Source organism: Chenopodium album, chromosome 4 (genome assembly GCF_948465745.1).
Source record: "Chenopodium album chromosome 4, dcCheAlbu1.1, whole genome shotgun sequence".
NCBI lineage: Eukaryota > Viridiplantae > Streptophyta > Magnoliopsida > Caryophyllales > Amaranthaceae > Chenopodium > Chenopodium album.
In genome coordinates, this window is record NC_137837.1 from 61684804 (window position 1) to 61750720 (window position 65917).

The window sequence follows — 65917 nt, forward strand, 5'->3', positions numbered from 1 at the left end:
AAATAGAGGAGGTAAAGGGAGGGGGTTGCCAGCAATGGGGAGGAGAAGGGAGAGGGTGGCCAGAATTGGGAAAAGGAAGGGAGCTGGTGGTCGGGGTTGGAATTGGGTAGGGGGCCGATGGTTGGGGTTGTCGGGATCTGGGTTTGGGAGATGTCGGGATGGAGGAATTGGGGAAAGAGAGAAGGCGGGGCGAGGGAGGTCGGGCGTCGCCGGCCGAGGATGGGGAAGGTCGGGCGTCTTCGGCAGAGACATGGGCGTCGACAGGGGAGGGGCTGCTGGTGGCTAGGTTGGGAGGGGGGAGGGGTTTGATTTTTTTTTTTTTTAAAAAAAAAAATATTTTTAAAATAATTTAATTATTTAAAAAATATAAAACCAACTATAGTTAAGGATTTTTATTAAAAAACCACTTATCAATGGAAATCAATAATTGAGGTTTACCATTGATAATAAAGTTTAAGAACGTTTACCACTTAGAAAATCAAAAAGTTGGAGTTCACCAAAAAGAATTTCCCTTTACTATTTTTCTAGAATGGAGAAGTGAATGTATTTCGGAGAAATTAAAAGTATTTCAAGACCGAAAACAAAGAATCAACAACGTAAGTGTTTTCTATGTTAGAATATTGGATAGCTCAAATTGGAAAATTAAATGTCAATTTAAAATTATGTATTTGTGAATTAAATTGTTATTAGGTGAATTTCGGCTAGTAAATTTAATTGACCATAAATGTTCATTTCAGATGAACTTCATGTTCAGTTGTAGAACATTAATGTTCAAATTATATTACTAATTTCGAAGACATATTATCATTTATCATTATGGAATTGAAGCATCAATTATCAATTAATATTACTTATTTCATTAATTAAAAATGTAATTTGGTAAATTTTGGCAAGCAAATTTAAGTTATCGTAAATATCCATTTCAAATACGAAGTAGAATTTCCTACCCCCAAAAAAAAAAAAAAATCAATTAATATTATTATTTGTAGAAGGAAAAATCAATTAATATTATTATTTTGTCAATTAAAATATTTTTTGAATTTGGTGAATATTGACTATTTATTTAATTTATCATAAATGTTCATTTTAGTTTGACTTCATGTTCATTTGTAGAAAGATAAATATTCAAATTAAAATTAGTAAAATTTAAGACAAAATAAATTTTTTATATAGCTCTAGTAATTATGATCTTAAAATGTTATTGCATTCATATTACATATAAATATATATTCATTTAAATTTGTTATGTGTTCATTATTCTCTTTAAGTTAAATAACATGTTCATTCTCATATTGAAAGATGTTCATTTGAAATTTAATACTTGTTCATTATCCTATATATTGAAAGATGTTTATTTGCAATCTTATAATATATTCATTCTCTTACCTAAAGATTTTCATTAATTTTAATACTTGTAATTTATCACATTAAAAAATGTTTGCTTGATGTGAATTTTAGTGCTTGTTCATTACCAATATTGAATATTGATCAATTCAAATTTAATTTGTTCATTCTTGTATTGAAAGATGTTCATTTGACTTGTAATACTTGTTCATTTATATTTTAATACTAGTTCATTTTCATGTTTAACTATGTTCATTTTAAAAAATGTGTTCATATTTGTATTTGTAAATACTCATTTAATTGTCTAGTTTTGTTTATAGTGTTTGATTTTACTACCAATTATTTTTTACAAAAATTAAATCTCCCGTTAAACAATTTAATTAATTAAGAAAGGTGAAGACAACGATATACATATTGAGAAAAGATGTGTATCAAGAAAAACACACAAAACATCATAATACTATGTACAACAAGGAGAATGGTTCTATATACCTTTTATTTTTACCAAATATATTAAATGACAATGTTCAGTTTTTAATTCTGATAAATGATTATGTTCATTTTTTCTTTGATTATTAAGGTACTTTACTACTATAATCCATATCTTTAACTCTTTATAAAGGGGGAAGTTGTCAAATATAAAAAGAATAGTGATATGAGTGTGTAGTCAATGAAAAACACTGTTCATAAGGTTGGCAAAATGTTAGAGTTTGGGTTTCTTGCATTTGAGTGTAATTTCATTTCATGTGTTGAGTCACCAAATTTTTTTGACACAATTCCTCATTTTCTTCCGCTTTTTCCTCGTCACCACATATCTCACGCACACTCTCTCTTTAGGAAATTTTGTGTAGAACTACCCTAAAGATAGGGTCATTTGTGAACAACTACCCATTTTTATTTTATTTGTTTAGAACTACCCGCAAGTTTGAAAACGTTTGGGTAGCACTACCCGGTAATGTTTTCCGTCCAATTAAGACGTTCTGGAGCCCACATTTTCACTTTAGGGTTCATGAATTTAGTAATATTTGGGGATTTTGATTTCTATGGTTTAGGGGTTTAATTGAATTCGGGGTTTGGCTTATTTTGGCATTAATTGGCCATTGTAATTGACAAAAGTGAAAAATTGGGCCAAAGTAACGTCTCAATTGGACAGAAAACGTTATGAGGTAGTACCATCCAAACGTTTCCAAACTTACGGGTAGCTCTAAACAAATAAAAAAAATGAGTAGTTATTAGTGTACACCCAAATGTGTCTCCCCAAAAACCAAACCCAGCGATGAATATTTTTCACGTCATTGATTATCGAACGAAGTGAAAGTGTGGAAAGTCTAGTGATGCGGTCGTTCTTTATAAATACCTTCTTTCTCTTTTTGAAAAACTTCTCTATTTATGAAAATGTCCAGTTCAAATTAGTTTGGTCCATGATAAGGGTCCAATAATGGTGTAGTTGGATTGAGCTCGAAAAGACCTTTCCAACGATATATTATAAGCCCAATTTCGATGAATAATGAGGAAGTTATGGCCAAAATACTAAACTGGGTCCAAACCGGATTTTACCTACGACCCAATGATAATGAGGAGGGTCCAAAGGTTGAATCCCATTACTAATTAGGATTAATTAGAATCTTCTATAAGTTTCTAATAGATCTTGATTATCTTTTCTGAAAAGATAAGATCAAAGAATTTGAAATAGAATAAAAACTTTCCTTTTTTTAAAAAAACTTTTCTTTTTTAAGTCCTAATTCTATTCGAATTTAAAGATGTTTAAAAATGGTCAGATATTATATTCATACCTCATAATATTTACCCAAATCTTATATGGTTGAGTATATCTTGAAATTATCTCCAATCATAAATTATAATATTAATTCCGAGCTATAACTTTGATCTTTATTGTTTAGTGACATGATATGATTTGTTATTAATCATGTTAGTATCATGCCTAGGATCTTGCTATTATTATTAAGCTTTATTGAGATTGAGATTGTGATTATAATTGTTGGGTTTATGATAATCATTAATATTATATTGCTTGATATATATTATTGTTATTGCTTGATCACGCCTTTTATGCAGGTTTAAAGGAAATTTGTACTTGAAATCATGCCTAATTAGATAATTAAAAATTTGGTTTAGGCTAATTTGATTTTAATTCAAGTGATCGCCAATAATAGTTTTATTTGTGCATGATTTTTCAACCAACATATATTATACAGGTTTAGGGCTAATATTATAAAAGAGGCCTATTTTATAGGGCGGGTTCTTTCTCTTTTAGATTAAATTCATACCCTCATCTCCGAATATTCAGTCATGGTTCCATACCACTATGGAGTTAGCGTTCTCATGGATCGTGAAGGGGTGTAACCTTCACCCTGTGAACGTTTTACAAGTTCCTAAAACTTGTGGGCGACTCTTTTGCTCTAGCTTCCTTCCCTTTGGATGCCACCATACTTAAATGTATGATTATAGTGGATTCAAGTTTGGGATGCTTGAAATATTTCCTACAGTTAGTTTTTCACAAATGAACCTATGTCTAAATAGTTCTACACAAAATTTCCCTCTCCTAATTCAATCCATACAAATATACAACACATTATTCTCTCCTCTACCAATAATATGTTGGTACTTGGTAGGGAGGACCTGTGTTCGATCTCCCGCAACAATAATTGGGAAGGGACTAGAACCTAACCACCCGAACTGATCCCGAATCCAGATTAGCCCAAAAAGGTGAATCGGGTGGAACACCAAAATAAAATTGTTCCCTCCTCTCCTCTTAATATTTTTGTTCTTCATTGAAGCAGTTTTTGAGCTTTCCCTCCGCCAATTAAGCGGTTGCTCAAGTAAGTATTTATTTGTTGTAATTATCGACTATCAATTTCGGCCATCTAAGGTTCATTATTAATATAATTGTCAGTTGGGTATTTCCCGATCTGCGCCAAATTTGGGTTGTTCACTATCAAATTTGGCAGCTAAATTTGCTTTTTTCTCACCTTCTCCGGCATGTATGTGGCAGTTTCAACGGTGGCGGCAATCCAAAATCAGTCTTAGACTGAGCTTCTTGGGGTCAGGGGTCAGCTTTTTTCTCCTCCTCCCCTCTTCCTTTATTTTTATTTGTGTTTTATCATTGATTTACAATATTTAATTGTTTGTTCTATTTTGTTCTGTTTTTGTTTTGTTTCTGGAGACTGGAGTATTATGGGGATGTGGGATTATAGAGATTGAGTATGTGCAGCACGATTCGATTTTTTAATTTTTTTGTTGTAATTATCGAATATCAATTTCGCAACCTAAGCTTCATTGTATAATATACTTATGAATGTAATCAATTTAGGTAAAACATTGCACTATAATTAAATTAGTGAAGTTATATCAGATGTACCGAGTGCTTTCCAAATTTCAATACTTTACAGCAATATTTAATTCAGTCTTTGTAGCCTAATTTGATAGTTGAGTCAGTTTAAGATATTTTCTAAGATGGATTAATGAGCAAATGAGCAATTACTAAAATTGCTATATTGTACGAGTGATTTTTTTAATATTCCTAACGGAAACGAATTGCATGTGATTTGAGAGTTGAGGTCTACAAGGCTACAAAAAACCCCATTTGTTTTTGTTAATTAAGCAAATTTTAAATAGTTTCTTTACTTTGAATCTTGGTATTAATTTAAGGGCTAATTCAAGCAAACTATATGAATGTTACATTAGAGGTTCCTAAAAAATGAAAAAAAAGTTACATTGAAGTCCTGGAAAACCCCATATGTTTCTCTTAAATATTTCCTTCCTTAGCTTTGGTTTTCTCTGTTGGGAGAAAAGCATCTACAAGCTAACTAATTTAGGAATTCTTAAAATGCGACATCTACATTAAAACTCATTAACAAACTTCTTGATATGGTGTGTGAGCTTCATCTTGCATTTTGAGGTTGGAAGAAGATAAACCAGTTTGATTATGAGGTATGCATATTTCAATTACATTATCCCTCTATTTTGATAATTTATAGACTATTGAATAATTTAGAGTATGAGACAGTTTTTCATGTTTGCTTTGCTTAATTGATAAAGGTGAAGGTGTAAATAGGTGTAGGTGTTTGGTTAAGTAAAGCAAAGTAATTAGAAGCAAATTAAAACTCGGTAAAGAGGAAATCCAAACAGTTATTCCTTGGTGACGTTTGGCTTATATAGCAATACAATACACTAAGTGACTTGAAGTGACGGTTAAGTCGGTTTTTCCTTGCAATGTTTGGCTTGGTTTTTTGTCAGTCACTTGGTGACTTTTGGCCAGTCACTTAGTGATTTTTGGCATGATTAAAAAGCTTCTATAAATATGTTAATTAACATATGATGAGGGGAGGAAGGAAAATGGGGTCAGTTACTTTCGTAACTATCATATTCTCATTTATCTTAGTTTTGCTTGTTTTAATTATCATCATCATAAATTATCCAAAGTTTGATTGCATTAGATCACAAACATACTACACACTGTTGTGATTGTCTTCGTTGTATCTCCTAGTAATTTCGTGATACCCGGTGTGTAAATTAAGGGTCGAAATATTACTTTGGGAAACTGATTTCGTTCAGGCCTCGAAGTATTAATTTGTCCAATTTCGTGTCATTTTTGTGACCCGGTAAACCAATTTTCCCAACAATCCAAAGTAATAATTTCTTACAAATATGACATGGTGTAAGAATTGTCTTACAATTTCTATAATTTGGACAAATTAAGAGGAGTGGTTTTACGAAGATGGTAAAAGTTTGTAGTTGCATTTTTGGTGTCATCTCTTGGAGTGGTGTTTATTCTCATTCCCGAAGTTAATGGAGGAAGTAGACGAGTCTTTGGAGGCCACAAGGAAGAGGATCAAGCGAAAGAACGGTTTGCTCGGTACTATTCAATTGATGCAATTTGCGGTAATTTATTATTGTGTTTATCCATGGCGAATTGGTTAGTATTTCTATCTAATTTTCTATAATGTTAATTTATATTCATGCTTGAAATGATGAATGGTTTAGTTCATTGTTTGATTTTATTTTATGATTATTTAGCATGGATGTTTTCTTATCAATTATGTTTTTATTTGATGATGACTTTTATAGGAAGTATTAACATGTATGTCATTATGTTAATTGTTATATAATATTTATATTGATATTATATATGCTAATTGTTATTCATGGATTATTGACTATCGATGATAATTAATGTGGCAAGAGTTATGCTTTAATAAAGTATTTATTGGTCTATGCATGGTAAAAGATCCATTGCAGTTTTCAATGGGTTATGCGGTAATGACTAATGGCCACGGTATTAGAATAATTTTTGAGGTAATTCAAATGTCTTGATTTAATTCTAGTGATGCTCTTTTCGATAGTTCATGAACTTATTAATGTGGATTGTATGGTATTTACTATTGATGATTTAATTTATTCAAGTTTTTGAATTTACTGTTTTAATTTTACAAGACTATGATTTATTTTATGTTTTATTTTGTTGTCTTGTGTAATTATTTTGTGTAATATTTTCATGCTATTTCAGTTGTATAAGTGTATGTATATGTAACAAATTTGATAGCAATGAGGAGTTTGTCAAATTTGAGGAGTTTGTCAAATTTGTATATATGTTGTATTAATTCTTATGCATGAAACTGATTTTGGTTTATGATGAATGAGCTAGATGAATTTATCTTTCGTGATGTCCATGTTTTGGAGGAAAAATTTAATTCTTGATTATCATGATGATACGATAAATGTTTTGACAAAATATTGGTTTAAATTGTTGGTTTGAATATGTCATGTTATGTTGGGGTTAAGCCAACCAAGTTATGACATATTTGTTTACTTATTTTATTTCATTGGTGTTATCATGTCATTGATGTTTGTTTTAACTTTTTAATTCTCTCATTTAATTCCAATGTGAAAAGAATAATTTATTGCTTGATTAAGTGCATATGTGTTTTTCATAGAACACTTTCCTTAGGCAATATGAAGTGTTTAGCAAATGTCATTGATGTTTTTCAAAGATGTTGCTATGTTTATTTATTGTGTTCTAAGGATGAAGCCTAGACAAATTTAAAAATTCTACAAAGTGAAGTAGAGTTGCAAACTAACGGAAAGTTTATAAAGTTTAAGAAATAATGTAGGAGGTGAATGTTATTAGCCAAGTTATTTCCAGTTTATAAGTTTAGTACATGAAACTACCGCGGTGTATACACCACAACAAAATGGTGTAGTGGTAAGGAAGAATAGGACATTAGAAGAAATAATTAATTCTATGTTGTCATATTCGGTTTTAAGTGATGAATTTTTGGGTGAAGCCGTTTTAACAACATGTTACGTGTTAAATCATGTTCTCATGAAAGGGAAGGATGTAACCCCATGTGAGTTATGGTATAAAAGGAAACCAAACTTGAGTCATCTCAAAGTTTATGGTTGTAGGGCAATTGTAAAAATGCCCGAACCTAAATGTAAAAATTAGGTGAAAGAGGAGTTGAATGCATTTTATAGGATATGTGGTATATAGCAAATCCTATAGGTTCTATGTAATAGAGAAAATGACTTTTGGTCGGTTTACACCACCATTGAGTCATGGGTGCATAGTTTGATGAAATGAGATTTTCTTCAATTCCTAGATCAAAGGATGTAACTCCGAATACCAAAGCTGAAAGTTTGATCAAGGTGTCATTGATCAAGAAGTGGATGACCAAACTCATTTAGAGAAGGCATCTACATCATCATCACGACTAAGGGTAAGAAAGAGGCCAAGGAAAGGAAAAACCTTTGGCCCGGATTTTCATGTGTACTTGGTTGAAGGGTCAAGGGATGAAGTTTCAATACAACATCCATACATTTTTAATGTGGTAGATGATCCTTTAACATATGAAGAGGCTATGAAGTCTCGGGATGCTCCATTTTGGAAGGAAGTAATTAATGATAAGATGAAATCTATCATGGGAAACAACACTTGGGTATTAGCTAATTTACCACCTAGTTTAAACCAATAGGGTGCAAATGGATCTTCAAAAGAAATTGAGGATTGATAGAATTGTTAAAAGTTCAAGGCCCGGTTAGTGGCATAAGGTATATGCACCTGTAACTAGGATCTCAACAATTAGATTGCTAATTGCATTTGCGGCAATTATGAATCTAGTGTTCCATTAAATGGATGTCAAGACAATGCTCTTGAATGGAGATTTAGAAGAAGAGGGTTATGTGTGACAACCGGAAGGGTTTGTTGTAGAAGGCTTATAGGCAAAAGTTTGCAAGTTAATTAAATAACTGTATAGGCACCTAAGCAATGACATCAATAGTTTGATGGGTAGTGTTGTCTGATGGTTTTATGTCTAAGAAATTTAGACAAATGTGTGTATAGCAAATTTGATGACAACTTTTATCATTAAGATGAGGCATGTTTTATTATCTACAATTATTCTTAAAGTTTATATTGAGATAAATATTATAAATCTCATATGACTGCTTTTCTTTGTGTATAAATCACATACATTAGTCAAAGAGAAACATATAGATATGGTGAAAGTACAATGTTGCTTATTTTGCTAGATTTTTGTAAAATATTACGATCATAGGTTTGGGGATTTAGAGAATTAAGTTTTGAGCTTCTGAATTGTTGATTTGCTGAATTTTTGATGTCATAGGTTTAGTTTTTGTTAATGGCATTTGGCAAAATTGGATTTTAATAAGTATGGAAGCCATCGATTTATGCTTACCCAGCATAAATTTGTCAACTTTACTAGCTAAACCTGCATTTCCAAGCCTAAATTTGAGACCTTTTGATCCATCATTGCTTAGAAAGTCTAGAATGTGTTGGAATCGTTTGCAAGGCTTACAAAATATTGCATCATATGAGAACAATAAGTTGGGTTGATTGTGTGTTGTGAATAATGAATTGGGTCTATGGATGACGAATCGAATCTGGGGAATGAGGGGGGTCTATGGATGACGAATCGAATCTGGTGAATAATAAATTGTTGGATTTTTCTTTTGTTTGGTGCTTTTATAGGAAGTTAATTTAATCAATGTTATTTTGTGCTGACTGCTGAGTTTGAGTTAATTTGATTATGTTATTAGAATTTATAGTATGTAATATGCTCATTTATTTTGGACTTGATGTTTTCGACATTGATGTGTTTTGTTGTTCGGGATATACAACAAGTGAGAACGGACACAAGCCGGAGGAGGAGAATGGGAATGCTATGGTGGATGCCAAAACCGAGGTAGTGGTTGAGAGTATTGAAGCGTCTGTTGATGATCAGGCAGGTGGTGAGGAAGGCAATAAAGAGGTGGTTCCTCAAGAAGTCAAGAGGTTACTGAAACTGAACCTGTGGTTACTGAGGGTGAGGAGAAAATTGATGCCAAATATGGTGATTCGGAAGAGAGGGATGCTGAGATACCTTCATCTGATAATGCTCCGCTGAAAGGTGCGGAAACGACTGCCACTGAAGGTGCAGAACAAGGTGATGTTGTGACTTAGCAACAATATCCTGATTCTGGTAATAAAAGCATGACTTGGAGGATTGAAATTCCGAATTATAAGGTGACTTTGAGTAGCTTTTCTTTGTAGCATTTATTGCTTACTCCGTATTATTTGACCGGAATGAGTGATCATGTTTTAGTATTACTGGAATGAGGTTGGTCATTATTTCTTAATTTTACCTAAAAGAGTATTCAACTTTGATAGGATTAATTGAGAGTAGTTATTTGTTCCCAAAAAAAAAAAAAAAAAAAAAAAATTAAGAGTAATTAACTTGCCGATGAATTTCATTGATGATCTTACAATGTTTCAGGTTGAAGTTCTTATTGGAAAATATGGAGATATGATAAAGTATCTACAGCTGAATTCAAGGGCCATGATTCAAATCACAAGAGATGTCGAAGCTGATCCACGATTTGCAACTAAGCCGGTTGAACTTGAGGAGACACTTCAAAGTTTAAACAAGGCCGAGAGTCTGATAAAGGATGAGGTATGGTCGTTGCAAAGATCATTATGTTTTCCTTTGTTTTTTTAGAAGTTTTATTGATCAATTAAGCTTTTTAATGAAAAGCATGGTAAACTATTCTGTAATCTAGCAGTTTGTGTGAGCTCAAAGTTGGATCTGTAGAAAGTTGCATTTAGTCATAATAATACACCTACACCGGCATTACTATATTCAAAGAAAGCCCAATCTTTAGGCTGATAAGGAGGCTTACTGGCTGATCTGTAATATGATAAGTGATGACCACTGACTGCTGTCCAGTAAATTAGTAGCGGAGACTTTTTCGCAAGACTTTGAATTTTGTCCATCTAAAGCGGTAAAGCCAGAGAATGGTTGATCCTCACTCCTCAGCTGTTGGAAATTGACAATAAATGAAAGTTTCAGACTAATTGTAGTGTGTGCATGTGTCTAATTGCTATGGGTCCCCTCCATGCGCTCCCTCTCATATTTGTAGGGTTTTTTTTTTTCTTTTTTTTTTTTTTTTAAAAAAAAAACTCATATTTTTTTTTGCGGTCTGACGCTGGAGGCTCACCATCCCTTGTGGCTAGGGGTTTTACTACTACTATTACTTCTGGATCATTAGAAAATGAGATACCTATTCCCGTTGAAGAAGTAATTTAAACTTTACACCTTTTTTTTTTTCCGAGTAATTCTTAATTGTATAACTACTTTAAGATGAATAATCTATGTAAAAGAAATTCAGTTTTGAGTAGCCAAAACTCGAAAGCTAAGATTGGGAGATGATAGCCTGTGAAATCTATGTAAATATCAAAATCACTTAAATCATAATGGAAAACATATTCATTGTGCACTGCAGGGATATAAATATTATTTCCAGCTACTTTGTCCTTTTCTTCCAGCTTTTCTTCTTTGCCACATGTCCCTTTCTCCTCTATTATTTCTTCTCAATCACTAACTTTTCAAAATTGCCGATTTCAGTCTAAAATCCATTGAAGAATCTAAATTTTGGGAGAAAATGGTTACCAAGTATGACTTGGCAGAAATGAAGTGATTAGAGAGTCTCAATTACCAAGAAGTGGTTATTCTTACAGGTCAAGGTAATTTCAATACAAAACATTTCTCTACTTATAACTCTTGCTTTATTGTTTGCAGTTTTACATTTGCTTTGAAATTTCAGATACTAGCGTCTATTAAGTTTCATTCATTCTATTTCCTATTCCATTTGATTATTTGAAGGCTTTTCTTTATAAAATATACTATTACTGGGGTGTAATTAGTTTAAATTAGTGCTTTGTAAAAACATATAATGTAAAAACATAAGAAGTGCAATTCATATTTAATTGGACTTGCTCCATTTTTTTGAATGGTGTAGAGTGTAAGGCCCAATTCACTTCACTTTAATTTTGCTAAACTGAAATTATTTTTACTGAAACAAAATTATATTTGCTGAACTGAAATTATTTTTACTGAAACAAAATTATATTTGTTGAACTTTAATTATTTTTACTGAGGGTTTATGGGGATCCAATGAATAATATGAAGGGGTAATTTATGATTGTTGATTGTCAATGCTTAATTAATTTCCTATTGATTGATTTAATGCTATGCAATTAGATTAGGCCTAGTTTAATTGTATGGGTTTAGCAATATTGATTCGAAAGGTGAGAATTGATGTTTAGGCTTAGTTTCAATAGGCAGACTAATTTATAAATGATTAAATTAGGTCGAGATTCGAGAGATGAGATTTAATACCGGTAAATTAACTCTGTGATTGTAATACGTAGCGAAAGCCCTTTATAATCTGATTAATTGATGCATTGATGATTGATTATATGTTTTACCCTGGAATATTGTTTATTGGTGAACCTATGCCCTAGGCCTTTTATTATTTGATACCTCCTACTTTTATTTCTCCCTACTCATATCTTCGTAGTATAGTCTTTTAATAACAACAAATTGTTACTTGATAATTTAGATTACTTTTAATTATTTAGGAATAAATAGACTTGTTTCCTTGTGGTTCGACCTTTTTTCCTTATCTACATAGTTAGAGGATTTAGGAATTACTTTTGATTAGGTGACTACGACTTTAGCATGTCATATTTTTCCTATAAATAAAAGGTGATTAAAAAAAACTCCACAATAAAGAAATAGCAAGAATATAATTCTTTTGGAGGGAAAAGTCGTTTTAGTATAGTAGTATAGTTGTTCATTTTTTGTGACGTGTTCATTTTTTATTTTACTAAATGTTCACATTATGGGTGTGATCCACCTATTTCCATATAACAATTGGCTTTAGACAGAAATTTTCGTCCCAAGGTCGGGTTGGGCTCGGCCAACACAAATTTTTTTTAATTTCCCACGAGCCTTAGTCATGCATTGCTGAGTTTTTTTTTTGTTATTTTAATAGCGTGAACTGAAAAGCCCTGCTAAACATGATCTAATTTTACGACTTTTAGACCAGCATTTTCCTTATGAGCCTAGTCCCGACCCGACCAAATAGGCTGAAATTTTTAGCCTTGACTCGGCTTGAACCCTTCTGCGGTTCTGCCCCGCCTTTGGTCACCTCTAGAAAGTTCCACACTTCCTCATTGAGAGGGGCAAAACAGGAATATATTTAATGCTTGCAATTGCAAACAACTTCCCGTTCAATACCTTCACAATTGACATTTTTACCACCTCCTTCTTCCTAAAAAAAATCCTATCCAAACAAACAACATTTTCACACTTAGGGCCTGTTCTCTTACGTTGAAATTCAGTTCAGTTCAGTTCAATTCAGTTCAGCTGAGTTCAGTTCAGTTCATCTCAATTCAGTTCAGTTCAGTTCAGTTCAGCTCCTAATTTCCTTCTCTTATAAAATATTCATTTCAGTTCATTTCAGTTCAGTTCAGTTCAGCTGAGTTCAGTTCAGTTCAGCTGAGTTCAGTTCAGTTCAGTTCAGTTCAGTTCAGTTCAGTTCAGCTCAGCTGAGTTCAGTCAATCGGAACAGGCCCTTACTCTTCCCCCGCCATTTTAAGTTTTAACACCATCCTCGATTTCTCCTCTAATCTCCTTATTTCAGATCTGTTTTTTCAGGTACTATTGAATTTCTTTTATTTATGAAAACAATTATAATTAATCTTGATTTTGATGTCAAGATCCTATGGTTTATGTTACGGAATAATTTCTCGATTATAATTGCATGATCTGGGTTAATTTTAAATTTTTATGGAATGATATATTTTGGGTAATTGTTGAAATTTTATTAATCAAATAATATGAAAAAATCATTTCTTTTTTAGGTAAGATTGTATTATGGTGTTGAATTGTATGAGTTATAGATGTAATGTCAAAATTCATCATGGGGTCTTCTTATGAGAGATGACGAGTCTAATTTTTGAAATTGTGGTGTTGATTGTTTATCATAATCTGAGCTGTTTGGGGTACCTAAAGATATAGGCGGTGATAAGTTCATTAAGCTGTACTCTCTTCATTCTTTTTGTACTTTCGACATTTCCTTTGAGAAGCCCTCATAAATAAAGTCAAATGGGGCAAATAAAAAGGGATAGAAGGAGTAATACAATATCCGTAGTTATAGACTTGAGGCTGGTGTGAACCGAATCGTAAATTTGTTTTGCATATGTTGGAGTATTCTAAGCCAAATTTATATTCTGATAGTACATGTTCAGCATGTAAATCAACATAGTGTTAGTGGCAGTGCAAGAGTTTGTAAAGCTGCCGAATATATCAATATGATTGCGTATTTGCGTTATTTATTTCATTTGCTATTGAAAGGTGAATTTAAGCTGGTTGTTTTTATTGGAGTAAGAGTTTTCTATGTAATTGTAGCTCTGGCAGAGTAGCCTTTATCACCCATTTATTGTGTATTTTCAAGAATGCTCCCTATACTCTTGTTTTTGTTGATTGCGGGTAACTTCTCCAAGATTTTTCTCTCCATTCGGTGGTTGCTTGTTTGGTTCAGATAATCAGATTTGACTTCAAACTGAAACTGGTTGGATTTTTGTCATATGCTTATAGGCTAATAGATCATGTAAATACTTGATCTCTGATACTTGCTCCCTTCAGTGTTGGAACAGATGACCCCAGTTTGCCCATTTGTCAAAGCTACTCGTCCTGATGATGCCTCTTCAAAAAGAAGTGGTGAAAATATATGTAAACATGCAGCAGAACATGAGAGTAAAGCTAAAAGTGAGTCTGTTGATTCTGGCGTAAATGAACCTAAGTGTCCTCTTGGATATGATTCTCGTTCATTCAAAATTGGCCCTCTCAGCTGTGTGCTATGCAAAGCCCTTTTGTTTGAGAGCAGTAAATGTGTGCCTTGCTCCCACATATATTGCAAGTAAGTTAAATTTATTCGTGATCACTACTGCTTTCAACGCCTTTATTTTTGAAGGAAATTTCACGATTATTTTGTTACTGCTCCTTTCTATCCTTGACTAGGTTTCTTATTTTGCTTGGCAATCCAGGGCATGCATATCTCGCTTTAATGACTGTCCATTATGTGGGGCTGATATTGAGAAGATTGAACATGATGAAGAAACTCAAAAGCTTGTTGATAAGTTCATTGCTGGTCATGCCAGAATCAAGAGGTCTCCTGCCAGTACAGATGCCGAGGAGGAAGTTAGCAAAAATAAATCTGTGATTTATGAAGATGTCTCATTAGAGAGAGGTGCTTTTTTGGTTCAACATGCCATGAGGGTAAGTTGTGGTGTGAATAGTTAATGTCTAAAAGCATGCTAATGGATAATGAACTTGAAGTTAGTCAACTGTTAAGTTTTAGCTTTAAAAGTATGTTCAATCATGTACTTTCTTTTGTATTTGTAGGCATTTCGTGCTCAGAACGTGGAGAGTGCTAAATCCAGGCTGTCACTTTGTGCTGCCGATATCAGGGAACAATTAAAGGAATCTGGTAACAAGCCAGAATTGTGCTCCCAACTTGGGGCTGTGCTGGGAATGCTGGGAGATTGCTGGTATACTCTCTCCCTTTCTTCCCCCCTTTCTCTTACTTACACCTCATAGAACTTCACTATGCGCTAGGAACTGGATTGCTCATCCTTTTAGCATCATCAGAAGTTTATATAAGGCTACTTAGTTTAGCACTTTAATGATGTATATTCAATTTTTCTAGATAATAATTTTGAAAAAACCTTCATATAGTTTGATTGTTTGAGGAGTGATGAGGAAAGGGTTATCTACAGGGCTATCGATGTTTGACAGGTTATGGCTCTGCAGAAATTTCTGGTTTACATAAAGATCAAGGGAAGGTATTCAATGCATGGCTGAAATGTTTGAGATGACTCACTTAGTGTTAACTTGTTCATAAGAGCAAGGGTGACTTTCATTTATATTTTATTTACACAGTACTAAGGGTAGGCGGAATGCTATATGTGTTAGTCTTTTCTGAATCCTATTATTTGACAATTTCCATAGTCTCTCTTGTTGTGAGATCTAGCCTTTGTTCAAGAACAATGTATTTGGTACATTAGAATCATTGTTATAATCTTTCATCCCTTGATTTAACTAATGTAGTAACCTTTGTACATCTTGTGGGCCTCAATAATTATTTTTTGTAACTTGTGGCTTACACTGAGTTATTCCATGGTCAGATGCGTATATTGTGGCAAGTTCTTATGCAACCAATGCATAGATATGACTGTTAAGTAATAAATTTGTTTATTACTTTTTGAAAGTGTGAAAGATGATAAAAGCAATGACACAATCGTTAAAACTCTAATACATGTATTCACTTTTAAAGCTTAAAAATTCCCACAGTTTTCCAAACATTGTTCTACTTTTATGTGTATTTCCCATCATCCTTGGGACCAAGAAGAACCGCTTTGAAGACATTAAGCATGCAATAATAATTTGTATCATATTTAGTACAAGTGATGAGAAGACATCTTTTGTGCTATTTCCTCTGCAGGAGAAGTTAGCGAAAAGATTTCAGTATTTTTCTAGTTAAAAGGATAATGCTGCATACATCTTTGACACCTAATCGCGGTCACTGAAGGAGTAGAGGGGATCATTCTCCGTGTGACGTTTTTCATTTTGCTCAGCTTGTCTTGTTGTCTTTCTCAGTGTCTGCACTATTACCTGTAGAACTGCAATTGTTTACAGAACTTTGGTCTTACTATACTTTTATGATCATACCCATAACTGGAGCCCTGCTAAAGAACATAGCTGAAGACTTTTAGGAGGTTGAATAATCTGTGAGGGATGGACATTGAGTATAGCACTTTGGTCTTACTGTTCTCTTAACAATACTATACCCATAACTGGGACCCATCAAAAGCAAGTAGCTCAAGACTTTTTAGCATGTTTAATTCTCTGTACCATATTAGGTGTACAACCGTCAAAAGCAACCCTCTGAGAAGAACCATCTTTGACATGTCTGAAGATTCTGGATCTCCCTTCTTTTTATAGCGCCAATTTCTTCTATAGGCAAAAGAGAGGGGAAGGGATTTAAAGTACTTTTCTGGTTGACAGTGTGCATCTTTGAGTCCTGGGGTGATTGGGGGCATCATCATCATCATATATAGGGTAGAAGGAGAAGGATAAATTTGCAGAAGTTTTTCACTAAATGTGCTTATTTTTTCCACTAAATGTTCAATTTTAATTTTGAGCTGATAAATTTTTCAATATTCTGGAAAAATGGAGTGTGTATATATATATATATATATATATATATATATATATATATATATATATATATATATATATATATAATTTTCTCAATTTGCACACCTTGTGTTGTGATCTTTCACAGTGTCCCTTACGTGTCTATAACTTAAAGATTGCTATTGCACTCATCATTTCTTTATTTTCTTTATGATTGAACTTATTAGTTTTTTTTTTTTTGGCATTTTAAGAAGAATATTGTTATCTTCTTAACCTACGAAAAATATTCTGAACTCACTAAGTTTATTGCAGTCGTGCAATGGGAGATGCTGGATCTGCCGTCACCTACTTTGAAGAAAGTGTTGAATTTTTGTCACAAGTGCCTCCTGACGATATGGAGGTGATACATTCACACATCATGTGACAGCTGCAAATTTAATCTGCAAATTTTACTGTATTGACACTAATTAATAATGAATATATTATTGGCAGATGATACACTCTTTCCGTTTCACTGAATAAAATTGGAGACCTGAAGTACTATGATGGAGATCTGCAAGCTTCAAGAACTTATTATTTCCGTTGTTTGGAAGTTCGTCGTAATGCCATGTTAAATCACCATGATAATGCATCTCTGGTTAGCTCCTGTTTCAATTTGTTGCATATGATGTCTTAGCTGCTTAGTTTATTGAATATTCCTAGTAAATTTCTCTTTTGCAACTGTTCTTCATTGTGAAATAGGAAAGCAGAAACGGTTATATATTATTCCTTTCTTTTTCTCTCTCCCTTTCATGGTTGCAAAACACAGGTTTCTTGTCAAGTGGTGATCAATGAGTGATATAATAACCTGTTTCTTTTATTTTATTTTTTTCTGTATTGTATTTGTCTCAACGCTCTTACAACTTATAAGGTGACCATCACACCCAACTGTCTAACCTTCTGTTTTGTAAAAAGGATCTGGTTGTGACTTGTGAGCAATGCACTCTGTTTAATTTTGGAACATTTCACCGAGCTAAATTTACTAGGTAATAGTATTTGCCAAATATGTTGTAGAAGGGAATAATTTCTATGAACACATCTGTGTTGGAGTTAAGCAGTGTTAGCTAATTGGGATTTGGGAGTATCTCAATGTAAATCTTTTTTTTTTTTTTTTTTTTTTGGTTTGTTAAGTGGGAACAATAAATATGGGAAAGAAAACCTTAATGACAATAATGAGATCAACTTTTATAACAGAAGTTAAAAAGTTTTATTTTTTAACTATTTTTTTTTTGGAAAAATGGAAAAGAAAAATCCAACCTTAGCACTTTTTTCTTCTAAAAATCCAACTTTTATTTTATTCCTCAAAAATCCAACCTTTATACCCCACCTTCTATAACAGATCCATTTGACCTTTAACCGGTTAAACAAGTTAAATTTTTTTTTTTAATTCTCTCAATTTCCTTTCTCACTCCTCCTCTTTCTCACTCCTCTCTCCTCAGAAATGGAAACAACCCAACAATCCACCAATGACACCGCCAGCACACCACCAACACCAACACCAGTTAACCACCGTGCCACCAGAACACCGCCAGTACACCACCAACACTAGTCTCTCTCCTCTTCTCTTTCTCCTGCTTTGTTTCACCCAATTCCCAAACATCTCCTTTCTTCTTCCTCCTCCCCCCATTAATCCAAACCCCAGGAAGATGACCAATAATGCCTTCAATCACAAACAGGGAACAAAACTTGTGTTGATTGTTCCCATAAAAACCCACTATATGGGCATTTGTTTCTGACGAGATTTTCATGTGTTTGGACTTTGGAGTGTTCTGGGAAGCATCGAGGTCACCACCACCCCAAACAACTCGCACCGGCACCACCGCCCGTAACCACCGATGGTCAGAGAATAAAGAAGAAAGAAAAGAAATGTTTGGGTTCGGGGTGGGTTGTCAAAGGTTTTCTGGTCAGACTTTCAAGGGAGATGGACGTCGCCGGCGATTGGGGGACGACTGGGCGCAGAGAGGGGAGCTGTGCCGTGCGCCGGCAGCGAAGGGGAAAAAGGTGGCTGGCTGGTGGAGGTGGAGGTGTTTGGCTGGTTTTCTGATTTTTTTTAATTTTATTTTTTAATTTATTTTTTTTTTGTTTTAATTTTTTTTGTTTTTAACAATTAAAATTTTAATTGACCTATTAATAGCTAATACGTGGCATATGACTTAAAAAAAACCGGTCATCAACAGGTAATGGATCTGTTGGAGAAGGTGGGGTATAAAGGTTGGATTTTTGAGGAATAAAATGAAGGTTGGATTTTTAGGAGAAAAAAGTGCAAAGGTTGGATTTTTCTTTTCCAATTTTCCTTTTTTTTTTTTTTGAGAAGGTTTTGTGTAGAACGGACTCACGTGAGACCGGGCTCAGCAACAAAAATCGATAATATTGTCTTATTTCTTGAAAAAAATTATCTTATTCCTGCCTAAAATAGTTTTATTTCTGATAAAAAAATATGTTATTCCTGACTAAATTAGTCTTATTTCTGATAAAAAATTATCTTATTCCTAACTAAAATAGTCTTATTTCTGATAAAAATTATCTTCCTGACTACAAATTTATAATTCCTAACAAATATTAAACCAATTAATATTTATCTAATACCTGACCATACTAATCTAAAACCTGACAATGAACGTCTAATACCTTGCCCATCTGATTCAATTCACACCGCATATTGTCAGTGTTATATTCATCCCCATATTCATCCCCTTGTTCTCCAGTGATGTATGTATGTGTTTCTGTGGATTTGACACTTTTCTATTCCGGTGTAGAAGGCGGCTAATGGACCGAAATACGCTCCAGAAATCGTCTTCGAAATCGTCGGCGTCATGCTGTCAACAGAAGACGCTATTGAAATTGAGGTCTCTGAAGTTTTATATGGGCTGATGAAGCAATCTCAAGCCCCATCGAAGCAAGAGGTGGGATAATAATTAAATGTTTTAGCTAAATTGGATTCTAGATCTGTTCATGATTCTAAATCAATGGAATTTGTGATGAATTCTCCCTCTTTTTCGGACCAAATTGATGGAATTTGTGATGAATTTCTCCCAAAATCGAAACAGGACAGAGATAATGAAAGTTTCGAAGGTGCGTAAATGAATCGACCCAAAGGTTGAGGATGAAGAAGCAGCATTGTTCTCAAGTCCGGACTCACGTGAGTCCGTTCTACACAAAAGTTTCTTTTTTTTTTTTTAATCCCTTGATGAATATGAGGATGCTAATTCTTCTAAATTATAAATTTGTGTCAATAATAGAGAGATTAGAGAGAATAGAGTGTTGTGTTCGTATTAGCGTATGCACAAGTATATATATACAACCTAGAGAGATTAGGGCTCGTAACATAACAACGGCCCATTAACTATACATATTATATGGCCTAACACCCCCCCTCAAGTTGGAGCATGCAAATCACAAATGCCCAACTTGCCAAGAAGATACAAAAATTGTTGTTTGTTCAATGCCTTAGTGAAAATATCCGCAAGTTGATCCGTCGTTTTCACATACGACGGACTAATGATACCATCCTGAATCGCATCACGGACATAGTAGCAGTCAACCTCAATGTGTTTAGTACGCTCATGGAAGACCGGATTCCGCGCAATATACAATGCAGATTGACTATCACAAAACAAACTCATTGCGCGGGGATGCGAGACTCCCAAACTCTGAAGGAGAGCCTTCAACCACTTCAACTCATCGGTGGTTTTAGACATTGAACGAAATTCGGCCTCTGCAGAAGACTTAGCCACAGTGTCCTGCTTCTTAGTCTTCCAAGATATAGCGGAAGCACCCAGAAACACCAACCAACCAGAAATAGATCGTCTCGTTAGAGGACAACTAGCCCAATCCGAGTCACACCAACCTGTAATATGAAGATCACAATCAGAACTCAAAAGGATTCCCTGACCCGGACATCCTTTTAAGTAACGCACCGTACGAAGAGCGGCTTCCCAATAATCTTGACGCGGTTGTTGCATAAATTGAGACAAGATATGAACCGCATAAGCCAAATCAGGTCTCGTGAAAGATAAATAGATCAAACGACCCACAAGACGACGATACACATCAGGATCAGAAATAAGAGGAGACTCCGATTTAGCCAGAGTATGATTCTGCTCAATAGGAGTACCTGCAGGACGGGCCCCTAGCAAACCAGACTCTGCAATAATGTCAAGAGTATATTTCCGTTGACATAAAAATATGCCCTCCGGACTACGTGCAACCTCAATACCAAGAAATTATTTCAACACACCCAAATCTTTCATATGAAAACAGTCACTTAGATATGATTTGAATGATGAAATTGCAGAGGAATCATTACCAGACACTATTAAATCATCAACATATATCAGAACACTAAGTTGAATAGCTCCAGATTGCAGAGTAAAAAGAGAGTAGTCAGAGTACGATTGTATAAAACCGTACCTTTTCAGAGAAGAGGCCAACTTAGAGAACCAACAACGAGGTGCTTGCCGTAACCCATACAAGGACTTTTGAAGACGACAAACCAACCCAGATTGAGAACCATGAAAACCAGGTGGAGGCGTCATATAAACCTCCTCATCAAGATCACCGTGAAGAAAGGCATTATGAACATCCATTTGGTGTAATTCCCAATTTTTCGCAGAAGCTACCGCAAGAAAAGCACGAACAGTAACCATTTTAGCAACTGGAGCAAATGTCTCGTTATAATCAATACCCTCGACCTGATGGTTACCAAAAATAACGAGACGAGCCTTCAACCTCTCAATAGAGCCATCAGAATTGAGCTTGACCTTGTAAACCCAACGACACCCAAGAGCTTTCTTTCCCGGAGGTAATTTCTCCATTACCCATGTTTGATTATTTTCTAACGCAGAAATTTCTTTTTGCATTGCCTCTCTCCACCCTACATCTTTCATAGCCTCTTTGAAATTACGTGGCTCTACCACAGTATCCACAGCTGCAATAAAAACACGATGTCGCATAGAAAATTTATCACAATTCACAAAATGTGCTAAAGGATAGGGAGTACCTGAGGAGCATGGAGTAGGCGATGAACTGGAGGAGATAGATGGACTAGAGATAGCATGTGCGACATAATCCTTGTGCCAATTCGGAGGATGCCTAGGACGTTGACCACGTCCTAAATCAAGAGGAGAAGAGTCCGGAGTAGCCAAAGGGCTGCCCCCCGTGCTGCCCTCGGCAAAATTGTCCGTGGGGTGACTACGGTCTGGGCAGCCGCGGTTGGGGTGCGAACCTCACTGCCAGCAGACCCCGAGGCAGCAGCAGAGCCCGAGCTGCTGCTGGCAGCAGCCATACCAGAGACAGCAGACCCCGAGGCAGCTGTAGCAGGGGCAGAATAATGCTCGGGGCTGTTGTCATTAGTGTCATGCCGAATAGAGGTTTCACCAAGCGCGAGCACATGCTCAAGATCATCCAAAAAATCAAAATCGATCCCACCATCAACATTAGACACCCTTTCGGTACCAACATGAGAATCATTCGAGTCTTCATTGAGCATAAATGGGAATTCAGTTTCATGAAACTTAACATCACGTGACACAAAAATTTCACCCGTCTCTAAATCATACACCTTCCAACCCTTTTTCCCATGAGGATATCCCAAGAAAACGCACCGTCTACTCCTAGGTGCAAATTTGTCACCTTTAGCCTTTTGATTATGAGCAAAACAGAGACAACCAAACACCCTCAAAGCATTTAAATCAGGTTCTTTGCCAAAGAGAAATTCATATGGGGTTTTATTGGCTAGCAAGGTAGAAGGAGTACGATTAATCAAATAAACCGCCCCAAGGACACACTCACCCCAAAAAGTAATCGGCAAATTGCCTTGAAACATCAAAGCACGACTCACATTCAATATATGTTGGTGTTTACGCTCTACCCGACCATTTTGTTGAGGTGTGCCAACACAAGAGGTTTGGAAAAGAATGCCATTTTCAGTAAAATATGGGATCATGGGTTTAAATTCTGTGCCATTGTCACTCCGCACACATTTAACATTGACATCAAATTGACATTTAACCATAGCAAAGAAAGAGCAAAAAGAAGAATAAACTTCAGTTTTGTCATTCAATAAATAGACCCAAACACCACGGGAAAAATCATCAACAATCGTCAAGAAATAATGAACACCACAAGTAGAAGCCGTTTTATATGGTCCCCACAAATCACAATGTATCATTTCAAGAATACGGCTAGCACGACTATTACTATCAGGAAAACTGTCTCGGGTTTGTTTAGCAAGAGGACAAATTTCACAAGCTTTATGTAAACACTTAGTACCAGTAGTACCTCGAATAGCAGGAAGCAATTTGACAATTTTCTCCGACGGATGCCCCAAACGACGATGCCACAACTCAAATGTAGAAATCTCCGGACCCGTGAGTGCACATACTTTTGGGAGACGCCGGAAATAATATAGTCCATCTATCCGTTCACCGCCTCCAATTAAGCTCCCCGAGGATTGATCCTGTATAGCACAAAGAGAATTAGTGAATCGGACAAAGCAATTAGAGTCATCAATCAACTTAGACACCGAAATCAAATTGCAATGTAATTTAGGAACAAATAGAACATGTTCAAGAATAATGCCATCCGCCAAGAAAACACGACCCTCCTTTGTTGCAAAGGCTTGAGCACCATCGGGAAGACCAACGGGGCATGGTAAAATGGATTGAGTATCAAATAATGAAGACTCGTCACCCGTTACATGATGTGAGGCTCCCGTGTCAATTATCCAAGATAGAGAAATAGTGGTATGAGAAGAGATAGTGTCTGCCGTAGTGTGAGCAAGAACAGAAGTGGCAGGGGGCGAATTATAAGTAGTAGTCACGGCCAGCGAAGTTGAAGAACAACCTTTGTTCCCATATTTGTCCAGCCACCAATCGGGTAGCCCATGGACAAGAAAACAAGCACCATAATCATGACCCGATCGATTGCAATGGGTACAAAATAGTTGTGACTTAGCATTCACCATGTTATAGCAGTGTAGAAAGGCGACAATGTAGAGTAGAAATTCAGAAGAACAATTGAAAAGGAAATGTCAGAAATTCAGCAAGAAAGCAATGTAGCAATTCGACAATGTAGAGTAGTAGCAATTTAGAATAGAATAATAGAATCCCCACACAACTAGGTAAGCACACCACACCACAACAATAAAATAGTAGATTGAGAGAAGCAGTAGATTAAGGGATTAAGGGATAGTAGAAGCAGTAGATTAAGGGATTAAAGAATAGTAGATTAAGGGATGTAGCGCACACCACGAAGCAACCAAAAACCAGAGAAATCAAATTGAGCAATTCACCCTAAATTCGAACCAGACAGATGATTTAATCAAATTTAGGAATTAGTAATTGATTTCAGAAATTAGGGAAAAAAATTTAGAGGTTTAGGTAGTAGAATGTTATTGGCTCCGATACCATGTCAATAATAGAGAGATTAGAGAGAATAGAGTGTTGTGTTCGTATTAGCGTATGCACAAGTATATATATACAACCTAGAGAGATTAGGGCTCGTAACATAACAACGGCCCATTAACTATACATATTATATGGCCTAACAATTTGTCAAATGAAATGTGGTTCTAATTTAAAATTTGTCAAATGAAATGCTGCTGTGACAGAACAGCATTTCATTCAACAATTTTTAGTTTAAAAGAATTATATGTTTTGTCGGAATAACATTTCAACAAATAGGAATTAGATATCCAATCCGAAATTTGAGATATTGCTATCCGAATCCGATTCAAAAATTTTCAGATATTTGAAAATTTCGGATTGGATGTTCCGGATATCCAACATCTGAAATATTATACAATAATATCTAATTTAGATTTTCTAAAAAGAAAATGTAAAATAAAGCCCAAATTTTTGGATTTTTGGATCAGAGTTATTCAATACCCAAAATATAGATATTCGGATTGGATATCCGTTATCCGAAATAATTTGGATATATTGGATATCTGAAAATCCGAAAATTGATATCTGAAGAGGTATCCGTTATCCGAGAAATTTGGATCGGATACCTGATCCGAATTTATTTCGGACCGGACATCCTATATTATGGGATCAGATCTTTGAATTTTCAGATAGTTTTTCTCAGCTGTACATACAAAAACCCAACTGCATAACTTTTTACTAGTTACTACCTTGTCTTCTACTTTTTATGTAGTTAAGCAAATTTTATAATGTCTCTCTTCCTAAGTTATTGCTTCCTGTGATTCCAGACTTTAGATGTAGCAGTTTCTTTAGCAAAAGTGGCTGACGTTGACAGAGGGCTTGGTAATGAAGAGGGAGCTATTTCTGGCTTTCGTGAAGGTGTAAACATGTTACAATCTTTGAAGATAGACACTAGTCAAGAAGCACTTGAACAAAGGGTATGGCTTCTTGGAGTTCTTGGTCAAGCTCTACTATAATTTTTTTTTTTGGTGGTTTTCCTTTTTCGCTTTTCAATTGATACCAAATTACTAAGGCCCTTATGTTTTGAAGGTCAAACTTCATCTGCTTGGCTTCTTTTAGATTGCCAGATTCATGTCTCGCTATACTATGTAAATGCTGGTATATCAGTATATGTGGCAATTTAACCAGAAAAAATGAAAAATCTTGCAACCTGATGACTTGCAGTCATTTCCAGTTGAGATGGCTGAACTGTGTACAAAACTATATCCAAAGTTTATTAGCATGCTTTGTAAAAAGACATGTCATGTAGGATGAAACTCTTCCTGAAAAATAATATCTCTATTAAGCTTTTCTCACTTAAAGCCCCTTCACAATTAGCGCTGTTTGAAAGTTACAGAGTATTATTTTATTAAGCCCATTGATCTTTCTGAACCTCTTCTTGTGTCTTGATATTTGAAGCAGTTGGACATGTAGTCAATAGCCTCCTGGTTCTTTAGTTCTTGTTGTTAATTTAGTAGTTTACTTTCATGCAGAAGTAGATAGATAGATATTCTTACATCAAACAAAGCTTACCTTTAAACTTGCCTTGCAGCGACTGTCAGTGTTGGAATTCCTCAATAGCCAAATTACAGAAAATCAACCAGATCAAACCAGCTAGAAGACAGCTCCGTATGAATGAAAGTTGTGACACAAGAGTGACAAGACCTCTGTATGATTCAACTTGGGCGAGTATATGTACAATAAAAGCTTATGTTTTTCGTGGAGATTGAGAATCTGTAGTTGATGGGAGGTACCCTTGGTAGAACTATGTGAAACCTTGGGAACGTGGGATGTTATGCGGGCAACCCTTGCATGCCATATTTTATCTGCCCTTAAGATGATGACGATATGCTTTGTTCACCTTCTTATGTGACTTTGTATCCTGGGAAAAAAATTGATTCTCTAAAATGTCATCGATTGTAAAGAAAACCAATTTCCTGTACATATAACCTTTATGCTGTAACAAATTCTTCAGTGTTGAAACTTGAAAGTATTATCCTGTGTTTCCTCAATAATAGTAGTCTGGTCTCGACAAAGATTGCTCCTCTTTCTGTAGCATATTTGCCAGTGTGTTATACATCCATGTGCTTGTATTATCCAGTTGCAGCTCTGGCACAAAAAACGAGTTTAGGAACGAAGATAAACCGTGATGAAATCACAAGAGGCTAGTTATCGAAGCTTCTCAGAGCGAGGATCAGTCTCGCCTCTTGGGACACCAAGCAAGGTGGTGATGTGTATGATGTTGCTGTTGTGATATTCGTTTCCATAAATTGATGAGTGCAATTTTGAAGGAAAATGCATCTTTAAAAGATGCGGGGAGCAAATCAATAGGTAGGCAAAGTAACTGTAGTGCCTAAGTGGTGGTGGTATATATTTGCTTTGCACTAAATATATATGAAGTATGTATTTTTAGTTTATTTTATACCACGGATCATTGAAAATATCAAGAACAGCAAGTGGGATAAGTTCTTTTTGAATCAACCACTGAGAAAAAAAATATGGTATAGTTTTACAAAATTAAATGTGGATATCAAATAATCAAATCTTCAATACTATATACTAAAGTAATTACCGGCCTTATCCCCCTAATACACGTGTCACCCTTTCAATAAAAATTTTCCCGTAGTTTTTTGTTTATCTTTTAAAAAAGTTTGTTGCTTTTCCCAAAAAAAAAAAAAAAAAAAAAAAAAAAAAAAAAAAATTGTTACAATAAAAAAAGATAATTTGGTAACTTTGTTAAATAAAAAAAATAATTTGGTTATCTAGATCTTCTTTCATTTATAAAAATTAAGAAAAGTTTGTCAACGCATGTTTTTAACGTATAATAACTCTAATTATCAACATTTATCGTAAAATCATAAAAAGTGGATATTAATACTTTTAATAATTATGCTTATACAAAACCTTTAAACATTGCTCGGGTAAATGATTAGTAATAAATTAATAATCTAAGGTAATTCCCCATAAATATCCTAAAAATACACGTGTTATCAGAAAATTTTTCGCCAAAAAACTGTTGTTATTACTATTGTTTTGATGTTTATTTATTTATTTTATTTATTTATTTATTTTTTTTTATGTAACATAATACTATAAAAAAGAATATTAGCAAAAAAGTAACCCTAAATCTAAGACTAAAGATGGGCTATTTCGGATAGACGCAGTTGGGTACGACAAATAGGACAAGAGTTTTAGGGATTTTTATATAAATAGACAACAAGAAAAGTTTATAAAGGTAATTTAATTACATTCAGTCACTAATAATTGATTTTTAGTCATTTAAAATGTGATTCTTTACTAATAAAGCGTAGATAAATTTTATTTGAATTGGGTTACCTTTACGCATATTAGGGTAACTTTTATTCATTTCAGGGGTAATTTTTTATCACTTTAGGCTATCTTTATAATGGATGTACAATACACCCGATTTTCTTAAAAGTTTGTATTCAAGAAAAAGTTTTAACCATGTATTTAGGGAATGACACATAACAAGAATAATTAAATTAAATAAAATTAATATAATGGTAAAGTATAAGAATGTTACATATACTATAAAATTGAATATTAGCAAAAAAAAAAAGTAACCCTAAATCTAAGACTAAAGATAGGCTATTTCGGATAGACGCAGTTGGGTACGACAAGTAGGACAAGAGTTTTTTTTAGCCACTTTACACCAAGTAAACAAACAATCCTTATGAAATTTATGACCACACGTCTGCAAAACCCATATACTTTGCTGTTCGGGTATCTCCCATCCCTCCAAACAAATCGTGCATTCGGTGCAATTTTGAGTTACTTTCTTGGCTCGCTCTACGATCACTTTCACGGCTCGCTCTATGTTCCTCCATTTCGCGCAACTCTTACATTCGGGATTGGGTTCCGGGATGATATTGGTCCTGATGTTGATCCACCCTGCGCGTTGCAGTCGACGGCCGTCATTGGTCAGACGAATTAACTCTAGACGACGGAAGTCACATTTATCAGTAGGGATTTTGTTCACCTCTAACCTTGTGAGGCCAATGAGCCAATCTTTAGTCATGAACCCCAAAGCAGCACAATATATTTGTATTGTTATGTAAGTTTTGCTGGTTTGGGTCTTAAACAACCCATCTTTGCTCAAACAATACCAAAACTCATGGTTCCAATTTGGGTTCGAACCATCACACATATCAGACTGAGTTATACGAAAATCCACAACCGGGACAAAATACACTACAGCGTAGGTACGTATTCGCTGAACAAGGCTCTGCGCCCAGATCCAAGGTGTATATTTTAGGGATTCTCCCGACTCTAAGGTCAAAACTAAACGCCATCCTTCTTCCATCAGGGTGTTTTGTCGAGCGTTGAAATAATTAGATTTTTACTTTTTTTTTTTTTTTTTTGAATGATGACTCTCTCTCTCTATATATATATATATATATATAGGGGAAGGCTCTCGTGAGAATTTTTCTTATATGAGAATTTTTCTTATGTGAGAACACTTTTTATGTTCTAAATTTTTACTCATATGTTCTAAATTTTAAATATGATGTTCTAAACTTTTCCTTAGGTGTTCTATATTAAATCAAATGTTCTAATTTAGTTTTCACATGTTCTAAACTATAAATTAGTTAAGTTTGATGTCATAAATTTTAAATAACTTGTTCCAAAATTTTAACTTATATGTTCTAAATTTTGAAACTTGTGTTTTAAGATTTTTAATTATATGTTCCAGATTTTTAAAGCGTGTATTCTATTTTTTTACATGTATGTTCTAAATTCTTTACTCACACTTTCTATATTTTGTATCAGTTTGTTCTAAATTTTTATTCACATGTTCATAATCTTAAATTTGATGTTCTAAATTTTACTCATATGTTTAAAATTTCATAAAGCAAATTTTATAAATTTTTAATCACTTGTTCTAATTCCTAAATCAGATGTTCTAAACATGTTACTCACACAGATGTACAAAATTATTACTCATATGTTCAGAATTTTAATTTGAGTCACATGTTCTAAATTTTAACTCGCATGTTTTAAATTTTTACTCATATGTTCTAAATTTTAAATCAGTTCTCATATAAGTATGAATTCTCACATATGAACCTATTCTCACCGGATCCCTCCCCTATATATATATATATATATATATATATATATATATATATATATATATATATATATATATATATATATATATATATATATATATTTATTGCTAACTTCCTAATCGTACAAAATATAAGATTGGTTAAAAAAGCGATAACGTAGAAATGGAATTAAATTGTGTTGAGGATGTACGATGTATACAAAATACATCTTTTAGTTTTTTTTTTTTTTTTTATCATGTGTTGAGAATAGACGATATATACAAAATATATCTTTTACTTTTTCTTTTTTTTAAAAAAAAAAAAAAATTATGATGATATTGCCGTGGTCATCCTAAAAACGACTATCATAAAATGTTAGTTTTCTCTCATATACTAAAGTGAATTTTTAAGCTTCTACTGATTTTTTTTTTAATTATTTTTATAAAAAATACTTTTTGGAAGAAATATAAAAAAAAAAAAAAAATAAGTATTTTTTTTTTTTTTTTTGAAGACCAAAAAAAAAATACTTGTATACTTGTATTTGAATGTTGTAAATTTTTTTTTTCTGTTTTTGGATAATTAAACAAGAACAAGTAGGTTTTGATTGGTACTTAGACTGGATATCAAATCCTGTCTACATCATTACCCTTCCGTGACAACCCCAATTAATCCAATTAAATTGATCCAATCCCATTTCAGACATATTAAACAACGTACCAAATAAACAAACAATTTCTCAAACTTACTACTTTAAAAATTGCAATTAATGAATTATATGAATTAGGAAAGAAAAGTTACCGCAGATCCTAATTGGGGCACAAAGTTGAAGAAGATTAGGCTGAGATAGAAAGATATTACGAGCGTTGACACAAAGTTGGCGGATCTCACCTTCAGATAATTGCACCTGTTTTCCTCCTTTACCTTCTAATAATCTCCTAATTATATCATCCAATACATTTTCATCCATTGTTCATTCCATTGTCATCATCATTTTTCCCCTAAAATTTAAATTAATTCTGACCCTAATCCAAAAAACTACTCAAATCCCAATTAAATTGAACGAAAACCCAGAAAAAAGAAGAAATCTTTTTGGCAGAAGAGTGAGAAAGAGAGGAAATGGAGGAGAGAGAAAGAGGAAGAAGGTATATTAATGGAGGAAATGTTTACATACTATAAATTAGTCAATCAACAAAGTCGTTGTAGTATAGTGGTAAGTATTCCCGCCTGTCACGCGGGTGACCCGGGTTCGATCCCCGGCAACGGCGATTTTTTTAATGTAAGTCTTATTTTTCACTCCCCCCCAATAAAAGTGGATGCGGCTGCTAATTTTTAACATAAGATTGCATTCTCATCATAATATTAATTAAACTTTGTTTAAAAAAAAAAAAAAAAAAAAAAAAAAAAAAAACAATCGCTACTCCTCTGCTGATTCAATCTTACGAGCATGAGCATGAGCATGTGTTATTTATTTATTTTTTTCTTTACTAGTAGTGGTAGTTTATTGTATGACAGCATAAAATTTGTTTAAAAAAAAATATATATTATCCAAATTTATAAGTTAAGTGATAAGCTGATAACTAACAAAGTTATTAATCTAACCTCTACTTAGGCCCTTTTCACCTTTAAAAAATATATATTAACTAAAAATAATTTCAGTTCAGTAAAAAATAATTTCAGTTCAGAAGAAATATAATATAGAATCAGTAAAAATAATTTAAGTTCAGCAAAAATAATTTCAGTTCAGTAAAAATAATTTAATAAGGTAAAGAGAACGGAGTCTTACACTAGCTGGGCGGGTCCACAAGTTATCAATATTATATTTTGGTCATTGTATTATCATTGTTTGTAGGTTCATCATATATTTATGGACGTTATTCCCTTGAGTATCCATTCTATTCTAATTTCTCATGAATTAACTTATCTATTTAGTAAGAAATACAAAGAAGGTTTTTTTTTTTTTTTTTTTTTTTTTTTTTTTTTTTTTTTTTTTGGAAATAATCACCCCTCAAATCACCCTATTTTGAAATAACCATCTTTTTTTCGAATATTCAAAATAACCACCCTATACAAAAATAAAGTTAGAATTCACCACCTATTGCCTGAGTCCAACCAATTTTCCGTCAATTAGGCCCACCTAAAGGTTATATTTTTTCATTCTATACACTCAGAGCCTCAAATCTTTTTTCCTTAATTCATTTTCACCATAAACGGTCATAAAAAATTAAAAAAATAATTTTAAAAAAAATCTCTAAATTCTCTTAAATTCTTCTGCAAATCAACACAATAAACAACGAAAGCCTATCAAGAATAAATCAACGAAGCTAATTCAAATAGTTGGAGCCGGGAAACATGTAATTGATTAACAACCCATATCTTTCCTTAGTTGCCCTAATTAATGAGTAACAATCTAGTTGTTGTTGTTCGAGTAATTTTTGCTAAGTATATGTTCAATTATTGACTCAATTGTTTAATTGTTGTATGCGACGGGGAAATTCACCCAAAATGGAGAACCAAGGTTTGAGAAAATGAAAAAATGAAGTGACGAAAATGAATCGAGGCTTTGAGTATATAAAATGAAAAAATAGCTGTTAGCTGGGCCCACTTGACGGAAAATTGGTCAAGCTCATGCAATGGGTGGTGAATCCTATTTTTTTTTTATTTATTTTTTTTTTTTAATGGGTGGTCTTTTTAAATATTTGAAAAAAAGGATGGTTATTTCAATATAAGGTGATTTGAGGGTGGTTATTTCAAAAAACTCCTACAAAGATTTTGAGCATAAAAAATACGTATATTATTATTCATATAGATGACCCTAAGCTTCTTGCACAATGTTAAGCTATAAATGATTAATGTTGCTAAAATATGCATTTAGATCATCATGGCTTTAGTGATTAGAGAACAATGTTTATATTTTACTCTGTATAACTTATGATTAATATCATCTATATATACTTAGTTGCATTAATTGCTTACTTAAGCACAAAAAGTCCAACATGATAGAATATGGATGATTACAGAAAATTGTATTTAAACAAGTAATCGTGTTACCATAAGAAAATATTACATTTAAAGATTCACAGGACTATGCATCTATCATCTATTAAGAACTGTAGTATACTTTTCCTAAATTTTTTTTTTTTAAAAAAAAAAAAGGAAAAAAAAAAAAACTGTAGTATACAGTTATACACCGTACTGAAAAAAAAGTTTGGATTAAAGGAAGTTCTATAATAATTGAAACTTAGGGATCTACAGTTTATATAATTCTATTCTAGTAAGGATGTTTATTTATTCTAGTACAAAATTGCTTAGAAATGCTTCTTCAGTTCTTTCAGTAAAAATTCCCATTCAAGGGGAAAGAATACTCATCTCATGCATGCACATAAGGTTTCTTTGTGGATTTCTGGTGTATCCTCTGGTTTATGTATTGCAGCTATACTTTACATCAACTGTCAACCGTCAACCTAAATACTTGCTGTCAACTATAAATTTTGAGCTCGAATTTACCTGCGGGATAAAACCACTTGTATTAAATTGTTGATAGCTTCTTGTTTACTATAAGCAGACTTGTTAAACATCTTACGATCTCACCTTATCTTCAAGGGTAGCTCTAAATTCACTATCGAGCACTGAAATATCAGACTCCTAGAGACTTTTCGACACCAGTTTTGGAAGTTTCTTCATCTTCAGAGCTCCATCTGGAGAGCCTGTTCCCAGTATAGGAAATTATAGAATATCGTGACACCAATACAGCCACACAAGGTACTTTAAATCAACAAAAATATAACATGATCTCTACTGCCCAAAGATCACAGTACTCAACATTATCTTATGATATTCAGGATGGGATCTAAAAATGACCCGATTAGATCAATGATATAATGATGCATGATTTATCATTTATGAATAAATAGAAGAGTCAAGGGAGAGGCTGGACTCAAAAGATCCTGTATCTTTGATTTATCTTGAAGCATCCTAAAATTGAGACTCAGTAGTTTCACATTGATACCGAATACTTAATCATCTAATATTTCGCATGAAATACCCTCTCCTGCTTGGAGATGTTATGCGGACAACCCTTGCATGCCATATTTTATCTGCCCTTAAGATGATGACGATATGCTTGGTTCACCTGCTTATGTGACTTTGTATCCTGGGAAAAAAAATTGATTCTCTAAATTGTCATCGATTGTAAAGTAAACCACTTTCCTGTACATATAACCTTTATGTTGTAACAAATATAATACATGAGTAATCAAGTTTTAAATATAATGGACAGAAGATAAGCTGGGTGATTCAGAAGTGAGTAAGACATGATACAGTCTGGTGGTATTATAGCCTGAATTGATATGGAGATAGTAATTTGACAAATTGGAAATGCTATAAATTATGCTTCTTCTCACAAGTGTAAACTAATTCTTCCTCGCTATAATCAGATGCAGAAATACATCAATTTTTAATTCTTTGCTTCCCTCAAAATCCCATCTATAAAATTGTCTTCATACAATGAAACCGAAAATAAACTCAAAATTGGCTCAAATTACGCAAGTCAGGTCGTTTTCTTAAGGACATGGGACGACTATCTTTCTAAACTATAAGAAACCTTTGTCATTACAAGAAATAAGATCAAAGAGGGCGACTTTTAAATCGCCCTGAAGTCGCCCTCTTAGCATCGTTGTATTAGCTTCGCAGGGCAATTTAGATGTTTCGCCCTCTTTGACCGATTCAAGCAGGGCAACTAGTTTTTTCGCCCTATGAAATCAACTCAAACAGGGCACCTTAGTCGTCCTCTTTGTCAGTTATCAAGAAGGGCAAAGCAAAAAAATCGCCCTGTTTGTTAATTTTTTTTTAAAAAAAATAGTTCTCTAGTACAGGGCATATTATAATATATAAAAAGTAATACAATAAATTATATAATTATGTAATCAACATTATTTATTAGCAAAAAGTATATTACAATGCAAGAGAATGGTCTTTACAACAAACATGCTACTTGTACAACAAACATAATTAAGCTAACATATTGCACAACTACAATATAATTATCACTCCATCGCTAGTGAAGCTGAAATTTATGGTTTGAGTGTCCTTGGACTTGTCTTCACTTGTCTTCCACATTAGAGCTGCAATTAATCATCAGAATTTAGTTTTACTCTTCAATTGAATTATTCCAGTAATGTTGTTACTCCATTTTCAGAAGGAATCAAAGAATCGAAAGTTTAACAGAAGAGGGTAAATAGTGAAAGAAAAAAATAAAAATGCTATAGGTTATTAATACATACAAAAGCATCAGAAATTCAGATCTGACCTTGCCCAACAAGTATTGCAGTCTTGCAGAATAGATGTCTACAAAGTTATCTGTTCAAAGTTATCCCACAAAGTAATCTGTCCAACAAAACTCAAGCTCATGCAGCTCATAGCCTGCATAGGAAGGTTTTCAACAATGAAAAAGTTACTGACTCCCAGAAAAGTTAACAGATAATAAATATTCAGAACAAACATTCATATTGCATAAACATCAATAAAACCAATAAGATAGCATACAACATTCGCCATAACCTAGCAAATTCTTCAACGATAGCATCAGGTCTTAGACAGTGTAAAGTCAGATGAAAAGGCGCATGACAAATACTATATATACATATTAATTAACATTTCCTTAGACTAATAGTTACAACTTTCATAGACAAAAGAACAGAATTTAAAATAATCAAGGAATAAGATGAAATATTATGAACTCTTGCAGTAATCAAATAATCTTGCACGTAAATGAAGAACTTTCTAGCACGCCTTTTTTCGAAAAGCCCCATCAAAGGAGATTTCAGAGCCTCAACATCTTTAGCAGGCACCTTGGAGTAGCTTTGCGGCATAGATTGCAGTTAATGGTGTTTGTTCTGCACTCTTCAAAACAATTGTATACCTGCATGCTAAGGTAGGCACAACCTTCCACACAAACATGAATATAGGGAAATTCAATGGGAAATTCCACAAAAACTAAAGACACTTCATCTCATTAGATAAACACACATTGGTGAATTAGACCTTCATGAAATAAAAAAAAAAAAGAGGCAATGCTAACACCTTAGCCTGTTTCAACACTCACCTGCATAATATCTCATTAGACGAACACACATTGGTAATTCGGCTTTAGCAGCTTGCTCATATGGCTTGCCATTGTCCCAAGTCTCAAGGGCAGCTATCTCATCAGTATGCTACTCAATGACTCTAGAGCAGCTGAATATATAACACTTTAGCCAGTTCAGAAATTGCAATTACACACATCAATTTTCAAATTCCAAGACCAATATTAACAAGAAATATGCTGCTTAAAATTTGAATTGTTAAACTCAACCAAACTGATAGAAAATTGGTCATTCATAACCAATTTTTTTGATAAAAGCAGATTCACAATTATAAAAAAAAAATAAAAAATAATGCAGCTGAACAAATCTCAGATTATAGACATGTATAATGAAAAATATAAACAACTAATTAAAAAAACAACAAATTATTCAAATAATACCAGAATTTAGCGACTTGACTAAGGAATTTGAGCAGTGAACCAAACTAATTGTGCTTCAAACCCTAAATTAAATATAATGAGACAATTAATTAGCAGTAAATCCTAGATTGTGAAATTGAAATTTGATAATTTAACACATTACCTAGCTTCAATAGAGGAAATTGCTTCAGCAGAGGAAAAAGCTCAGAGGCTGCTTCAATGGAGGAGAAAGCTCAGAACTCGCTGCAATCACGACGATCGAAAGCTTAACTACATAAATTTGCATAATTTGCAACAAATTTCGAATCCTAACAACAATTTGTAAAAATTCAAACAAATTAACAAGTGGTAAACCCTAGATTTTGAAATTTATATATTTGATAATTTAAGAAATACTACCTGGAGGAGCTACTTCAATTGGAGGAGCTACTTCAATTGGAGGACAAAGCTCAGAAGCTGCTTCAATGGAGAAGAAAGCTCGAAAATCGCTTCAATGTAGAAGAAAGCTCAAAATCCGCTTCAATGGAGAATACGAAGTATGAATGCTCATATCGTGAGGAGAGAGAAAGATTTTACTCGTACAATTTTATATTTTTGGGTTTGTCTTACTCCGTTGGGTTTTACTGAGTATTCGTCTTTGTTATTTGTGCGAGAAAGGAGCCAAAAAAGACAAATTTTTACGGTACAATTCGTCCTCCCTTTTTTTTATCAAGGGGGGCGATTATTAAGGTTGCCCTGTTTAAAAAAGGGCAATTGTTCAATTCACCCTTGTTGTTTGATCAAAGAGGGCGTATTTATTGTATCGCCCTTATTGATCAAATATAAGACAACGACTTGTTCTACGCCCTCTTTGATAACAATAAAATAGGGCGAGTTACGTATGCCCTACTTGATGGTTTATAAGAAGGAAAAATTCAAATTGCCCTCTTTGCCAAAATAAAGTCGCCCTCCTTGAACAGTTTTCTTGTAGTGTGTTTACTATCCTTCTACTTTGTTAACTATTAGAAACCTTTGTTACTACAAGATCTTGACGGTTCCAAGTGCCCTCCATATAAGTTTTTGCACTGCTGAATGTAACTAAAACATAATACGAAGTACATTATACTGCACTATCTATTTGCTAAACAAATTTCTTCCGGTATAAAATCCAACAATTTTATATTGGAAAAATTAGATAAAATAATCCCAACTTTCATGGATTTTGCTACAATAATCCCAACTTAAATTATTCTAGAATAATCCGAACTTTGGGGGTTATTATTTTTCTTCAATCCCAAATACCGGTTACCGGTTGAATGGGTTTTTTTGTTTTTTTTTTTTTTTTTGTTAAAGTTGACACGTGTCACAACTTGAATGGTTAAAAAAATAAAACAAAAAAAGAAGCAAAAGTAAAAAAAAAAAAAATATAACCCAGCCAACCCCTCCCAATTCCGGCCACTAGCAGAATCCCAACAACCACCCCCGTCGCCGCTGATTCCCCCTCCCCTTTCGCCGTTGATTCCCCCTCCCTCTCTTTTTCGTTTTCTCGTTTTCCAGCGACATTCGAAAATCCTTGAAACCTCTTCCTCCACTCGAAACACCCTTAAAACCACCTCCCCCACTCTCTAAAACCACCAAAAACGCCTCCACCACCATTGAAAACCCTAGGCGCAAGGATTTCGAGGTGGTTCGAGGAACGATCTGGGATTTTTGAAAGTGGGGAGGGGTTTAATTGGTGGTTTCGTGGGGGAATGGGGGTGGAGGTGGGTCGCAACGACAGCACCAGGGGCTTAGGGGGATAGTGGCGCACTGTTGGGGCAAGGGAAGGGATGGGTACGTGCGGCCGGCGGTGGCAGGTAGTGGTGGTGGTGGGGGTTACGGTGTTCAGGTAGGGGATATAAAGGTTTTTTTTTTTTAAATAATTTTTATTTTATTTTTCTTTTTATGGACCAATTGAAGCTTGACACGTGGCACATAACCTGCTATAACAAGTCATTGACTTTCGTTGACCGGTTTGGGATTGAAGAAAATGAAGACCCCCAAAGTTCGGATTATTCCAGAATAAATGAAAGTTGGGATTATTCCACCAAAATTGATGAAAGTTGGGATTATTTTTTTCGAATTTTTCCTTTTATGTTTTCTTCTCACAAAACCCTACTACTGTGGCACGATGACCTTTCTTCCCTATTTCTTCTATGGCATCATCAAGAGAAAAAAAAAAAAGATTTCTTAAAAGATCGGAATATACTGAAAAACAACAATGTGCAGAATTTCCAACTACACAATCAACCATTACCAAATACACATTATAATTAGATTATAGAAAAAATTGCTCCCATTAATCTGAACTTTGCCTCGTCCGCCGAAAATAATCCCAACTTTCGTTTATTATCTATTGCACCCAACTTTAGGGGGTATTAATTTCTATTGCACCCAACATGTCATCCAACCTGATGTAACAGGTTACCTAGACACGTGTCAACACGTGATAGGTCAAAAAAAATTTAGAAAAAAAGAAAAAAAAAACAAATTTTTTTTTAAAAAAAAAACCTGCCAAACCCAACCCCCCACCCCTATCCCGGAAAACACTACATCACCACCCCCAACCCCGCCGGAAAGTCGCGCCCACCCCCGAAAACCCCTCCCCCGCTGCCGGAAACCGCCGCCCAGCCACCCCTTCCCTTTCCCCACCCCCGAAAACCCCTCCCCAGCAGCCCAGCCACCCTCGAAAACCCCTCCTCCCCCTCGAAAACCCCTCCCCAGCAGCTTCCGTTTCCGACAGGAGGGTGGTCGTTTCCGCCCCCTCCGATTCGTCCCCTTCCTCCGATCGCCCCCTTCCTCCCTTCCCCCCCTCTGATTCGCCCTCTTTCCTCCCTTCCTCCCTCCGATTTCGCCCTCTTCCCCTTCGTTTCCATCCACCCCCTTCCTCTTCGATTTCCGACCTCGATCGGCTTCTTCTCGGCTTTGTCGGCCCATTCTGGAGCTTTACCCTTCGATTTTCGCCCTTCCCCTCCGATTTTCGGCTGCTGCTTTGGTGGCCGGTGCTCGGGGGCAAACGGGGATGGCCGGTGCTCCGGGGGAAACGGGGTGGTTTTGTTTTGTTTTTTTTTTAATTAATTTTTAAGTTTTGATTTTTTAATTTTTTTTTTTTTTTACTTTTGAACCAATCTGGTTGCGACACGTGTGCAATTAATCACAAGTCAGCAAAATTTACCTCTTCAACCGGTTTCAAGTCATTTGGGTGCAATAGAAATTAATACCCCCTAAAGTTGGGTGCAATAGATAATAAACGAAAGTTGGGATTATTTTCGGCGGACGAGGCAAAGTTCAGATTAATGGGAGCAATTTTTCATAGATTATATGCATAGAGGTCAATTTAGACCGGGTTTACTTTTATTATTTGTATTACTCAAGTTCAGAGGGGATAATCACACACTCTCTCTCTCTCTCTCTCTCTCTCTCTCTCTATCTCTCTCCCTCTTTCTCTCATGTTTTTACAAAAATTCACAAAGTGAATCCTATGTGTCCCTCCTCTTTTCAGAAAGTACTCTAAAATGGTATCCTTGGGCTTCGTATCGAGTTATGTCAATAAAACCTATGACCGATGCAATCAGATCAATATCTTCTTCTTCTTCTTCTTCTTCTTCTTCTTCTTCTTCTTCTTCTTCTTCTTCTTCTTCTTCTTCTTCTTCTTCTTCTTCTTCGCCTTGAACGCCTTAATCCCATTGTGAATAACGGATTAAATACTCACTTCCAAATTGAAAAAAAAAGACTAAACCTATCATTATATACTAATCACCAAAAGCTACATAATTCTATATTTCTATGTCTACTACATTTCAATAAAACTCATCATATATACATAAATTCAAATATAATCAGCTCTAATATTATAATTATCCAACAAAATAATCTTATCAATAGAAAAGGAAAAAAAGGTCACAGTGACCACAAGATAGCAATAAGAAAATCTTCAAATTTAAAGAAATGTTCTAAATACAATAATGCTCTTGCTGAAGGAACTCAGTATTATAAAGCCTATGACTAAACAAAGCATTTACTGGGAAAACTATACCTCTCATAGGGATAATTATTTAAAGGAAAGGAAGCCTATTCCGGCTCGGCAAGGCAAATGTGAACAGGCCCTAAGTTACTAAACAAGTGTAGCTTTCATGACGCTTTGTTTTACATCGTTTGATTATCACTGACCTACATATACTGATGTCTCATTAAGTCATTATGATTCCATTTGGTTCCTTAAGCATCATATGGAGATTAGTTAATTGATTATTCAGCAATATTTTCACTAAGCTTTTGTGTTCATCTTATAGGTAGAATTTATTATGAAACATGCAATCCAGCGAAATATTAAAGGATCTGTCAAACTCCATAAGATAAAATAATTGATCACATAAGAAAACAATAGAGAATGAAAGCATCGACTTACCCCGAAAACCAAGAAGTCTAGGAAAAACAGGTATCTATTTGAGCATCAGGGGAAAGGAAACCTGGAATCAGCAATGGTGTAGGAAGAATAGGTTATCTAACACCAGGTCTCCAGGTTGCATAAGGCAATGCCAATTTGAAAAGCACCTTGGTCACTAAGGTGCTCCTTGATTCTCTGATTAATCAAACTTTGTATTTGTTGCTCCTCAAATTGTTTATTGTATATCCATACATTTGCCCAAAATCAAATTCAAATAACCGTCACAAATAATTTGCCGGAACTAATCAAAAGCATAGGTTATTCACTTAAGAATTTTGTACTACCTGAATCAAATTTTGAAATTTAGGTATTTGCTCGATGGGAAGTCTACTTGTATTGGAATCAACCGGGGATAAAGCTTTTCCCTGTGGACTCTGACATTCGCAAACCACTCCAAAAATAATACAAAATGTTGAGGGGTGGATAAAAATATTGATGGGATAGAGATGTAAAGTTTTTTCCTGGACACTCCAAAGTAGAGAGGATTTAAAATATTAGCTTAATAATCATGCGCAAAGCTCAATGGATTTTGTCTAACTCGATGTTCAAGACTCACTAACTCCAACCCTAAGAGCAAAAGAAGAAACCTTAAGAGCTAACATACATCAATTTAACTCTAGCATAGAAATTAAAAAACAAGAATAAAATAATGCAGAGATCTAAAATACTAATCATGAAAAACCCGTACCTAAATATGAAAATATATTTAGGATTTTCTGACCTATATTAGAACTGCTAAAGCTTAAGACATCATTTGCACAAGTTACATCTTCCTCAAACATACCTCATGATAACTTCATCTTCAGTGTGTCAGACACAGGTTTGAAAAAATTGTCAATCAATTCGAACTTAGGAAAATTTGACTTTTACCACCTTCAAATAACCACTTATTTGAATTTACCACCTCCAAAAAAAAAAGATTTACTTAACCACCAAAAAAATTTCCAAAAATTCGATTTTACCACCAACTAACGGATTCCGTCCACGAATTCGTTAGTAGGGCTCTTTTTGACGTTTCTTCTTCATCTTCCCCGATCTTCCGTGTAAACTAACCAGCAATGAAATCAACTACCTCGATTGGTCGGAATTTCGTGTGGGACTAACAAGGGGCCGGAATTTCGTGTGTGGGTTAGGGAGGTGGCCGGAATTAGGTGGTGGTTAGGGTTTTAGGAGTACGAAATTTGGTGGTGGCTAGGGTTTTTAGAGTGGTCGGAATTAGAAGGGGCTTTATGGGTGGTCGGAATTTGGTGGCTAGGCGTTAATACCCAAAACCAAAACTAACACCCAAAAACTGAGAAGACAAATCACCAACAACAGGAATACAAATCAAGGATAATCAACATTTCTACAAACCAAAGCAATTAATCCATTACAACACCCATAAATCGAAACCTCAAAACTAGAAAAAGAACTAGGTAAATCAAACCTCGTTAAATCGTTATCAACATCAAGCTCAGAACCCCACTTCAATCGCGTTGATTCCAGGTGACTTCCATAGTTGAGGATAAGAAGCCGACGGTCAGAGGAGAGAGAATGAGCGAGATGAAGTCCGATAAATGGGTGTTGCTGATTAAGGAATGCCAAGCCTTGGAAACGCATTTGAAGCGAAGTAGCTCCATTGGAAGAGACGCCATTGTTGTGGATTTCGAGAAAACAGAGCAAAAATAAATAAAAATTGGTGGAAAGGGGGTCGAAATCGGTGCGATGGTTGTGGCTGTGCGATGCGGTGGTAGTGGTTAGGGGCTGGGGCTGGTCATAGTAGTTAGGTGGTGGGGGCTGGTACCGACTAGGTGGTGGGGGCTGGTACCGACTAGGTGGTGGGGGCTGGTTGTAGCGGTTAGGTGGTGGGGCTGGTCGTAGCCGGTCCGGCGGTGGGGGTCCCGACGGTGGCAGCAACCACCGGTTGATTGATGGGGACATTTATTTATTTATTTTTTTGTTATTTTTTTTTAAATTACCCAATAATATGGCGACACGTGTGCAAGGTAGGCCCCACTAACAGATTTATGGGCGGAATCCGTTAGTTGGAGGTGATTGGTGGTAAAACTGATGTTTTATTTATTTATGAGGTAATAAAGTAAATCTTTTTTTTTATGGTGGTAAATTCAATAAAATCGTTAATTGAAGTTGGTAAAAATCAAAATTTCCTTATATTACTATGACATATTTTGAAAAGCAATACTAAAATCCCATTTTATTTCTTACTAGCTTAAATCCCGTGCAATGCACGCCTGCACGGTTGTTAAATACTTTTGAAAATAATATTATAAAAATTATATAAATAGAATAACTCATGTATTAAAAATATGGTGTACATTAAAAACAAAAACATGCAAGAGAAAATATTTAAATTACATGTAACATTTATAATGAAAAGTTTAATATTTTTGGAAATGAATTATATTTTATATAAAACAAATATCATAATATAGGTACAATTTTTTTTCTCTAAATAACAATGATTTATTTTAAGAAGGTACTTTTGGAGGGAAAATTTTTAATGCAACATTGACAAGTATCTTTTTGTATTCGCTTTTAGTATTATGTAATTGATTGCTCACAGGTTGTTTGCAAATGACAATGAATAAATTATGAGAAAAGAAGAAAAGTAAACCAAAGAAAGGCCCACTAGGTTTCACACAATCCCACGTACAAATTTTTCACTACACCCAAGCTCATCTATCTCTCCCTGCACCCCCCTACGAGTACTACGTCGTTTTATACTTCAGTGCCTTTTGCATGCTTTTTTTTTAACCCTTTTTATCTTCTTTCCTTGTTTAATTTTCAGTTTAGTAACTAATTTCTTTATTCAATATGTTAATTCCAGAGCTTTTATTTTCTCTCCCTCTCCTCTTTTTTTAGTGATTTCATTTTCTCTCTCCTCTTTTTTAGTTTAATTTTTTAATCGTATTTCAATTTCTCTATGTTCCTTCGTAAAGATTTCTAGATTAGTTGATTTTGATCATGATTGTGCAATTATTTTTCCTACTAGAGTTGGATTAAATGCTTTAAAAAATCAATTTCAGTATATTTTATTGTTAAAGTTGATTAATCAATTGATTGTGTTTATTTTTCACTTTAATTTGATATTGCTATGTTTTTTTTATTGTTTTTGTTTTATTTAAGATTCGATTCCATTTTTTTTGTTTATAATCATATTAGTTTTTATAATTTTCTATTTTGTTATTTGTTATTTTTTATAATGATTATTGTTCTTATATTTGATTGTTATTTCTTATATCGTTTTATTGATCTTATTTTATACTTTGGAACCTAACTTTATTATTTAATTTTATTTTCTTGTTATTGATCTTGTCTAGTTTCTATTTTAATTTCTAGTTTTTTAATTCCTGTTATGTGCATTACATGAACATTGATAGTTTCATAATTTTTGTTATTGGATTGTTTTAATCATTTTTCTGTGTTGTATTGGTACATTTATAATTAATTATAATGTTGTACACTTTTGTAATAGTAAATGATCATTTATGAAAAATATTTATGTTCACGCTGTTTCAAGAACTGTTGAAGCTACTACTAGTGTTAGTTCTAAGAAGCGTTCGAGGTGGTTTAGGACAGACTTCTATTAAGTATGATAAGTTCTTAGTCTTTTTCGATACAAATGTAGCTAAGAGGTTCACTAGTAATGGTAAATGAGGGAGTACATTAGGAAACCATAGCTTTTAAATTACTACTTTCATGAGACTGCATTTTATATTTTTATCATGTAATGGATCTAAGGTTGTGTTTCTATTAAGCAATGTTTTCTTTCAACCTTAATATTGTTAGTGATGTAAATTATTTGCAAATGAACATTTCATAGATACAAAACACCGAGTTGTTAAATATGTTAAAAAAAGAAATACTAGCTATTTAACATACAATATTAAAAAAAGAAATATCAAATTCTATTAAAAAAAAAATAGAAATACCAAATAAAGATTCTTAAGCGAGTAAAATCTATAAGTTCTATTGAACATATATAAGAACATATATCTTTGTATAAATGAACATATATAAATTTATAAATGAACATGTAATACTACTCTTTTGTAATTTTTCTTGATAATCTTTTGTTGATCCTACATTCAGTGTTTTCTTCAAAAGCATTAGTTGAGTTGTGTATTGCATCCTCAGCTTCCTGATTTGGTCTACTTGTTGATAAAAATGAATATATAATATAATATTAATTGTTATTTAATAATATATAAATGAACGATATATTTTAAGTAAATGATCATTTGATGGACTTACATTTTTTGGGTTTAAGTCACAAATCCATTTTTTATTTTGATCACCAGTGAATGTTTCCATGTCTTTCATAATGTAAACTTCACAATTTGTGTAATCCTCATTGCCACTTTAAATGACACATCACTACAATATAGATTATATCAATTTATATGAAGAAAAAAAAAATGTTCAGTATGTATTTCATATATGTTCATATATGTATCTACAAATGAACATTATTTTTTAATATAAATGGCATATTTTTTACAGGTAGATGCTCATATATGAATTATAAAATATGAATAGCATATCCATCTCTAAATTCCATCAAATGTTTCACTTAAAATGGTATAAAACTATAATCTAGCTTTGTTTATTATGCATTTAAAAATGTTCATATATGTATGTAAAAATGCTCATAATATTTAAAAATAATGAACATATTAATAAATGTAAATGCACATATATAAACTATTAAAAAAAACATTTGAATGTATTACCAAGTTTTGTATGCATGCGTTCATAATGTTTTATACAAATCAATAACACATATTTTTTTTAAAAAAAAAAAAAAATCAAATCTGAATATGTTAATAAATACATATTAACATGTAATTATAGGTAAACATGTGAATATTTTCATAATATGATATGAAAATGAACATATAGTGCTTTATAATTGTTCATTTTACCTAAGCATCCGAGACACTATTTTTACATCTGCAGCCTTAACGCTTGTATATCTTTGAAAGTGTTGGATCTACAATAGGAGATTTTTGTTCGCCGGTTTTTTTGTAGAGGTGTTTCACCATCATCTCAATTTTTACATTATAAACCATTTAATAAATTTTTTTTTTAATAAATTCTTGTAAATTTAAGAAGTTTGAGTAATATACTTACATTTTTGAAGAATCGTTGTTTTTGTTCTCTGAAATAGATTTCTCCAAACTGAAAAATGAAATTGAAGCAAGTAGATGTTAATTTTACTAATTATTCGAAATAATCACTTTGAAATTGATGAATTATTAACATAAATACTTACATATATACATTTTCAGTTATTAAACTATCAATTGGTTTCCTGAAACACAATCACAAATAAATTCTCAAAAAATTATTATTATTATTATTTTTTTTAATTTTTTTTTTTTGAAAAAAAAAAAATTATATGAACATTTATACTTACTCTTTTGATTTTCGCTACTTTTTTTCGGTGAAATTCGCTTCGGTTGTTTGACTTCGTCTCTAATGTCCGCCATGGTTGAAGTTTTAAAGCTTAGATGAGAGAGATAATGGAGAGGGAAAATAAAGAGAGATCAAGATGTTTTTTTTTTTTTTTTTTTTTTTTTTTTTTTTTCTTTTTTCTTTTTTTTGGGTATATATATATTTGTGGGGTATAGGAAGTTACTGAAATTTTTTTAGGATTTTAGGGAGTAATAGTATGCTGCATTTTGTGAGGGTATAGTACTGCAGAAACTATGAAAGTAGGTAGATGGGGGAAGGGGTGTTAAACGATGTGTTTAGAGAGGGGTGTAGGGGATGATGCCTAGACTAGAGTCTAGCCATAAATAATTACGAGCTGCACTTCCACAATTAAATGAAAGTGGGTTGAAAACCCACTAACTCAACATTCCTAAAAAGAAAACAAGCAGCAGCCGCACAATTAATCAGAGGAAACCCTCAAATTTAGTTGGATGTCTAGAATGTATGGTTTTGTTTTAAAATGGCAATAAATTTCATATAATATTGGGATGTAGCCTAACTATTAGGATTACCATTTTATGCCAAATAAATTGATGTTTGTCAGCCAATAGTATGAAGTTATTAATGGCCATATATGCAGGCCTTGGTGATTTCGAGCTTTACCAATACAAGGTAAACCTAATAGAAAGCGCTCCTAACATTAAGTAAATAAAGCTCTCTTCAAGCCCAAAAAAAAATTAACATGTTCAGGTCTGGTTATCAGCCAAAATCTCTAATTTGCGTATTTGTATATATGGTTTGGCAGTGGCGTATCTAGGAATTCAGAAGTGTGGGTTCGGAATCATTAAAAGAAATATATAGCCCCCAAGGTCCTTTTTAATTGCAACTTTGGCGATTTTACGCTTGTTAATAAAAATTCTATAACTTAAATATCTTAGATTACATTTTTTGTTAAAATTAAAGAAAGTTGTTATAATTAAAGCATTTTTTAGATGAATTGAATCTAACAATATACCATTTGACTATACATATTTTTTCCCAACACAAGAATCACAAAATATATATATAAAGAAAAAAAGAGGGTAAATATTGTAAAATTATAAATATTGCAATTAAAAAAGAACCTAGGTTACATGGGAATTGAACCTTTGTCTTTGAAGCAGAAAGGAAGAAAAAAAATAAAAAGGCTAAGGAAAGAAAAATAAAGGGGGAAAAAATTAAATTAAATAGACTATAAAAAACAAAGCAGAAGAGCAATAAAAGTTAAATAAGCTAAAGGAAGAGAAGCAAAGAAGAAAAAAGGGAAAAAAAAAAGGCTTAATAGAAGAGGTTATCGAGAATCGAACCGTGGACCACCAACTGCAATGCGCGCACATGTATCAGCCCAATACCACTGAGCTCCACTATTTTCCCATTTTCATTATCATACATCAATTGTATACTTCCTCCGTTAACTATTATTTGCAACAAAGGGGTTGTTTGACAAAATTTGTTTGTGAGAGTAAAATGAAGAGAGAAAAAATTAGATGCATGTGATGAGGAGAGAGATAGAGAGAAATGATTACCTAAAAAAAAAAGAAAACATTTGTTGCACATAATAGTTAGCATCCATTTATAGTATATGTTGCAAATAATGAAATAATATTTAACGGATGAAGTATATCTGTTTTTCAGGTTTTATTAACAAAAAAATAAAAAAAAAAAGTAAAAAAACTTTTTTTCCCTACAAAATCAGTGGGTTCAATGAACCCACTTGAACCCATCGTGGGTCCGCCACTGTGGTTTGGTGAATTCATATTTCTATTGATTCTTCTTTTCCTAACTGCAATGTCTATAACTTATGCTGAGGAGATGGAAGTAATATTGGCAAATATGACTTCCTTTCTTTTCCTCAAAAAGGTACACTCCACGTAGTCTTTATGAGCTTTAATTAACTCCAAATAGCCCTCTCATAATCATCGAAAAGCCCAGACCAATTAGATGATTTTGACCCCTTACCTCGAACAACATATGGCTCCGATTTTCCCTCATAAGAATACGTCCCGTTATCCTTATAGTCATACCCACGTCCCAAATTAGACGTACTTCCCCACAAACTCAGAATATTGATGATCTAAAACCCTTAGGAGGATCATAATGTAGCATTACTAATATTAAGAAAAGTGGCAAATTAAAAATCAATTACTTGAGCTTTGAAGGAAATTTCTTGTTTCTTCTTAAGCCCTTAAAATGAATTTGTTGCTTTTTAGGAATGGTCGAATGGACGGTGGTTTTCAAATATTCATATAATTATATAAATTCTTTAATTATGATCCAATGGAATATAAACTCTAATCAACTCTTCATTTAAATAGTTAGCCTTCTGGTAAGCAGCATTTCCAAGGACTATATGTCTATACATACTCAGGGACAGCCGAACAACTACATATAGAATCTGGACCTCCTCACACCCTGTCTTATAACTGTTATAAGATTGATATAGATCAATCTCAATTTTTGTTCTGTAGCTTAATAAGGTAATGAAAGAATCTTACTAGAGCAACAAGTAAAAAAATTTCACATTGTAAATTGCAATATAATATTGGAAAATTATAACAAAACGGAAGTCTTTAAATCCTTACACAACATAAAATCCATATGTAAACTGCAGCAAGCTATCTTAATCATTTTTATCACATGAATCAGCAAATTTACCACCCTAAGCAGCTTCACAAAAGAGTTTTTTTATACGTACTATCAGTATTCACTAGGACTTATCTGCAGCAAGTAGTCTTACTTATCTTCATTTCTTGAATCAGGCGAATCATCTTTAACATTACCACCCTGAGCAGCTTCTTCAGCATATTGCCCGATGAGTTTCAGGATCCACCTTATCGTCCATTGTGCTATAAAAACCCCAAAAGACCAGTAGAAAGTAAGGTACCGAATCCAACAGCCATATGAATTTGCCAGCTCTTTTGGACGAGAGCCCCTAATTGGGTGTGCTTGGTTAGAACGTTCCAAACCAGGGAATAAACCAGATTCTCATACACGAGGAATGCAATTGAACCAGTCACAACTGTGCCCAAATCCACCTTTTTATCTGTTATCCTCCCTCTCACAATGACACCACAACAGCACACAACCCTAGATATCCAGCCTACAAGGTTGCTAACGATTCTTTTCACCCATTTGTATCCTTGGTTCACAACCTTCTTAACTACCACCATATTGCAGCAACACATCCAACCTTTAATCTAGTAGAGGATCCCAAAAAATTTATTAGACGGAGAAACACTCATTGAATTCAGCTGTTGAGTGTGGCATAACACAATCCCCTGTTGACTTTGCGGATCAACCACAGGATCAGTGGGTGGATCTGGAATAGGATTGTCTGAATCGGGCATGTAGGAAAAGCGTTGAAGTGTATGATGTTGCTCTTCAGATGTCTCAGATTGCTGCTGGTCCAACCTGATCTGCAGCTGCGGCTGGGCTAACTGGATCTGCTGCTGCAGCTGTTCATGCATACGCAACTTGCTTTGCTGCAGATCCTTCTGCCTCCGTTCCTTCTCCAGCTTCTCCTGCCCTGTCGACACCTGTATCTCCTGCTGTAGCGTCTCTATTTCCATCTCCATCGACACAATGTCCTTCTTCAACTTCAAGCATGATTGGAAATCCTGTTCTTGCATTTCTATCAGCTTATGTTGTTCTTCACGTTGTGACATATAACTTTTCAGTTTGCTTCCATATGATGTAGATCCCCGGATTCAATGTCAGGATCATACACTCTATTAGTCAGGCGCCTCCACAGTGAGAATGACTTGCCCATCTAATTTTACTGGAAGAACAACAAACAATTGACAAAATAAAAAAAATTAAAACTATCTAACTCATAGGCAGAACTAGCCCCCAATAACAGTAGCCCAATCAGACTTATGGCAACAACCACAACACCCTACACCCTTCCTAAATTAGCAAAACAGATCAAATCTGCAAACGTCACACCCATCCTCAAGAGCAACCCTGCCACCTCGACATAGTACCACCCAAATAACTTAGGGTATAAATTGCTCTAACATCTTTGATTTAATTTTTAAATAAAAAAAGTGAAAATTATACGTTGTTTGTATAAAGATGCAACCTCTAACAATGGAAATGGTACCCTTATAATTAAACATAAAATAAAAAATAGATAATTCACAAGATTAACCTAACAATAAAATCTAGAGATAAACCTCAAAAAGATTTCAGCCAAATACATTTCATAATTAATGCTCTAATTAAGGGAAATATGCTTAACAATACAATCCTAACAATTACGAACCAAAAAACCCAATCAAACTGACAAACTAAGCCAAGAAATCATTTCATTCTCACAAAATTCGTACAAATTAACCTACATTATACTAAAACAAAGTGAATATTAACAAAATTATAAGAATATGAAAAAAATTAACAAAATTACTACATACCCAGTTTACATAATATCATTATACATCATATAACATAAAAAAAAAATTGACAAAATTACTAAGAACTGAAAATATTAGTAAAGAATAAACGAAAACAATTAAATGAAAGAACCCGTGCATAAATTTGCACCAATGAAGAAAACACGCCAAGAAAAGAAGCAATTGATCAAATTCTAAGATGTTAAAGTAAAATGGAGCAGATTTATACCTTTCCAGCAAGAAAATCTCCAAAAAAAGCTTTAACCCAGAAGATTTTGATGATGAAGAACGAGTATATTCTGCGACAATAATATGAATTTTGAGGAAAATGAGTAAATTGTAGTAAAAGAAGTAAAAAGAGAGAATATAAATGGGAAATTAAAGAAATTAAAGAAATTAAAGAAATTGCTAATTGCTATTATTAAAAGGTAATGAAAAGGTAATGAAGCTTCAGCTAAATTTTGGTATCATTTGTTTCTCTTTTATAAGCGTGACTTAAAATGGTATTGAACAAATTTGACGAGTAGTTGTATGACACTACGAAGTATGAATGTAAGATTAGGCCTGAAATTTCAATTGTTTTCAATTGTTGTAAATTTGGAATACTACTTGTAGTAGAAATGGATTAAGTTATTTTAATTGATGATACGAGCCGTAGAGGCACATATTCTTAGGTGCACACTCATGCACCTAGAAATAGGTGTAACAACAGCACAATATGAACATTAGCTTTTCAAAAAATAAACATAGGTATAAAAAATATGAATATTAGCTTTTCAGAAAGTGAACATAGGTATAAAAAAATATGAATATTAGCTTTTCAGAAAGTGAACATAGGCATAAAAATGTGTGATTTTCGGTTTCTTATGTGGTGACTTTGTGATTAACTTCGATTGATTAGGTTATACTACCTTCGTTAACATTTAGTTGCAACTTTGGCATATTACTTGAGAGATGTAAAATATTCCAAAGTTGCAACTAAATGTTAACGGAGGTAGTATATGATTTTCTTAATTCTAACTAATTAAATTTTATCTGATTTTCTGCATTTTTTTATCAATGAACATAATCATGCAAGATATGAACCTATGCATAGGTTCCCTTACATGTGAACATTTGCTTTTCAGAAAGTGAACATAGGCATAAAAAATATGAACTTATGCATTTCAGAAAGTGAACATAACATTTCAAATATGAACGTAAGCATTGGTTTTCTTAAAGTGAATATAAGCATTTAAAAGGTGAACATATACGTAAAAAAATATGAACATAAAAATTTAAGAAAGACAACATATACATAAAAAGATTTAATTAATATTTCATGAACACACTACATATTTACATTATGAATATTTGAAATTATTTATGAATATATAAAATATTATTATGAATATAATGCATTTAATTATGAACACAAAAATTTAAAGAAATAAAAAATAATATGATTATGAAACATATGCATTATAAGTATTAAATGTTCATTTTTTTTTAAGTATTCATTTTTTATTATTAAATGTTCATATTTTTTTCATGTTCATATTTTTTTTACTAAATGTTCATTTTGTAGAGCGTAGTGTTGATTTTTTTTATGTTGTTGCACCTATCTAAGGTGCACAAGGGTGCACCTTAGACTAATTGTCTTCCCCTAATCCCCTACACCCCTCCTTAAACACGTTGTTTAGCACCCCTTCTCACACATACCCACTTTCACAGTCACTACACAGTTGTTTACCCCATGTATATACAAAAAAATAAAAAGATAAAATAATAAAAAAAAATTCTAACCATCTTTCTCATTTCACTTTTTTTTTTTTTTTTTTTTTTTTTTTTTTTTTTCTCATTTCACTTTGTCTTTCCCCACTCAATTTTCAGCATTTTCTCTCTCTACACCCATTTTTTCGCATTTTCAAATCAGAAATTTTCTACGAATTTGTAACAAATTATCAAAAATAATTGTTCAATCAATACAGGATTCAACAATCAAGGTCGAAATTCAAAGGAATTAGTGATTTTGTTCAGATTTTGTTCGAAAAAGAGTATAAACCCTAATTTTAATAATTTTGTGTTGCAATTGTGTTATAGGAACATCATCAAAGCATAAAACATGGAAAAAGAGTATGAACTATTGCATTTTAGTAATTTTTACTAACTTTCGTTTTTAAAAACTAAAAATCTAAATAAGTAAATTTTGATTTTTGAGTATGAAGTAATTCATTTTTTTTACAGTACGAAAGAAAAAGGTCAATTTCTAACGGACAGATTCTAACGGACCCAAATTCCATCAGAAAAACCAAAATTTTCGACGAAATTATACTCCATCGGATATTTCCGACAAATTTAAAAATTCCGTCAAAATAAAAAATATTCCATTGTAAATGGAAATTCCGACGGAATTTATACCCGGCGAAAATTACATAGGAACTTATTTTAAAAAAATAAAAATAAAGCAAACCCTAACAACCCTAAACCCAACCGCCTTCTTCATTTCCGCCTCTTTTTCACTTTCTCCTTCTCACATTCTCCTCTCCTCTCCTCTCCTCTCCGGTTTCTCTTTCCTCTGTTCTTTCTCACGTCTCTCTCTTTCTCCTCTTTTCTTTCTCTTTCTTTATTTCTTTCTCATGATTTTCCCTCCTCTCCTCTACTCCTCTTCCTCTATGAAAATTAGCACAACATCACAAATTTTGCTTAATTTGGCCAAAATGTAGGTTTTCATATCAAAGCAAAGATTTTCATGGTCAAAACAAAGGTTTTCGCACTCCCTCCGTGTTTTAATAAGTGTTACACTTCCTTTTTTTGGCAAAAAACTACATTAAAATATTATATCTCGCTCCTCTCATGGTCCCCATCCAAACCACTACTGCTTTTTTTTATTATATATTTCTAATCAAATTCATTACTTTTCAATAAACCATTAACCCCACTATCTTTCTTTTACAATTTTTTAATACTCCAACTACTCCTCTAACCTATTATTTTATTTAAGTCAATTAAATTGTCTAAAACTATGCGGCGGTCAAACTGTAACCCTTAAAAAAACACGGAGGGAGTAACAAAATTCACAAAATTTGGCCAAAATTAAGCGAAGGTTTAAATGGTCAAATTTGACGTAGAGTTTTCATGGTCGAATTTAACCATTTTAAACCAAATTCGAGATGAAATTCAAGGCCCTTTTTGGTTTAAAAGGTATGTTTTCTTATTTTTAATTTCTTTCTTTATTTTTGAAATTTTAATAAATCCATTTTATATGATATGATTTCTACTAATTTTCGTGCATGTTTTGGTTAATTTCATTATTTTTGGTAAAAATTTGGTGGTGGTGGTTTCAGTTTGGTGTGGGTGAGGTTGTGTTGTGTTGGTTTCAGTTGTGGTTTAGGGTTATTGGTGGGAGTTGTTTTGGGTAAATATCACACATGCCATGTGGACCAACCAATGGACAACACATGCCAGCCTAGGATAAGTCCAAAGTGGACCTATTGTAACACCCCCAAATCTCTCTCTACGGAAATACTAGTATAATAAGTATAATTATACCGTAGAGATAGACTTAGGCGTATTACCGCCGCGTGATTACGCAAGGCTACTCAAAATAGTTAACTCAATAACAAAACTTTGCAGCGGAAACTTCAATACTCCTCTTTATTAATAATTATAAAAATAGTGACATTGTCATGAATACTCTAAATAAAGACAAGACCAACATTTCTAAACTAGGTGAAGCACATCCCAGGACTACCATATGCTCATTCATGACTTCACCTAAAAATAATCAACACTGCTTACCATTACGGTAAACAGGGCGGCGAACCAAAACAAATAAGAAATACGGATTAGCAAATTATGCTAAGTACGATAAGTGCAAGATAATGTAAATTCAATTTATTTGCAAACATGCTTTAAAACCAATTTCTAATAATTAATCCAATAATTCCAAAACTCATGATTCAAAACCAATTCCAATGATTCAACATTCAAAATAATTGATAAACCAATTCTTTTAAAATCCAATTCCTTTTTGAACCAATTTCTTTTAATCCAAATCCTCACCTAAGTGTGCACACCCCCTAAGCTAGTCTCCTTATATTACAAGGCTATTCTTGAGGAAATACTAGGTCATACAAAGTCCATAGTCTTATCAATAAACCAAATCCGCATAGTGGGTGTTGGACTTAATGATTTTGATGATGACACAACCTCACTTACTTACAAACTAATAAGTGCTTGATTGTTTAAGTGTGTACTCAGTTACAAAGACTAGGAGAATGAAGTGTCTTGTAAAAAGAATCATGAGGAACAAGAAGGCCAGAAGCAGAGCTAGCCAAGAGAAGAGTTCCCTCACAGGAACTGGCGCTTCAGAAATGAAGACTGGAGAAGAGAAGTTCCTTCCAAGGAACAGAAGCCTCGGAGTAGAAGCTTCATCAGAGAAACATGAAGACTAAATATTTTATATATCTTAGGATTTATGTAAGTATAAGAAAGTTAGTTACACTCGAAAAATCAGTATGGAATTGGTCTTAGGATAAAATATTGTGCATGCTAGTTTTTAGGAAAACTGTTGCAATTTAAATTTTATCTTTTTCTTAAATTAAAAAGATTTTATTTTCTTTTTCTGATTTTCGGAAAATGTTTTTGACAAAATAAAATCTCCACGTTTTCTCTAAACTTGCAGCCTACTCTCCCATGTTCTTCTTCTAGACATGGTCTTGCACATTGAGGTGTTCATGGTCCCTTAATTTTAGGGACATGATCTTCTTAGTGGGTATGAGAAGTGGCGTAATGGATTTGCTGCACAAAGAAGTTTTTCCTAAACAAATTTTGGTCTATAAATAGTTGTTGATTTCAGATGGAAAAACTGACCCTTTGCTCACATAAGTTTTCATCTTTTATTCGAGTTAAGAGTCCAATTCCATACAAGTCTATTAGAGTGTTCTAAATGTTCTTATACTAGAGTTTGTTTTTCTTTCGAGTTGTAATTTGGGGAATGGGGAAGTTCGAGTGAACATTTGTGTATGAGAAAGAGAAGAGAGAGAGAGAAGAGAAAGAGAAAAGAAAGAGAAGAGAGAAAGAGAAGAGAGAACAGAGAAGTGAGAAGAGAGAAAGAGAAGAGAAGAGTAACAAGTTGGGTGACTTGTTCCTCAGGGTCTCAAGTTCGTAGAGAAACTTGAGTTTGAGTCTTTAGCTTGTAATAGGATCATTTGCCCTATTATAGTGAAGATTCTTTTCCCAAAATCCCAAGTGGTCGTGGTTTTTCTCCTTGTTAGGGCCAAGGAGTTTTCCACGTAAAATCTCTCTTGCATTCTTTAGTTCCTTTAGTTAATCTCTCAGTTCCTTTAGCTAACTTAAGTTTAATTCCGCAAAAAGTTTGGCTAAATTCTCATACTACAATTCAACCCCCCCTTCTTGTAGTATTCATTAAAACAACAATTGGTATCAGAGCCTAACTTCTAGGAAAATCAGGAAACCCTGAAGAAGAAAGGTCTTGGAGAAAATGAATACTCATGAGAAGCTCGAGGAAGTATACTCAACACAGAGGCCTCCTATGTTCAACGACAAGTTCTATACTTACTGGAAGAACCGCATGGAGATCTTTATCAAGGCAGAGAACTACCAAGTCTGGAGGGTCATCGAGGTTGGTGATTTCAAAGTCACCAAAACTAATGCTCAGAATGAGGTAATTCCTAAGCCTATGTCTGAATATGAAAAAGAGGATTTTGATAAAATGGAAATAAATGCTATGGCTGTGAAATTGCTCCACTGTGGACTTGGACCTCACGAACACAATCGTGTTATGGGGTGCAAGAACGCTAAGGAAATCTGGGATTTGCTGCAGATTACTCATGAAGGAACTAATGAGGTTAAACGCTCAAAAATCGATCTACTTATGTCCAAGTATGAAAGATTTGAAATGCAGCCTAAGGAAACCATTCAAGAGATGCTAACCTGTTTGACTAACATCATAAATGAGTTGGTTTCCCTTTGTAGACAGATTCCTACAGATGAGCAGGTTAGGAAGGTTCTTAGAAGTCTTCCACAAGATGAGAGGTGGAGAGCTAAGGTGACAGCCCTTCAGGAAACGAAGGACTTTACCAAGTTCAATATTGAACAACTAGCAGGTTCTCTCATGACTCATGAGCTACACCTTGGAGTCAACAATGAACCCATGAGGAACAAGGGATTGGCTCTTAAGGCTGATGAGGAGGAAGACTCAGAAGTGGACGAGGATGAGGCTGCCCTAATTGTGCGAAGATTCAAAAAGATGTTCAAGAAAGGCCGAACCTCAAGGAACTTCGGGAAAAAGAACTCAAATCCAAAACCTGACTACAGCTGCCACAAGTGTGGATCCCCAGATCACTTTATCAGAGACTGTCCCCTTTGGGAAAATGATAAAGGAAAAGGAAAGGCTAAGGAACAGGGAAGAGAAAAATTCAGTAAAGCAAACTATCAGAAGTCAGACATGAGGAAGGCCATGATAGCAGCCTGGGGAGACTCAGAGAGTTAAGAAGAAGATGATGACCAGCCAGAAGAGGAGACAGCCAATCTCTGTTTAATGGCCAAATCAGATGATGAAAAGGCTTACCTTGAGGAACTCCGGAAAGAGGTATTTCTTGATCCTAAACAGCTTAAAACTCTCTCTAAAGATGTCTTGATAGATATATGTCTAGAAGAAGAAGAATTCTTTAGAGATACATGTGTAAAATTGAATAAATGTGAAAAAGCTCTTAAGGTTTGCAAAGAACATGGTGCTTGGTTGGAAACAGCCTATGCCAAGTCTCAAAGCAAACTAAGAGAACTTGATTTTAAATACAAACACATAACTGAGATAGCTGATAGAATTAAGAATGAAAGTATTCTTCTGAATGTTGAATTAACTCAGTATAAGCTCATGAATTCTGATATCAGTTCTAGCAGTTCCTCAAGCGATCAATTGCTTAAATTCAATGTTGATTTTGAAAATTTGAAAAATGAGCTTTCTACTTTAAAAACCCAAAAGGATCAACTTGAATCGGAACTGAATGCTAGAAAGGATAGAAGTATTGACCCAAAAGTCATACCTAAGTGGATAGCTGAAGCTCAAGGAAAAAGAACTGAAGGTCTTGGTTATATGACCAAGAAAGGTAAGCAAAAGAAATATGTTGAGCTTCCTAGCATGAAGGTATGCACTTTTTGTGGTAAGACTGGACATCTCTATGGACAGTGTAGGATAAGAGAAGAAGCTGATAAAAGAAATATAAAACAAGTGTGGTTCAAGAAAACTGATATTGCATCCACGTCTAAGGAACCCAAGGAAACCTGGGTTCCTGATCCTAATGCTTAGTTTTCTTGCAAGTCCTAGTGAGGGGGAACAACTCGTGGTATCTCAACAGCGGTTGTTCAAAGCATATGACAGGTGATAAATCAAAATTCCTCTCACTAGAAGACTACCCTGGAGGAACAGTAACCTTTGGGGATAATAAGAAGGGCGAGATCATTGGAAAAGGCAAAATTGGTAGATCAAAATCTTATTCCATTGATAATGTGTTCCTAGTCGAGGGCTTAATGCACAATTTGCTCAGTATATCACAATTTTGTGACAAAGGAAACTCTGTAAGTTTTACTTCTGATTCTTGTAACATCATCAATAACAAGTCAGGAAAGGTTGTTCTAGAAGGAACAAGAAGAGGGAACACTTATATAGTTGACCTCAACTTAATCCCAAGGAACAACCTTACATGTCTGAGTGTTGTTGAAGATGATCCCCTGCTATGGCATAAACGTTTTGGACATGCTAGCTTTTCATTACTGGACAAGCTAAGATCAAGGAACTTGGTTGTGGGACTTCCTATTATCAAGTTCCTACAGAACAAAGTTTGTGATGCATGTGTGAAAGGCAAGCATGTTCGCTCATCTTTTAAATTGAAGAAAATGGTGAGCACTACAAAGCCTTTGGAATTAATCCATATGGATTTGTGTGGTCCCATGAGAATTCAAAGCAGGAGTGGCAAGAAATATGTTTTGGTTATTGTTGATGATTATTCTAGATTCACTTGGGTTATTTTTCTTGCTAGTAAAGATGAAACTTTTAACGAGTTTGTTGCCTTTGCCAAGAAATTACAGAAAATCAGTGGTCACTCCATAGTCCATCTCAGATCAGATCACAGAACTGAATTTGAGAACTCAAGATTCGATGAGTTTTGCAGGGAAAATGGCATGAATCATAACTTCTCAGCTCCAAGGACTCCCCAACAGAATGGATTTGTAGAAAGGAAGAATCGAACCCTTGAGGAAATGGCTAGAACGATGCTGATTGCAAGTGGATTGCCAAGGAACTTCTGGGCTGAAGCCGTAAATACAGCATGTTACATCCTTAACAGAGTAACAATCAGAAGTATCATCAACAAGACTCCCTATGAACTATTCAGGGGAAGAAAGCCAAACATATCTCATCTTAGAGCCTTTGGTTGTAAGTGCTTTGTACATAACAATGGTAAGAAAAACATAGGGAAATTTGATGAAAGAAGTGAAGAGGCCATATTTCTAGGATATGCCTCTGATAGCAAAGCTTATAGAGTTTACAATAAAAGCTCAATGTGTGTTGAGGAAAGCATTCATATAATCTTTGATGAAGTTAACCAGTTTGTGAGTGTACAGGAACAAGAAGATGATAATGATTTTGAAATTGGATTGATAAGAGATAGGGATGAAGAAGAGACCCAAAAGCAAACCAAAGAAAAGCAGCTTGCTCCAGAAGAGAATCATCAAGAAAATGGAGAGGTTCCTCAACCAGATGAACAGGTGAATGAGGAACAAGCAAAAGAAGCAGAAGGAACAGAAACAGAAGCTCCTCAAATTGGAGTTCCAGTAAGGGAATTCCAACCCCGACCATTCAGGTATCGAGGTTCCCATCCAACTGATCTAATTATCAGTGATATAGGAAAAGGAACTCAAACAAGATCACAGATGAGGAACTACTGCGCATTCCATGCATTTCTGTCCATTCTCAAACCAAGAAATCATCAAGAAGCCTTGGGAGATGCTGATTGGATAGTGGCCATGCAAGAAGAACTCAATGAGTTCGAAAGGAACAAGGTCTGGCACCTTGAGCCAAAGCCTAAGGGAAAGAAAGTAATTGGGCTTAAATGGGTGTTCAGGAACAAGCTTGATGAACATGGCACCATAGCAAGGAACAATGCTAGATTGGTTGTGAAGGGCTATAACCAACAGGAAGGTATTGATTTCGATGAAACCTTTGCTCCTGTAGCTAGATTAGAAGCTATTAGAATTCTAGTGGCTTTTGCTTCTTTTATGGGTTTCAAACTCTATCAAATGGATGTGAAATGTGCTTTTCTAAATGGTTTCTTAAATGAGGAGGTGTTTGTTGAACAACCTCCAGGTTTCGAAAATCCAAAATTTCCAAATCATGTTTTTAAGCTTGATAAAGCTCTCTATGGGCTCAAACAAGCTCCAAGAGCCTGGTATGAAAGGCTTTCAAAGTTCCTACTGAAAAATGACTTCAAAAGAGGAAAAGTAGACAAAACTCTTTTTCTTAAATCTCGAGGAACTGATTTGTTAGTTGTACAGATCTATGTAGATGATATTATATTTGGTGCTACTAACAATGGTTTGTGCAAGTACTTTGCTGAGCTAATGGGTGGTGAATTTGAGATGAGCATGATGGGTGAATTGAATTTCTTCCTTGGACTTCAAATAAAGCAAACAGCTGAAGGAATAATGATTCACCAACAGAAGTATGTCAAGGAACTTCTGAAGAAGTACAACATGGAAAATGCCAAGACAAATCATACACCTATGGGAACAGCAACAAGACTTGATGAGGATCCATAAGGAACAAGTGTGGATCAAACCACTTACAGAGGTATGATTGGTTCATTATTATATCTAACAGCCAGTAGGCCTGACATTTCCTTTAGTGTTGGATTGTGTGCTAGATTTCAGTCTAATCCTAAAGAATCACATCTAACGGCTGTTAAGAGAATTTTGAGATACCTCAAAGGAACAGATGACCTGTGTCTGTTCTATCCTAGAAGTGATGACTTTATGCTTAGAGGATTCACAGATGCTGACTATGCAGGTGACCTAGTCAATAGGAAAAGCACCTCAGGTATGGTTCAGTTCCTTAGCTCTTGTCTAGTTTCTTGGGGTTCCAAGAAACAAAATACTGTTGCATTATCTACTGCAGAGGCTGAGTATGTAGCAGCAGCTGCTTGTTGCTCTCAAGTCCTCTGGATAAAACAACAGTTACGTGACTTTGGTATTAAATTTAATTGCATTACTATCTATTGTGATAACACTAGTGCAATTTGCATATCTAAAGATCCAGTCCATCATTCAAGAGTTAAGCATATTCATATAAGGCATCATTTCCTTAAGGATAATGTTGAAAAGGGTTTGATTAAATTAGATTTCTGCCAAACTGACAATCAAATTGCAGATATATTAACAAAACCCTTAAATAGAGAAAGGCATGAGAAGATGAGAATGGAACTTGGGATGATTAAGTTATACTGAGAAAAATGCATCAAGTTCCCTCAGGTATGAAACTCAAATTGACATGCTTAATCTGTTGTATACTGTGCACAAGTGTTATATGTTTAATTACATAGTTAAGACAGGTTGTAAGCAGGAGTAATATTTACTAAGGGCATGTAAATTTGAAAGACATAGAATATGAAAAGTCCAAAATTGGTTGCATGAGCCTTGTTGATTTGTTCCGTGTATCAAGTTGTATTTGCAAGTGTTCTTTACTAACAATATTCAAAAGATAAAATTGTTGTGTTTATCTATTTTTCAAAATTCCAAATTCTTTTTATCTAAACACAAAAATCGGATGAATGCATCTAAATTCATCATTATCTTTTGTTCAAAAAGTAGCCCACTTACACTACTCTCTTGAAACACGGTTTGCGTTTCACTAAGAAATAAATATGAGTGTCAAATCAACTAAATTCACTTCACCTCCCAAGCGAGACCTCACTTCACCAATTTACCTCCACCATAAAAGATGTCAGCCTCACACAAATTTACACCACACAAAAATTACCTTCTCTCTCATCACTCCGATCAAAACTATTCTCCAATGTTTGTCTCACCAAAAACCCAAACTAAAGCCGAAGAACACACAAACCCTATTCCAGAAATCACCATGGAAATCATCCCTGAAACTCAAAATCCTGAGCCTCAAAATCTAAAGCCTCAAAAGAAGGAATCTCCTACTGAGTCCAATTCTTCCCGAAAAAGAAAAATCGAGGACATGCAAGAAGAGGAGGAAAGCGTTTCGGAGATGGGTGTCAACTATCGAGACAAGCCTGCCTCTATGAAGAAACAGGAGAAAATCAGTGACCACTTCGTGACAGGTTTGGCACTTAATTTACCTTGGTGTAAATCTGTTAAGCTTTATGAATTGTTGGATTTGTTTGAATCTCAAAATTGGGTGAATCTGTTGGGTGAGTTTTTTAATCGGAGTATGTATGTTGATGCTATGAGGGATTTTTGCAAAAGTTTCAAATATTCTAAAGGTGTTATTCGTTGCTGTGTGTATGAAAAAGAAATTGAGTTTGATGCGATGTACTTGGCTGAATTGTTTGATGTTCCTAATACTGGATATGACTTGTATTTTAAGAATAATGTGATAAGGAACCCTCTTCCTGATGCCAATATTGATCAAATAGTGGAGTATTTAGGTGGTGACCCGGAGGAAACCTACATAAATCACAATGACCTAACCCCTCTTGACAAAATCCTGCTGAAATTTGTGTTCAATGACATAATCCCTCGTTCTCAAAAGAGAGACAGTGCCAACAAGCTTGACTCTGTCTTAATTTACTGTCTAGCCAAAAAGATCCAAATAAATTTCCCATCTATCATGATCCAACACCTGTCTCATTGTGTTCCTAAAGGTTGGAAGGTTGGATATGGTAACCTGCTTACTTATGTGTTTGAAAGTTTTGGCATTTCCTTTGCTGACAAAGAACCCCTGCCCCTCAAAAACACCGAATATATACAACCCATTTTCCTTGAAAACCATAAGATGAAAGTTGTAGATGGGTATTTTGAAGTTGTGCAGGAAGATAAGAGGCCAAAAGAAGTAGGTGGACCAGTTGAGGGGGAAGTAGGAGAAGATCAGGCAGGAGAGGCCATAGGGAATGTTGTTCAGGAGTTGCAGGACCAAGAGGAGGTAGAGGAAAGGCAGGTGGAAGAGGTTATTGAGACAGGGGGAAGAAAGAAGAGGAAGAGTTTGAGGTTGATGAAGAAAAAGGAGGCCCCAGCACCTATCTGCATTGATATAACTGGGGTACAGGAGGAACTGCATAAAGTTACCACCTCTCCTACTTCGGGCAAGAATGCATCTACTTCAGGTTTTGCAGCTTTTAGTTCCCCACCTAAGGTTCCCAGCGAGGATGTGAAGGAGTTGAAGGAGATGCTCCAGAGGGTGCTGAAGGAACAAGAGCACACAAAGGTGAAGATGGAGGAACTGAAGAAGAGTGTGCTCACTCTTGATGCTGATCTGAAGAAACTGGTCATGAGCTCAGAACAAGGGAGACAGTCCACAGTGAGGGACATTGTGTCTCAAATCAGCAAGAAGCTGGAGGATCTTGCTGTTGATGATGACCAGAGCACTGCTTCCTAATCTCTCTTTCCTTGCAGCCTTTTTATGTTGATGTACCTTCTGTTTATTTGCTTTTGGGAAACAATTTTTAAAATTTGGTCTGTAATATTTTGGGCACTTTAACTTCTTTTGTTGAACTTGCAAATTTGGTACATTTGGCCGATGTTTTAAATCGGTTTTGGATGATTATAATCTATGTTTCTTTTGCCTATATGCTTTGTGAATGTTTTCTCTCTATGCATGCTTCTTGTCTTAACACCAAACCACTAGTTGGTGCTGTGTTATGGTATACTATACATATGTGTGTTAGTTTTTGATAATGCCAAAAGGGGGAAAAGGATGCAAACTATCAAGGAAACTTAATCATTCTACGGTCTCTGTTCAAAATCTTCACAAGCTGCCAAATCTCTACAAGCAGGTATAATGTATATACAAGTTTTTTTCAAGTTTTTCAGTTTTTCCTTAAGTTATTTATTTATGCATTGTTTTTATTTTCTTAACTTAGTTTCTATTCTGCATTGTATCTTACTTTTGCATTTTCTTTCTTTAGGAATAAAATGGTTTATCTCTGTTTCCTTGTAAGTAAGTTTGGTTTGTTTGTCATCATCAAAAAGGGGGAATATTGTTGGACTTAATGATTTTGATGATGACACAACCTCACTTACTTACAAACTAATAAGTGCTTGATTGTTTAAGTGTGTACTCAGTTACAAAGACTAGGAGAATGAAGTGTCTTGTAAAAAGAACCATGAGGAACAAGAAGGCCAGAAGCAGAGCTAGCCATAGAGAAGAGTTCCCTCACAGGAACTGGCGCTTCAGAAATGAAGACTGGAGAAGAGAAGTTCCTTCCAAGGAACAGAAGCCTCGGAGTAGAAGCTTCATCAGAGAAACATGAAGACTAAATATTTTATATATCTTAGGATTTATGTAAGTATAAGAAAGTTAGTTACACTCGAAAAATCAGTATGGAATTGGTCTTAGGATAAAATATTGTGCATGCTAGTTTTTAGGAAAACTGTTGCAATTTAAATTTTATCTTTTTCTTAAATTAAAAAGATTTTATTTTCTTTTTCTGATTTTCGGAAAATGTTTTTGACAAAATAAAATCTCCACGTTTTCTCTAAACTTGCGGCCTACTCTCCCATGTTCTTCTTCTAGACATGGTCTTGCACATTGAGGTGTTCATGGTCCCTTAATTTTAGGGACATGATCTTCTTAGTGGGTATGAGAAGTGGCGTAATGGATTTGCTGCACAAAGAAGTTTTTCCTAAACAAATTTTGGTCTATAAATAGTTGTTGATTTCAGATGGAAAAACTGACCCTTTGCTCACATAAGTTTTCATCTTTTATTCGAGTTAAGAGTCCAATTCCATACAAGTCTATTAGAGTGTTCTAAATGTTCTTATACTAGAGTTTGTTTTTCTTTCGAGTTGTAATTTGGGGAATGGGGAAGTTCGAGTGAACATTTGTGTATGAGAAAGAGAAGAGAGAGAGAGAAGAGAAAGAGAAAAGAAAGAGAAGAGAGAAAGAGAAGAGAGAACAGAGAAGTGAGAAGAGAGAAAGAGAAGAGAAGAGTAACAAGTTGGGTGACTTGTTCCTCAGGGTCTCAAGTTCGTAGAGAAACTTGAGTTTGAGTCTTTAGCTTGTAATAGGATCATTTGCCCTATTATAGTGAAGATTCTTTTCCCAAAATCCCAAGTGGTCGTGGTTTTTCTCCTTGTTAGGGCCAAGGAGTTTTCCACGTAAAATCTCTCTTGCATTCTTTAGTTCCTTTAGTTAATCTCTCAGTTCCTTTAGCTAACTTAAGTTTAATTCCGCAAAAAGTTTGGCTAAATTCTCATACTACAATTCAACCCCCCTTCTTGTAGTATTCATTAAAACAACAGTGGGATTACCAACATGCTTATAAAGCATTAATAATAATTCAATGGTTCAATAAATCCTTTTCAAATCCAATAATTCCAATATAATTCAAACTCCATTTTAATAATTCCACATACTTTTAAAATCAAAACCTTTTAAATAAATACTTGAGAATAAAATCTCATATTACTAACTTTTCAAAATCAATAACTCTTCCTTGAAAAACCTTTTATTTAATTCAATAAACTTTTCAAATCAAATCCAAACATGATAAGTAATTCAAACCATTCAAAATATGATTTAAAAATCAATCATTCAAAATAGTTTTATCAATACCTCCAAACTTAATTTATTTCAAAATCACAATTCAAATCAATTTAATTCAATCACCAATCAAATCATATAAAACATGTTATTCAAACCAATCACTTTCAAAGGCATTTAGCCACCTAACGTACCTTGATCCTTGCTTAGCAAAACATACCAAAAGAACCTCATGAATCTTGATAGAACACACCCTACAAATAAATATAACCTTAATCAATATAAGGTTAACAAATAATTATAAAACCCCAACTATATGTACATGAACCTTTTAATTAATTTCTCATAAACATCATAAAAATATGATTTTATATAATTAAAACTACTCATAATAATTTTTATAAATCCCACATAATAATAATAATAATAATAATAATAATAATAATAATAATAATAATAATAATAATTGAATAAGAGAAGAGAAGAAGAAAATATAAGAAACCAAGGAAAAGAGAAGAATTGGATTTGCGTAGGAAATAATAGGCAGAACTTGCAGAGGCTATAACTCCTTCGATATAGATCCGAATTGGGTGATTCTTGAGCTTAAACTCAAGGACTTTTTGAGAGGAACAACTTTCTGTGAAACATTAATACCCCAAAAACTGACCAGAAGTGCCCAAAAATTGGCTTCAAAGATAAACGAGATGATTTGTGTAAAATTGAGGAGAAGAAAAGAAGAGAATTGGTGTGAAGAATGTGAGAGGTATGAAGGGGTATTTATAGGCTAGTATGAGCATGAATTATGGTAGGAAAATGTAGGAAGAATTATGGTAATTAGGGTTGAAGAGATTACTTGGAGAAGTGAGTAAAGAAATAAGGAAAGTTCCAATATTAAGGTGATTGTGTATAATTGATTATGG

General features: G+C 34.1%; 4 long non-coding RNA genes, 1 other non-coding gene and 1 pseudogene across 8 annotated transcripts; 2 read left to right on the forward strand and 4 right to left on the reverse strand.

The window, feature by feature from the left end:
* Positions 1–4134: 4134 nt before the first annotated feature.
* LOC145629168 (protein NCA1-like) lies at positions 4135–26480 on the forward strand (annotated as a pseudogene). Its single transcript, XR_014111590.1, has 11 exons — positions 4135–4184; positions 4358–9886; positions 10137–10313; positions 11265–11383; positions 14352–14625; positions 14753–14984; positions 15111–15256; positions 17217–17324; positions 17397–17541; positions 25156–25305; positions 25920–26480. The product of XR_014111590.1 is annotated as a protein NCA1-like (transcript).
* Positions 26481–27865: 1385 nt separating this feature from the next.
* LOC145627054 (uncharacterized) lies at positions 27866–30673 on the reverse strand. Its single transcript, XR_014111293.1, has 2 exons — positions 30238–30673; positions 27866–28279 (listed from the first exon to the last, which is right to left on the reverse strand). It is a non-coding gene; the product is annotated as an uncharacterized LOC145627054 (long non-coding RNA).
* Positions 30633–30704, forward strand: TRNAD-GUC (transfer RNA aspartic acid (anticodon GUC)). Its single transcript has one exon. It is a non-coding gene; the product is annotated as a tRNA-Asp (tRNA).
* A 3612-nt stretch (positions 30705–34316) lies between these two features.
* LOC145629169 (uncharacterized) lies at positions 34317–36661 on the reverse strand. 2 transcript variants are annotated; one of them, XR_014111591.1, is made up of 6 exons: positions 36338–36661; positions 36102–36181; positions 35960–36021; positions 35540–35670; positions 34745–35379; positions 34317–34559 (listed from the first exon to the last, which is right to left on the reverse strand). It is a non-coding gene; the product is annotated as an uncharacterized LOC145629169 (long non-coding RNA). The 2 variants fall into 2 exon arrangements; XR_014111592.1 differs by having other exon boundaries at positions 34745–34857; positions 36338–36645.
* Positions 36662–44345: 7684 nt separating this feature from the next.
* LOC145627055 (uncharacterized) lies at positions 44346–46004 on the reverse strand. Of its 2 annotated transcripts, XR_014111295.1 has the most exons (4): positions 45823–46004; positions 45679–45717; positions 45537–45584; positions 44346–44554 (listed from the first exon to the last, which is right to left on the reverse strand). It is a non-coding gene; the product is annotated as an uncharacterized LOC145627055 (long non-coding RNA). The 2 variants fall into 2 exon arrangements; XR_014111294.1 differs by lacking the exon at positions 44346–44554 and having other exon boundaries at positions 44611–45584.
* A 2403-nt stretch (positions 46005–48407) lies between these two features.
* LOC145627057 (uncharacterized) lies at positions 48408–50727 on the reverse strand. Its single transcript, XR_014111296.1, has 2 exons — positions 50499–50727; positions 48408–49656 (listed from the first exon to the last, which is right to left on the reverse strand). It is a non-coding gene; the product is annotated as an uncharacterized LOC145627057 (long non-coding RNA).
* Positions 50728–65917: the final 15190 nt, after the last annotated feature.